The sequence below is a fragment of the Lonchura striata genome, chromosome 3 (genome assembly GCF_046129695.1).
Source record: "Lonchura striata isolate bLonStr1 chromosome 3, bLonStr1.mat, whole genome shotgun sequence".
In the NCBI taxonomy this organism is placed as follows: domain Eukaryota; kingdom Metazoa; phylum Chordata; class Aves; order Passeriformes; family Estrildidae; genus Lonchura; species Lonchura striata.
Genome location: NC_134605.1, coordinates 59,225,048 through 59,285,995, shown reverse-complemented (window position 1 = coordinate 59,285,995; position 60,948 = coordinate 59,225,048). Strand labels below are relative to the sequence as shown.

The 60,948-nt window shown below is 39.8% G+C and overlaps 2 protein-coding genes and 3 non-coding genes across 6 annotated transcripts; 4 read left to right on the top strand and 1 right to left on the bottom strand.

Annotated features, from left to right (window-relative positions):
- Positions 1 to 217: 217 nt before the first annotated feature.
- On the bottom strand, positions 218 to 15,265 carry SLC18B1 (solute carrier family 18 member B1). Its single transcript, XM_021540559.3, has 14 exons — positions 15,192 to 15,265; positions 14,727 to 14,866; positions 13,603 to 13,698; positions 11,779 to 11,852; positions 10,878 to 11,025; positions 7,995 to 8,151; positions 6,400 to 6,536; positions 6,066 to 6,167; positions 5,068 to 5,159; positions 3,822 to 3,917; positions 3,181 to 3,255; positions 1,664 to 1,757; positions 1,518 to 1,564; positions 218 to 726 (listed from the first exon to the last, which is right to left on the bottom strand). Exons 1-14 carry the CDS (start codon positions 15,226 to 15,228, stop codon positions 654 to 656), a joined length of 1,368 nt encoding a protein of 455 aa, XP_021396234.1. The 5' UTR covers positions 15,229 to 15,265; the 3' UTR covers positions 218 to 653.
- A 5,595-nt stretch (positions 15,266 to 20,860) lies between these two features.
- Positions 20,861 to 24,801, top strand: RPS12 (ribosomal protein S12). Of its 2 annotated transcripts, XM_021540682.2 has the most exons (6): positions 20,861 to 20,931; positions 21,070 to 21,121; positions 21,531 to 21,647; positions 23,303 to 23,405; positions 23,867 to 23,968; positions 24,712 to 24,801. In XM_021540682.2, exons 2-6 carry the CDS (start codon positions 21,108 to 21,110, stop codon positions 24,772 to 24,774), a joined length of 399 nt encoding a protein of 132 aa, XP_021396357.1. In that variant the 5' UTR covers positions 20,861 to 20,931; positions 21,070 to 21,107; the 3' UTR covers positions 24,775 to 24,801. The 2 variants fall into 2 exon arrangements, with proteins under 2 accessions (XP_021396357.1, XP_021396358.1); XM_021540683.3 differs by lacking the exon at positions 21,070 to 21,121 and having other exon boundaries at positions 20,893 to 20,931.
- LOC116183516 (small nucleolar RNA SNORD101) lies at positions 22,351 to 22,425 on the top strand. Its single transcript, XR_004148148.1, has one exon. It is a non-coding gene; the product is annotated as a small nucleolar RNA SNORD101 (small nucleolar RNA).
- On the top strand, positions 23,714 to 23,800 carry LOC116183525 (small nucleolar RNA SNORD100). The gene has a single exon (XR_004148157.1). It is a non-coding gene; the product is annotated as a small nucleolar RNA SNORD100 (small nucleolar RNA).
- LOC116183524 (small nucleolar RNA SNORA33) lies at positions 24,258 to 24,392 on the top strand. Its single transcript, XR_004148156.1, has one exon. It is a non-coding gene; the product is annotated as a small nucleolar RNA SNORA33 (small nucleolar RNA).
- Positions 24,802 to 60,948: the final 36,147 nt, after the last annotated feature.

The window sequence follows — 60,948 nt, the reverse complement described above, 5'->3', positions numbered from 1 at the left end:
AAGCTGATTCTTCACATATAATAAAAACATGCATTTATCTTTTGTGTATGTATATAAATGTATAGACCAGATGCTAAGTCTCCCCCAGGACTGAAGATCAGTTTTTATTGTGTAGACATGTCAAATTTTCATTATTTCAGGCACTCTCAAGATAACAAAAATGCTGGTATGACAAGAAGTGTTTTAGACTCTTGTTGTCTAAGAAAATGTACAAAACTTAGGGAAAAAGTTGCTTTATTGAAAACAATATTGTGCTCAATCCTTTATAATTCTCTTTTTACAAGATAATGAACTTCCTTTAAAAAAATACAGAAAATCATGGTAGCAAAATAGCTTTACCCAAGATTAATGCACAGCACACACAAGCACAGAAACCAGACATTTGAAAACACATCTTTTCACATACAGTGGTGCACTGTACATAAAACACAAACAGGCAGCTGAGGGTTACTCATCATTTAGGAGAACTTCCAAAACAAAGGCAGTCAGTGTTTAGTGTTTCAAAACAGTAATGCCTCTACAAATAAACCACAACTGGTTGTTCACTAAGGGATCATGCCCTAGCTCCAGAATAACGAAGCACAGTTAAGGCCATTCACCTCAATACTGGGTTAAAACCACAACAGCAAACAGAGAATTGAAAGTATGTCTGGCTATGTTTCATTGCCCATTAGATGAGTCCTTTCTTCATTATCACCAGGAGGATTTTGCAGGCTGGAACTGGAACTGTTTGCATAAGGAAAAAAACAGGAGAGATAACACAGATTTTATATCCTCTAGATACTTCTATGTGATACCAAAATAACAGGCAAAGAATCAAAGAGCTACATGGATCACTGGATTTGGTTCCCTCCTACTGCACAGAACCATGCACTGTTCATTCCCATGATCATACAATGGTTCAGATTGAAAGGGACTTTGAAAGATCAGCTAGGCCAGCTACCCTGCCATGGGTAGCAACATCTTAAACTACACCAGGTTGCTCAGAGCCATGTCCACCCTGGGCCTGAATGTTTCCAGGCATCTACTACCTCTCTGGACAACCTGGCCCAGTGTTTCACTACCCTCATCGTAAATTTTTTTCCTCATATCTAGTCTGAATCTACCTTCTTTTAGTTGTTGGTGAGGGTACTAAACAGTACTGGTCTCAAGTCAGACCTCTGTGGACACCATTCATCACTAGTCTGTTTCTGGACATTGAGCCATTGACCACGGCTCTCTGTGACCATCCAAACAATTCAGCTCACCGACACCCTCCTGGAGGAACCATCAGTAGGATTTGCTCATTAATGCCATGGTCCTGCTGCTTTTATAGAATAGACATTGCCTGGTTTAGCTGTCTGTTTAGATCAGTAGGGATTTAGGAAACCATACAGACGAATTGTTTAAGCAATGTTTTTATTGCTCATCTTATCATTCATTATTAGTCTGGTAATAAGGAAAAAATGCAAGTACATACTTCAAAGGTTTGCTTAACATGATTGCAAGAAAAATGAAGAATAAATATCTCAGCATACCTTTTCCTTGTTGTCTCAATGATATAAAATATTCCAGTTGCAAGACCCTTTGAAGAAACAGCCAGTTACAATTGTAGTAATTATAACAAACTTATGCAATAGCTCATAACTGCAACAGATATACAAAATTATGTATAATTACTTACACTTAACAGTGGCCAACCTCCTTGAATGGCTGCAGCCCATTCAAAACCCAGCTTTTCATTTAGAAATCCTCCCAGAATAGGACCTACAAATGCCCTGCATCAAATCAAAATGAGGTATTGGCATCCCAAACATAAAGGATAACACAGCATATTCTCAAAGAACTGTTTATTGGGTTTTGTGGACTTCCATCATAGATTCTCACCTTTGACAACAAAGAGATTTTCTTCCACAGACCTAACTTTCCAAAAATTCACAATAACTATGAATTTGTTGTTTACCAAGGTGTCAGTAATTACATCCTCATCTGGAAATAAGATCTACCTCAGAAAGCTGAATGCAGTCATTTTCAGTAGAGAGACCCCATTAAAGACCATGCTCTAAGAAAACATACACACTGATCAATTCTAAGAGAAATTCAAAGTCACATCCCTCAAAACAAAGTTTCTAAACTTCAAGACAAAGGTCTGATGAATATAAGCAGTTGGGGAGGCACAATGTGACAGACATGGTCACTGCAAGGTTGATCTGTGTGTAACTGCCCTGCACCTTTATGCTTGTCTAAAAATGCAGGTCATAAGGGTTATGGAGCTGTTGTGTCTTTATGAAAGGTCTTACATTATAAGTTTCTCACAACAGAAAGGGACAAAACTCTGTAAAACTAGAGAGACTTCCTGGAAGCAAGTTACATTATAAAACCAGGCTTGATAACAGCATAAACTTGGGGTTTGCTAACTTTCTACTACCTGTGTCTGTACTAAACCCCATACCAAATAAACAGGACTGCTAGACAGCTAAATCTTGGAAAAAAATGGTGCACATTTGTGCCACTGAAACATACCTGCAGCCACAGAGGACTACAAGGACGGATAAAAATATCCTGTAAGTGACTGCCAATAGGGGCACTCTGTCACTTCCCACTGAGTGACAGCTTTGAGGGGCCACTCAGCCAGTAGCATCTTTCAATTATTTCTGCGATGACCCTGAGTTATAAACACACTATACAGAGTTATAAACACACTCTGCTAAGCTACACAAACATAAACCTTAAAGAATTGCTGTGGCTTAAAAAGAAATCCCTACCTTAAGCTACCCAGACAAAAGGAGGAAATGTGGAAAATGGAAAAAGGAAAACAGAATTAGTCAAGAGCGGACATCTAGCTTACTCCATCTGGGTGAACTTAGCTTTGTAAAAAATTAAGGTCCACATTTCTCTGTATTGAGCATTAGATATTTTAGTGAAAGGAAAAAATGACCACACAGAAGTGCAAGCAAACATCCACTTTAATCACTGCAGCTTTTTGATATGCAGAGCAATATGTTTCAGAAAGACAAGTTCAGAGCATTGTCAAAACAAAAGTTTTACCTTTTGCTGGGTAAAAAGCTTTAACATGCCTACCAGGCACCTGTCAAGCAAGAAACTTTTGAATCAAGGTCAGCACAGTGACAGCGAAGTTTCCATGTGGTAGTGGTGTGGAACAGCTGAACTCTCATAGCTTACAAAAAGGGCTACACTTACCCAAGGGACCACATGGCATTGAAAAGCCCAGACACCAGTCCCAGAAGACTCAGGCCTTCTTCAAATCCATTCTCACTGCAGAAGGACAGACCAGTTAGGGTAGTACAATATATATTGTGTCTCAGTCCGTAGCCTCTACCTACAGACTTTTTCCCCTCTTTTTAATTTGCACACCACATAAATAGTTAACAAGCAAAAGTGTACAGTAGAATGTCTGTTTGCCCAGTACTTTCTTCTTTGCTGCCTCTCTGGAGGATTGCATCGCCATTCCTCATCTCTGGTTTCTCCCAAGTTAAGATCACACCATCACACCAACTCCCCATGCTTCATATGGTAAGTGTGAAACTGTGACAGGTGGTTTTTTAGAAGCAAACACTTTGTTCCAAAAGGAACATACTAATAAGAGTAAATCAAGACCCTTATAGGTCATTACTGAGGTACACATTTACAAAGTTATACTGGGAGGAGAATGACTGGGATGCTCAGTCAGAAGACAAGAGAGTAGTGGAAGCATTTAAGTGTTACTATCTACCTTTGTCTCAAAAAGGGGCAAAAAAGCCCTACTTCATATTCACCCCTGAAAAACAGTTGCAGATTCCTGTGTCAGTAACATGAAAGAAAGGTTGGACTGAGTTACTTACTGTGCACATTGCAGGATCTCTGGAAACACCGGGATAGCACTCATGCCAAGGGAAAAGCCAATCAAAACCAACACTAGCACAAATATCCACAGCTGACTGAAAGAGAGGCATTTACAAGAAGTTAGCTGCTGAAGACTCTTTTCAGTAAGGACTCCATTTGACTGAAGGCTGTTATATCAGCTCTCCCTGACTCATCAGCAAACTATGTATCTTGAAGCCAGTCCCAATACTTGAAAAATCCAGTTCTATGCTTTAGAAAAAATACTTTGTTAAAGAATATAAAAAAATCGTGCTCAAATTATATATTTTCTTATCAAATGCAGTTCATTTTATGACATGCATATAGGTAGAGTTAGACAGATGAGGTTAAATGAGCAGTGACTGTGTGCAAGCACCAGACTTGGTTTGTTGCAGAAGTAAAGGATTTTGAAGTTAAAATTCTGTAGCCTAATTATTACAACCAAGTAGACTTAGCTAAAGAATTTTGAAGACTTTACTAATTTATTTTTCTCCCTAGCTCAAATCTATGATCTAAATTTGAAAACGTACCAGTTACAAATCTATGATATTTTAAAATTAGCAACTGAGGAGGAGCTCTATGCATTAACAAGCCTATCACTTTAACACAGTATCTTGTTTAACACAGTATCTTCTATCATAGTAGTTGTTTTGTAAATGTAGCAGAATGTGTTGCTGTGAATTAACTTGAGAAATATGACATTACAGCATTCAGGTACAACAGACACTGTCTTTGCTAGTGAAAACAAAGCTATAATCTGTCACTTTTCTCAGTAGGCTAGATATAGAGAGAAGTAAAATCAGTACTGCTGCACAGCCATGCAAATAAACCCCATAGTTTAAAAACACTGATGAAACAGAAAAATTTGGAAAATAAGATGAGAACTTTGTTTTGCTTAACAGGAAATGCCACAAAATTGTGAGGGAAGGAAAATGAAAAGCAGTGTTCTTCCTACCATACATATTAACATGAACACAGTAACACTGAAAAGCAAAAGAAAATTATCTATTTTATGAAGCTATAAAACCTCCATTTTCAGATGCTTTCACAGCTTTACATTCACAGTCTCATGTTACACATCAAAAAACAACTATGTTTCATGGTCAAAAGTAGAAGCTAAAAACCAAAACTGTTTCATGGTCAGAGCTGATAATTACAGACTTACAGAGATACATGACTCTGGTTGAAAACATCATATAATGGGACAGACTCTGGTAGAGGCAGTACCTTTCAATGTGCAGTACAGGAGCGGGTCCTAGCATGAAAAGGCACACTGCTGTTATCAAGTCTCCAAATATCAGCAGCCACTTCCTGAGGTACTGTGAAAGAAAAGCTATGCAATTTAAAATTGGGAATTTGTCACATACATCAAAAACCAACAAATTCTTGTTTCCTCACCCCAGATGCAATCACTGTCAGCAGTGGCTTAGTACAGAGATTTCAGGATACTGAGCAGTGGTCCTTCTCGGTTAGCAAAGTATTTTAGGTCTTAGTCTTCTTTAGTATAAGAAATGATACCCTGTATCATTTTATGATGATCTTTAAGTTCCTTCCAACCCAGGCCATTCCACGATTCTATGCAATTCTCATGTACAAAGGGCATTACTAGTTTGTGTCAGTAAAAAAGTATCAGAAAATTGTCACTGTCCTTCAGGCATAGTATTCAAAGTGTAGGTTTCCTTGATCAATTAGTACTGGCTGTCAAACATGCAGTTTTCGGTGTACCACTGTCAAAGTCTCTTTTTATGGTGCTGTTAAAGAGCTAAAGGACGAGGCTAAAGGACAGGCAGCCCACTCTGCTGATCTAATTTGACTATTACACTTTTTAAGAAATAAAGTCAATACAGCTAACCAGTACATCTTTACTCCTCAAAAGATAATAAAATTAGATGTGGTTAAAAGCATGGATAACTGGGACATATTTTCCTACTCTCTTCCATATTGCTTTGAAAAAGATTTTGCTTAGTCCTCTAGAAAAGCTCAGCACACTTCAGCTGCTTGTCTGATTTTCTTTACTGACTTGGACATTCTTAAATTACCCTGAATCTTACAAAAGAGATTAGTGCCTCCCACGTGGCAGTAATGGGTGCACGTGCAAGGTCTCGAAAGGCAGATCCCTTTACAAGACCAGGCCTAGATCCTTTGTTTCATTCATTGTTCCCCACCTTTAAGCAAGTGCACAGAGTGCTTCAGTCACCCTGCACAAACAGCAGGGTAGAACTCACCGGCAGTTTGTCGCTTAAGAGTCCAAGGAGGGGAGAAGATAGGGAGTATGAGAGTGCCAAACCAAGGAACACCAAGCCCACATAACCAGCTGGGAGTTTGAACTATGGAGAGGAAGATAAATAAAACAAAAACCAAGACAAACCATATATGCTACATTCACTGAAGGACATATATTTATATATATCCTTCAATGAATTATTTATTAAGTCAAAATACTGAAATGTATTTTGCAATTTCAAGTATTTTACTGATACCCTGCAGAGGTTTTTCACATATTTGAAATCATCCACAGAGCTTCAGTTTCATTGGTTTTCATTGCTAAGCAGGGCTTACCTTCTTTAGGATAAATAGAGATATTGTGGGATCAAAAAAACCCAAGCATGCACTTAGAGAGAATATAGTGAAACAGAGTATTAGCACTTTTGGCAGAAGAATGAGCTTCCAAAAGGATTCCTTTGTAGGAGTCGAATCTGTTTCAACAGAAGAGAGGGGGGAACTGCATTATTTTCAGCAGCATAAGCTCATGATTCATCTTCCTGCTTTAGAAAAGAAATAGTATTTCTCTTTTTTTAGTCTTCTTACTCCTGTTGCACAACAGATGAAAGTCAACAGTTGATTATTATGTGCTATACTATTTTTATAGTAAAACTAAAATTCTGTAGGTGAAGAAGAAAAGCATACAATTTAGATTCCAACACTGCAAATCCCCAGCTTGAAAAGAACTAAAGCATATATTACTCCAATTGTGTAAAAAAAGTATTTGCTTCTCTGTTAGCAGTTATACAGTGAAATCCTCATGGATATGTCTCAGCTTGATACTTGAACACATATATGAACAATGCATATTCAATAAAATAAACATCCTTTGAGACTAAGATAGCTATTTATCAGTTGAGATCTATCCAAGTTTTTAAACAACTAATTGAACTCCAACATGTTCATTTGTACTCCAGAAAACTCAGATGTCATGGTTATGTGGGAATTTTAAGTCAGGCCCTCTTCCTGATGGTGTGTCTCCTATAATATCTGAATGTAGTCTCAAAGTATATAATGAAAAAAGCATTAGCATCCACCAGCTCAGAGCTAATAGTTATGTAACATACTTCCAAATTGGCAGCAATATCATGACAATTTCAGAGCTTGGGGAAGTCAGGGGGGAAAGCCAGCAGCAACAACACATGGTTAATCATTGTAAGTTTCTTCTAAAAGCCAATATACTTTAAGTTTTTCTCCATGGTTTTTGTATTAAAGGATAAAAAAAATTAAAGAATCATTTCAAAGGTACTAGCTTTTTTTTTTCTCTAGAAAAGAATAACAGAACTGTAACCTTACAGTCTTGCAAGAGGACTTATCTTTGAGCTAGTTTTCTGTCCAAACAGGATCATCTGAAATTTAGTAAATTTATATGACCTCCATCACTTCATTGAACCCCTCCTTTATTAACTTTTTAAAATTCTTTCCTGTTAATCAGATCAGATTGTTAGTACAAATAAACATCATTTTTCCTCCCTATAATAGTTTTCCCCTCCATTGTTCACTCCTCAAACATGTTGAGTTCTCCTGTTTTAGGCAAAATCTGTCTCCAGCTTTTCTTCAACTAGCTGCAATGACAAACCTATAGGAAGCAGACACAACTGGTCTTTTACAAGCCCTAAATCTAAGACAAATGAAAACAAAAATATGTCTCAGTTCACTTCCACACGAAGTTCCTACTGTTTGCAGAAGGGCATGAGGAGTTGTGTTAATTCCAGACCATCTCATAAATTTAGGTTAGCATTACACATGGGCCTGATCAACATGATAAGCTAATTCAACTGGGGTTTTGCCCTCTGACTTGGATCAGACTCTAGAAGCGGACACTCTTTTAAAGACACTATAGTACATGAGAAGTTAAGGTGAGTGAAGGAAGCAGGTAGAAGGATGCTTACCATATCTTGGCAATATGCACATATTCACAGGCACCAAAGCCAACACTATGCATCCCAGCGTGATGAAAGGGACCTCGTAACCAAATGATTGATACAAAAAGCCACCCAAAGGTGGGCCCAGCACCAGTCCGAGTCCTGAAAAAATTTCAAGGCTGCCCTAAAGGATGAAAAAAGAAAGCAGAAAGGAAGTCAGTGTGTTGAAAAAATACAATGCAACAATACAAAGCAAGCCATGGGTAGTGAAAAGCAAGACACTGCATTGCCAGGACAAGATCTAGTAGTGACCTTCACAGGGTGGGACAGCAAAAGGAATTCCACAGTTATGTGACAGCCATGACCTCTTTTGCTTCACTACACTCTTTACCTATACTGCAGCATTCACAACTCTGCTGTCACCTAACAGATCTCAATCCTGAGGCAAGGCAAATGCTCGACTAGCAGAAAGCATCCACAGGACACCTCAGGCTGAAGGGATCACCTCTCCCACCTGCCATTACACTCCAGCCTGAGGGAAAGGATTTAAACAAACCTACTCAGATGGGTCATCATCTCATGGGATGAAGTACATGTGCCAAGTTAAAGCTTTCTCTCCATAAACAACTGTTTGGACTCACTCCCTAAGCGTAGGAAAAAATAATGAAACTGCAATAGGGACAACTCAGATTGTTTAGGATATAATTTAATAATTTGGTATGGTTTGTAAGATACTAATTTGTAAAAGGACAGTAATACAGATACATCTGTACATTGATACAATGTCATAGTCACCACTGTCAACATCTGCCTCAACACTTGATTAATCAATTCTTAAAACACCAGCAAGAGCTAGTGGTAATAACTGCTTACGGATAAAAGTTTTGATAACTTCCAGAACCCAGAAAGATACTCCAGGGAATCATCCTCATCTTTAATTTTACTGATACAAGTCAAAGTAGTCAAATGTCCTGAAAACAGTCAGTCAGCAAAAGCCAAGTTCTTTACCCTAGGTCAGTCTAGGGTGCAACCTTTTCCTTTCCTAGCAAAGGAAATAACTAGGCATGGCCATTAACATCACTGCATCCAGATGATACTTTCAGTTTTGTTGCTCACCAGCCATACAAACATTTGATTTGTGAGGCTTTGGTTTAAACAATTTACATTATTTGGGTCTATACCTCATTTAGGCCTTCTAAGTTAATGAAGTGGGAAGGGCATAAGGGGGAAGCTGAGACATTGCGGTAGTACAGATCAGAGGATAAGATAAACATGATACTGTAAGAGAAGTGAGATTGCTTATGTTCTGAAGTCCACACCTCCTTACTCTACAGAGGGATCACATTGACAGATGCTCAATTTCCCACTCCAACAAGGCTAATGTGTCTATATTTAATAACTTCCCTATACAACCTCTAGGGTATCCAACAAGTAAAAGGAAGGCTGAAAACTTGTACAAAAATTGGAGAGGAAAGGTGCTTTTCACCATCTAGCACTATCAAGAAGGACAACAGAAAGCAAGGCTAAAAAAAAGCCTCATCACTCCTTCAGGCTTCACTTTTACCCAAGGATACGCCTTGCTCAAACAATCAGCTCTTTCTTCTGCCTCCTGCCTCAGAGCTCAGTCTCTCCATCATGTCTATTTAAGGACACTAAATCTACACAAATAATATGAAGAGGTTTTATTATCATGCAGAACAAGATACTAGAGACACAATATGGTAAAAAGACAAACATTTAGAAATTGTCTTTCTATAGCACCCTTTCTAGATTTTAAATAAAGGTAGGTACCAAGCAACAGCTGTGTAGCATTTCTGATTCTGGTCTTGAGATGACCATCACCACCAGATACCATTTTCAGCCATGCATTATGGTTACTGTGCTGCCATAACAGAATTTATTTTCTTTTTAATTCTGATTATAAAATGGGTAATCAAGTCCTTTATGTCAAAATTACTTTACTTACCTATTTAAATTATGTTTTAAAATTTACAAACAGGAAACCTAAACCTTATTGACTGAATAAATCCAAAACATGATTACAATATATAAATTGCTCTCCAATGAAAAGGTCAGCTAACCACTGCTGATACAACTTAGTGGGTTTTTTCTACTTAGAAAGACATATTCTATTCATAGAAGTAATTAAACAGTTTAACAACAATATTAATAAAAGCAGCAACTTTTCTAATTTTATTTCATGTTCTTAAATAAGTTCTCAACATTTGCTCACTCATTAAAATTTAATGCAGTTATTTCTGACAGAATAAATCTGAACTGAAAACCATGATGCATTGAAAAATAGACAGAGAAAACAGCATCTTATTAAACACAAAACTTTTCTTTAACACCTTAAAACCTCAACTGAAAAAGGGTAGTATCTCTAGTTAAAATGAATTATTGATGATCAGAAATGCTGCCCTTGAGATTTCAACAAATTCAAGCTCTCTTTCCATAAATAACTTTCATCAACAGATTAGAAAAATTAAGCCAAAATTGTTTCAGTTTTGCATCCTTCAGTCATTTAAATCAACACCATTTCAATTAATTTACCATTTTTAATCAATTCACATGGATCCTTACTATCCAGGTAGAAGTAGTCACTAAAAGTTGTAGTAGTATTGTATTAGTATTTTGTCTTGATTTTCACTGAAGAGATAACTACTGTCGCCAATAGTAACTGTCTTCAAAGCACAAGCAACTGATATATACAGCTTAATTTATATCTAACAAGAGTTATTCTAAGGTCTAAACTCATTCTATGACTGTGATTCTAGATTACAAACAAAACATTACATGATGATTTCAAATAAGCCCGCATATGAGATTTTCTCCTCCTGATTTTAGGCTGCCCACTGGCAATTTGCCATATTTCTGGAACTCAGCTGTAACACTGCTTTCTGAACTTACCAGGACAGTAGCTATATTAGTGGGAAATGCCTTTGCAAGGATTGAGAACGATGCTGTCATTGCTGCTGCAAAGCTTATTGCATCCATTGCTCTTACTAAAAAGCAGAAACTGATGAACATTGGTCCACTTGGCACCTTGTCAAGCATTCTGGAAAAGAAAAATCCCAACAGTATATTTGACTTCTCTCAGGATGGAAGAAGCCATCTACTAAAGGCCTAGAGCATAATTCCTTGTTCATTAAAAGACGCAGTTACAAGACACTCAATGCTTTCTATTACCACTTATCTTTGAACCACATCAGTGAAATCATTCAAACGCTACCAATTTCTGGCAGCTTTCTCCTTTTCCCCTTTACTTGGCAGTGAAAAGAGCATGAAAACCATAACCTGTGAAAAACTCCAATGCCACCTTTGCTGTATTTCATAGCTTTTCCAAGCACCTGTGCAAGAAGTCTGATGCAGTGTGTTAGAACTAACTAATAAGAGATTCCTTTATTACTAATAAAGCATTTATTTTGCTAAAATTAGTGACTTAGCCTCTCCACCTGCCAGGAAAAGCTTCCCATTTAAGCCCAATATTTTAGGGAAAGAATAATTAAAACATCATGCAGAAATAGTTTTCTTATTGCTGCACTTTGACAGGTTTCTCACCATCCATGAACTACTATTTAAATAGATAGAACCTAACTCCTCTGCTTTCATAGTAAACAGACTCTGAAACCTAGTGAAAGGGAGAGGTGCTTCTGCTTTACAAGAGGTAGATAAAAATTAAAGATGCAAAAAGTTAGATGACTTAACACAAAAGATGCCCAGGAGTTTCTAATTTTATGTCCATATTTTCATACGGATGAAAATTATCAGAAGACAAATGTAACAAAACCAAGCAATAGAAATTACTTACCCAAACAGAATGGTCACACATCCTGAAACAAACATCCCTGACACAAACATGAACTTTGCTCCAATTTGTGAAAGCTGTAAATTAAATACCATTTTTACATGTTAGTATTTCAAGGAAAGATCAAAAATTCTCAACGTAAGTTACTGTAAAGAAATCAAAAATTTATGGGAACTTTATAGCACCTGTAGCTAAAAGATTGGAACTGGTGTGCCTACATTCAATAATGAACCTAAAAATACTCTGAACAGTTAAGTGACTTAACCCAGTTTTAGAAAGGTAAGACAATGCTGCGGTTAACTATTTCACAGCAGCATACTGCAGCTTCTGCAGAGCAGCAGGTTACAGCAAGCATTCCTCATTATAAACAAGAAGAACATTTGTTTCCAAACCTCCCCTCCAGCACTACCACTGACTGAGGCAAGGCCAGCAATACCCACCACTAATCTGTTTAGTGAGCGTCAATGCAAGCTGATTTTTAAGCACATTTACGACAACCCTTAACATCACAAAGCTTTGGCATGGGAAGCATGGTACTTTCAGGCCTCTCCATTCAATACCAGGGAATGACCCCACCTTTCTTCATTTCAGACTCTCTCACCAGAGTGAAGGATGACAGAAGGCATGCCATAAAGAAAACTCATTTCAGACTCTCTCACCAGAGTGAAGGATGACAGGAGGCATGCCATAAAGGAAACTCAATCCCACAACAAAGTACAGCTGAGCTTCTAATTCCATGCTGCAACTTTCCCTAAGGACAGTAGGTATTTCAGGCTCCTTTTTTGTTCAGGCCTGAACAAAGTCCCTGCCTTTCAGCCATTATTACTAGAGCCCACATTTTGCTGAGTTTCACTGAAACCCTCAGCATCTCTGATTGTTGCACTGTCCAGGTCTATTGATAGTCACTTCAGCAGTCTGCAGTGAGGATGGCACACACTCTTTCCCCTGTAAAGTACTTGGTGAGGCTTGTGCCATAGCTGAATACCACTACAGGCACCAAGACTTGGACTTAGTAATGGCACTTATGTGACACTTTATGATCCACCTCAGCACCAGAGAATAAGCACTCACCACTCAATCCTCAGCAAAGAGGCTGCCCAGTCAAAGAGAGACAATTTTGAACTGCTGCTCTGCAGCAGCCCCAGCTTAGGGAATGATCCTGAGCAGCCCTAGCAAATACTGCATAGACAGCAGTGCTGCAGCACATAAACAAACATTTATATAATTTATTTGTGATTTCTTCAACATGAAAAGAATCCCGAACCTGTGGGAAAGCTCAAGTTACAAGAACTGGAGACATTTCTCTCAAATTACTACAGAATGAAGTTGAAGGGGAAACTGAGTTAAACAGCAGAAAGCATAACAGAAGCAAATATTTAAAAAAAAAAAAAAAAAAAAAGACAACATACCAGAAAAGAAGAAGAGGTGCAGCTAACTAAAGAAAAAAACAAATCAAAACCAAAACACCTTAATGTCATCAAAGGCAAGCAGAATATATAAGTGCCACAAATAAAATAGGGTGGGGAGGTTGGAGAAAGGAGGTCATAGAAAGCAGAATTGATCATCAGATTACTCCAAACCAAACAGAACAGTTAACCAGACAAAACAGTTACATGTCTGTTGCCCTATGCTACTCTCAGGAACAACAGAAGAGTACTGACAAGACTTAGATCACATTCAGACTGACTGGTCAGACTCCAGTTACTGCAGACAGAAAACTGCAGGAGCACTACTGAAGAGATGTCTCTTTTCTCAGGCTTGCAGAACTGCCTTCACCTACCACCCTGTGTCATCACAGAAAAAGGTCACAGCTTCAATTATACTTACATAATTTCCCAATATTAAAGAAGTCAAGAAATTGAACAAAGCAAAACATCCAAAAATCAGGCCAACAATTGTGTTACTGGCACCTTTTTTTTCTGCCTGCAAAAAAAATCACAACCATGTAGAGACTCAGTCAAATTCTTGCGGTGAACAACATTCATGCCTTGAGTATTTAAATATTTTTAATTGTCTATTAATGCAGTTAGAAAGCAATTTCTTTTCTCAAAGGCAGTAGGGGCTCATAAGGTAACAAAACAATTTAAAAACATGTTGCACTTCTAATATGTCATCAAGGGAAAAGCAGTGTTAATTTGTCAGTGAATGAAAGCGTGTTATTTGCTGAGCAGGCAGCCAGACTATATAAAGGCGGCTTCAATTCGTGTGCAAGGGCACTAGCTACAAAACTTTGATCCCTTGCACAGTGAAAGGGCAGTAAACGGAGATATCTGTTATCTTCACTGTGACACGCCACCCTATAACAAGCACCAGACAATTTTTTTACTTATTTAACTGGCTAAATACACTCATTTGGGCACAAGCACAAGAATATTTAGAGAAAAAGAATATTTATTTGGAAATACTTGGTAACAATTTGGTAATGAGAGAAATAGACTTCTGCTGCAAAGGCACCATGACCATCTTTTTCTTTGTTGTATTCATTCAACATAAGCAGAGATTTTATTTTTTCCCCCTTCCTAGGTGAGGAAGTCAGCACAGTTAATGATGGCCCAGAATGAGTTAACAGAGGCAGCTATAAATAAAAAGTCATTGAGTAGCTAGGGCACAGAAATGCAAGTCAGGACGTTGGCAGAGTTTAATCTCAGCTCTACAAAACTACTATGCAACACTAAGCAAAAATTTTTTTCACTTCTCCAAGAATTCATTTTGATTTCTATCTCATCTCATTGGTTTGCTGTCTCCTCTGCAGTCATAGGGAAGATTAATCCATTGACAAGATCCAGGTCACCGTTTTATGCAATGTAGCTACTGCAGCATCATGCTATCACTGAATTCCCACAACTGAAAAGTCTTAACTCAGAGTTTACAGCCAGCCATAAATGTCCCATGGAGCTCAAGTTTCAACATGCAAACAAGTAATGTAGAGAGTAGCTAAATTGTTTGTTTACCTCTGAAGGGAAAAAGGGTCCCAGGATTGAGTAGCACATCATTGAACTGAAATTTATAGAAGCTGCTGCAACTACCGTAAAAAGCTGTTCTCTGGTAAGCCGTCTTGATTCCTCACCAACTGCTTCTGACATGCCATCATCTAAAAGTACCAAATGAAAATTATAACAAAGTATTAGAAGCTAACAGAGGGGAAGAATTTACAAACCAGGCTGGAAAATTAAAATCCACACAAAACTTGTACCCTCCCGGCTCTGAGAACGGAGCGGAGCCGTGCTGCCTTTTGCCCCGTGCAGGAGCGCGGACCTGGCCGTGGTGCGGGCGCCGGCGGCCGCCCCTCAGCCCGCCCCGGAGGCGCTGGGCTGCGGCCGGAGCTCCCGGCCCGGCCCGGCCGCAGCCCGCGGGGAGCCGCTGTCCCCGGCCCGGGCCGTGCCGGCCGAGGAACGCGGGGCGCCCCCGCCTCGCACCTGGGGGCCGCTCGCCGCCCGCCGCCCGGCTGCCCATGGGGCCGCAGCCGCGCCTCCCGCCGCACGTGTGGCAGCGCCCGCGGCTCCGCGAGCACCGGGACCGGGGCCAGCGCCAGCCCGGCCGCCGGCACTGAGCATGCCCGGCTGCGGAGCGGCCGCCCCGCGCCCGGAGCCGCGCCGGCACCGCCCGCGCGGGCCGGCAGAGCGCCGGGCTGGCCGCCGTCCGATGGCAGCCCGCCGGCTGCCGGGGTACGCTGCACACCTGGCCCAGGGCGTGCACACCTGGCCCAGGGCGTGCACACCTGGCCCAGGGCGTGCACACCTGGCTCCGGGCATTCACGGCACATTGCTAAGATTGGTACACCGAGCAAGATAGCCGATTATTACACAGCCTCCGGCGAGAGGAGGAGCACTTGCAAGTCATCATGAGTTCACAAAAGGATAACAACAAAAGCATGATATATTCAAAGTATGGCGGGCAAGTAGAGTGAATAAGAGAAACTTATAGAGAAAGAATAAAATTGTGGCAAGAGAATGAAGCATTCCTTTTTTGTGGATGGAGATGCAGTAAATTATTTTCAGGAGATTAAACAATTCCTACTCCAAGTACTTGCTCTTTTGAGTCTAGACTCTTAACTCCACAGGTTCCAACTATTTTCAAACACCAATCGTCCTTTCATTACTAATTACATATGAGTAACCCAACAAAGCCTATAGTCAGATTTCCACAAAGTCAGTGTGCACAGAATGCTGAAGTGTGAGAAGTAGCAGTGATACATGACTCCAATAGTGAAGGAGTGTGAGAAGTAGCAGTGATACATTACTTCAATAGTGAAGGTCCTTGCTTATGCATTGCCAAAAGAAACTTGTTAATAGAACATGTTGGTTAATTTTTCATATATTCTTATTAAGCTATCATTGTGGTTTAACATCAGCCAGCAACTCAGCCCCACACATCCTCTCATTCAGTCCCTCCCAGTGGGATCGGGCCCTATGTGTTGAGATAAAGACAGTTTAACTGGTGAAGGAAAAGCCATGCTTGCAAGCAAAGCAAAACAAGGAATTTCTTCACCAATTCCCACAGGTAGGCAGGTATTCAGCAATCTTGAAGAAAGCAGGGCTCCATCATATGTAAGCATTACTTGGGAAGACAAATGCCATCATTCCAAATGTCCCCCACTTTCTTCTTCTTTCTCCAGCTCTGCATACGGTGAGCATGACATCATACAGTACGGGATATCCCTGTGGTCAGTAGGGGTTAGCTGCCCTGGCTGAATCTCCTCCCAGCTCCTTGTGCACCCCCAGCTTCTTCACTATTGCAGTGAGCTGAGAAGCAGAAAACGCCTTGGCTCTGTGCAAGCACTGCTCCACAGAAACTAAAACATCCCTGTGTTATCAACACTGTTTACAGCACAAACCCAAAACACAGCCCCATACTAGCTACTGTGAGGACAAATAACACTACCCCAGCCAAAACCAGTAGAGCTACAAATACTTGCTAACCTTAGAACCAGGACCTGTTACCAGCCTATTACAACAGTTTATCAAGTCTAATAAAAAAATATTTTTTTTTTCAAAGCATACAAGCCTTTCTTGCTTATGTCACATCTGCAACCACTTTAATAACATGTATTTTTTCTTTCAGATTCCAAATTGAATGTAGAATTCAAGGGTTAGAGCACTAGTTCTCTATAAATACTAGACATAGAGTCAAATTCATAGCTTATGTTCACAAGATAAAAACATGAATGACAATTGCATTAAGAATAGCTTCCTTCACAGACATCCAGAACATTATGAAATGCTCAGCACATGTGGGAATACATATTCCTTATTATTGCTCTGTGTAGTTGTGGAGATCTTAGAAAGACTTGCATTGCTATCAAGCAAATCCTTAGTGCATACTTACATCATATTAATATATTTTTGTCAGCAGCTGCACAATGCTATTGGGAAATAGTTTAAAATTACTCTAATGTGACCACATGATAACCACATCCTTTTAGCACCTCATGCAAAATCTGTAGAAGGCAACAGAAACCAGCAAACTGTTTTTTTTGGGTTTTTTTTGGTTATCATGAATGAAGGCCTTAGTTAATTTCGAATTGGTATTGAAATACCATAGCTTGTCCTCTCCCTGAAACTCCAGAATGATATCTCCTTAATTTCTGCAAGCACTTGAAACTTGACACAGACATCTCTTGCACATGGGTGGCTGTTCTTTTCCACATCTGGAGGCACTTGGAAGGACACATGTCTCCCTTGGGGCTGGTGAGCAGAACTTCTGTGGATATAGAACAAGAAGGCTTCCAGCTTGATTTTCCACAGGACTGAGAAATAATTTATGTTTTGCAAGGAAAATGAGACAATTCTATCCTATGACATTTATTTATTGTTCATGCCTGTGTTTTGTATTTCTAGAGACAGATGTGAGATGAAAGTAAGTTTTTGCAAGGATTGTTCAGAACTGAAATTCAGAACTTATTGTTCAGAGTTTAGCAGTGTCATGGACCTCTCTTGAGAGTTTGCAATACCTGATACTTTCATCTGCTTACGTGGCTGCCTCACCACACTGTGCCACTGTCTAAACTGTTCATTACTCAGTTCCTGAGTCTCCAGTTTACAATACGGCAGTTAAACTATCCCTGAAGTCTGACATTTTGAAGAAAACATGGTTTGTGGTTTCCAGGGTTAGTACAAGGGGAAGATATATGTTAGCAGACCAAGAGACAAGGAGACATAATGGGGCAAAGGAGAAGGATGGCTGAGACAAGAGTGAACCATTATAGTCTCGCTGCAGTACTGCTCTTCTGAAAGGTCCCCGAGTTCAGTTCCCATTTTGATCAGAGTGGAAAAAGAAAGGAAGGCTGCCAGCCTGGAAAGGGAGACAGTCAGGGAGAGTCAAGGAACTGAATGGCAAGCACAAAGGGTAACAGCTATAACCAAAAGGTTTTTAAATATATGCAGCAAGATGGTGAGTGCAAATGGATCACTCAGAACAGCAGGCTGGAGACAATCAAAATTCTTGAATGCTATGTGACAGCAGCTCATCTTCCTCTCCCCAAATCCAAGTTTATAGGTAGCATGTTATGCTGCTTGTAGTATAACCAAATTTTGAGAGGACCAAATTTCTCTGCTGGGGCTGGCTGCTCAGTGAAGCTGCAGGTCAGCATCTGCACTGACACCACCCCAGCCCTTTAGAACCCCACATGTGGCAGCTCCCCATTTTCTAGCACTCTCATTACACCACTCACCCAGCCTCAAGTGCACCGGAAGTACTTTTAGCACAGGACTGCAATCCTTGGTTTAAACATGTCATTCCCCATGGCTGTATGCCAGCATTTGAACTGCAGGGTCCTCAATGAACATAACTCCAAGGGAAAATGCAGAGCTTAAGAAGCTAGCTACTGCTTCTAGGAATATGGACAGAAAGGTGGAGCAGGTGGAGTAGTGCCAACAGCATGCAGAATGGCCACATGAACCGCTGAGCTCACACGGTGCAATGAAGCAGACCTTCCAACAGGATCACGCACTTTCATTAGCTATTAGACAAAAATAACAGACTCCTACTAGGCTATACCAACATTTCCACACAGAGTTCAGTGCCAATGAAAACCCTCTCTTTACAAATACATAACTTTTATCTCAGCACAGCTTTGCTTTCTTGCAACTGTTCTAGGAAAACTGCTTTTTAGTGTTCTACTGCTAGAATATTAGCTTATACTTTGACTTTTATTATCATTTTTGCTGTAATACAAAGCTTTCAGATGTGCATACTTCCATCTCCTGGGCTGAATGTATATAGCACTTCCTGGAGATACTGATGTGTTTTAGGCTGCATACAGACTTCTTATCCTTTAGGGGAGATAATGGTATATTGTTCCACTCAGTACAAAAACTACTCTATAGATTAGGTGCCTTTGAGTCCTTTCAAGGGCACAAGAAGATTAAGTGATGGGTGGATATAGGGAAAAACATTCTCCCCTGAAGAGATGGGAAAAAAGCAGGCAGTATTATTTGTGTCTGCTTGCATGCTTTCTGAGCAATACAAAGGAAATTACATGTTCCCACTTTTTGTGGAGGAAGGACGGAAGAAGTCAGGACCACATGTCTCATAGGAACTGCTAAATTAGAATATCTGTATTAGGACTGCAGTGGTTGCAACACACTGGGGTATTGCAACAGGAGTTGCAGTTCAGAGTTTCAAGCAATATATGGCAGCATTGGAGGTGCCAAATGCATCTCGGAGGCTGCCCGTGTTAGCAGGGGGCAGTGTACCTTTGTCCTTGCTAGCTCAGCTTGCAGGGAGAGGACAGCCCCCATACTGTGCTTCTCTCCATGACTTGCTCAGAGGTTGGCTTCTGCTCTTTCTAGATCTCTGTAGTGCAAATGTACCTGACTGCCTCAAGAGTTGACATGAGCTGTGTCTCACAGCTGGAGCCTGGAAGTGCTGCAGCCCCCAGCCAGGCCTTTCCCCCAGGCAGGCTCTAAAAGGCTGTGCAGCCTGAGCTGGGGGCATGTGGGGTGGCTCTGAGACAGCTGAGCAGGTTCCACTTTTCCTTTCTGTCCTCCCCTGCCCTGACCAGCTCCAGTGAGTTGCTTTGTGCACAGTGTCTCTTCCCTAGCTGTATTTAGCCTACATCTTGCTGCTTGGCAACACCAGGAAGACCAAGGAAGAACATACTGTGGAAAAGGTGGCTGACAACACTGGTGATAAATGTGTTTGATTGCACTAGCTACAAACCATGGCTATCAATATTTGTTACCTATTTCTCTTATATTTTATTCTATGTACTTTTTACAGAGATGTTGACATGTAGAGTACCCAACAGTCAAGCTGGCTGAAGCAGCTGGGATGTCCAAAGCCTGTGTCAGACTGTCAGCACCCGAGCAAGGAACACATTGCAGTGTGGTGGGTGGGCTGCACTTGCCATCAGCTGAATCACCTGTGCATGTGTGACAGGAACAGGGGCGAGCAGCCCCACTCACGAGGTCTCCAATCTACAGCTCAGTGTTGTGACCTGCTGGCAGAGAGAGGAATTAGGGTGTTTTCTCCATTTCTTGGCCACAGCGACACAGGGACGGTGCCAGTGAGCCCAGTGACCGCTTTGGCAGCACCAGGTGCACGTCCTGCCCTAGGGAAGCAGCCCAGGTGACCCCTGGCTGGTGATCCACCCCTACGTGACTCCTGCCCAGCTGTCACCAATGGTTTACCCCCAGAGGCTGCTCCCCCAAATCAAATGGAGACTTTAAGCACTTAAACGTGTTTTTTCCGGTAAAAGAACAATGTTCCTTTTTGTGGAACCTCTTGGGTGATAGCTTTCCTTTGGAGACTAAATCGTTCCCTGGAAAACAGCAAACCGAGTTTTTTGTGAGGCTTTTTTTAACCCTCACTGAGGAAGGGCCTCTGCTGGGGTCAGTCATTGGTAACAGCAGAGGTATCGCCCATAGAGCATTTGCAGTTATTGCTTACAGCAATAACAGCAATTGCCAATTTGCAGTTATTGCCTGCAGCTACTGCGTTTTATCCTTTCATTTCTGTTTCAAACCACTTCCCAGCTCTTGCTTTCAAACGCGCACAAATCTCCCTCTGCCGCGGACACGTGACGGGCAAGCCGGAGCTCAGGCACCGCGGCGGACAGCCCCAGCGCGCGCGCACAGGCCGGGGTCCTGCGGCGCTATAAGAGCGCGCGGCGGCGGCGGCGCCCCCTCTCTGTGCAGCGGCGCGCGGCGGGGCCGGGTGAGTGTCCGCGGCGGCGCCGGGCCCGGCCGGGCGGGATCCCCCCGGCCCGCGGGGCATCGCGGCGGGAGCGGGCCGGGCGGGGGCCCCGGGTCGGCCGGCGCCGCTCACCGGGGCGGCCTGTGTCTGTATTTGCAGTAGGAACCCAGGCGGGGACCGCACCCACCGAGAGCGCCATGGCCGAGGAAGGGTGAGCGGGGCCGGGGCCGTCGGGGGCGGCGGGCCGAGGGGCCGGGTCGCTCCGCTGCGCGGCAGGCTCGGGAGCTCTGGCCGTGCCGGGCGTGCGGGCCCCGGCGCGGCGCTGCTGCGGGCCGCAGGCCGGGAGATGGGCGCGGGGTCCGCCTGGCAGGGCCGCTGTGCGCATGGCGTCCTCCTCCCTACGGAGCGTGGAGGCAGCATGGCCCGGTGGCACGCCAGGAGGACTTAATGCCTTAGCTTCTTTCAAGTTCTTCCTTCGTCTGTTCTTTATTCGGTATGGTGCTTTAACTTGCTTTTTTTCTGTACTTTTTAACGGCCGGATGCTTGCAGGTGAACGGGAAGCTTTTGGTTTTAGTTGAAAGTTATTGCCACGATCAGAACATTTTATGTTTTCTCTTTAGCATTACTGCTGGAGGTGTAATGGATGTTAACACCGCTCTGCAAGAAGTGCTGAAGACCGCACTTATCCACGATGGCCTTGCTCGCGGTATCCGTGAAGCAGCCAAAGCCTTGGACAAGTAAGTGTGGCGTCACCAGTTTCTCTACTGTGATTAGTAAAACTGGGTGAGACCTTGTGATGAGGTGTGTTGAGCACCTGCAGTGGCCATTTTGTTCAGGTGTTCAGTTTAAAACTTACACAAGATAATATTTTTCTGCCAGTAATTTTTGTATTTTGTAACTTCTGGTTTGGGTTAAAGTGGAATCTTAGAATACAGAAGCCAAACTCGATGATTGAAGAACGGCAGCACCTGGTGTATTAGGTTCTGTCATTTTGTGGCCCCAGTGCCATCGAGTGTTTGTGTGGGTTTTGTGAAGTAAATTGAATGGAGCCTGCTGTATGTGGCTATAAAAATTTGGCTCTCAAGAACCTTATGCTTTTAGAAGAAAGTATTCTCAAAACTTTATAAGATTTTAATCCGGTCAATATGTATTTTGAACTTCTGGAAGAGTTAATTTCATTTTTATGAAAAAGCTTTAAATCATAGCTTTCTTATACTTCTTCTGATGTCTTTGTATATTGCAACAGTAAATAAATTGTCAAGGTGCAATGTCAAAACAGCATTGAACTTAAATGCTAGTCATTGGATGGATAGTCAGTTATGGCCTTTCTAGGGCAAAGTGTATATACAGGTATACCTGTACACATACTGTATGTGTGTGTTTATATGCAAATCCATACTTGCCTTGCAAGGAAAATCTGCTTAAATAGAAAGCTACAGTGTTTGGGTGATGACTTCTCAGTTAGTCGGATACCCCTTCACTCGTCCTGTGAGTGACAGCTGCTGTCTGACAAACCTGTACGCAGAAACCTCTGGGGCAAGGCACTAAACAAGGGCAGAGAAACACAACGTAGGTGAGTGACAGCCACTTTGTGTGGGTTCTTCTGAGTGCAGCTACTGCTTTGTAAGCTGTGTGTTCAGATGATGTGCGTGAGGTTGGTACTCACCTGTGTGCGATTATTCTTGCTTGGAAATGTTTCTGGCAGTCTGGCATTCTGATGGAGAAGGTCTTTTTAGGGAAAACTGACTTTGTTTGCAGAGGTCACAATTAATTAGGTTAAGTATAGAAGACCTACTCAGCTCTCTCTGTTGTCAGGTATCCCTTTGGTATCTTAACATTGTACCACAGTATACAAAGATCCTAATTAGAATTGAGGCCCTGTCATTACAGCTTCTCTGAACGTAAGTAGAAAAGATTGTTCTGAAGAACTTTAAACACCTTGATGTGGAAATTTAAGCTTTTAGTAATTAAAATTCTAATGTTAAAAAACTGTAATCTGGTAAATAAGAAAAGGTGACTTGTAACTTGGTCGCTTTGTAACAGTGACAGTTCTGTAGGAGACTTTGTGTTTATCCAGTCATCAGACCTTTTTCCAGTGGCTGAGAATTTATTTAGCGGGATTTTTAGAAGCTTTCAGAACAAGAATAGACTGAGGATAAAGCTAACAACATATAAGTAGCCTGTAATGTATATATGAAAAACATTAAAAATGACAAATCACATTAAAAGTATATTTAGTATTTCAAAAGCTTATGGTGTCTTGTAATCGAAAGTTGAAACTTAAAAAGTGGTTCTCTATAAATGCATGTGTTGAATGCAATTTTTTCTCTTTGATTATCAAGAAATTTTAATTAATGCCTCAAGTAACATCTTTAGTTATCTTTTTTTTTAGACGCCAAGCCCATCTCTGTGTTCTGGCTTCAAACTGTGATGAGCCCACATATGTAAAATTAGTTGAAGCACTCTGTGCAGAACATCAGATCAACTTAATAAAGGTGAGTGTCAACTTGAGACAAAAGTTTGGAGCAGTTATGCTCTTTGTTCCAGCATGTAGAGAGCTGAAGCTTTAGAACCCTACTGTAATTTTGTGTATGGCTTACTTAGGCAAAACTTCCCTTAGCAGCAGATTGTTCTGCATGATTGCTGTTTTTCCACAGAACAAGTGCTGTGGGTGTAAATGGCAAGGGATGTGGATTGGTTATTTTGCACAGTTAAAGTAAATTCTGGTGTCCTGTATAAGAACTAAAATATTGCTGGGAGTGGAAGGTGGGAGAAGCTTTGCTGTGACTTCAGGGAGGCTCAAGCTGTACGATGATGATACTTTGGCTCCCTCTGCTGATGCCTGTGAGGAAAGCAGCCATCCGTTACCCAATGCTTCTGACCGTACAGCAGCTTCTGGGCTGAGCCAGCTGTGCCAGAAGTGGCAAGCTCTAATGCCATGTGGTGCTCTGCACAGGTTGATGACAACAAGAAGCTGGGCGAATGGGTGGGTCTCTGCAAGATCGACAGAGAAGGAAAACCTCGCAAAGTGGTGGGCTGCAGTTGTGTGGTTGTCAAAGTAAGATTGCTGATTATGTCTTATTTTGTGACTTCTGAAAATAAGTAGTAAACTAAATGTTGCTTTAGATAAGGAACTGTTAAATACAGCTAATTTTTTTTTAGTAGTATTATATTGTTGATAGTGAATAGAAACTGCTTTCCTGTTTCATAGTTCCTGTCATGTTTTATTTACTCATGTACATTTTGTGAGTTAATGGCTGTGTCCTCAAAGTATCTATGCCTACCTGCCAGTAATCATTAAGAGGAAAGGCCTACCTAGAAGATAGGAAGCTTTGCTATAGACAGAAGAGCCAGTTCAGTATGTCTGCTCAACTTGAAAATGTTTTGCAGAGCTTATTTCACAATAACACTGGCAAAGTAAAGCCACAGTACGAGCCTTGAAGACTTTGTGGTCTCTGAGGTCCCAAGAGATGGCTACATCTTCATAATGAAGACTAGTGCCTTCTGCATGCGTTAGTTATGCTACTTTTTCACATGCTTTGAGTTTCTTTAAGCAGAAAAGATTTTGTTTGCATTCCTGTCAATGGGTGTTACATTTGAATGAAATAGAACAGTACTTTATTAGAATAACCTTATTAAAGAAGAGGGGGAAAACTGGCAAATTGTTTGAGCTTATTTGTGTGGAATTTGGGAATTTCTTGTGGAAAAAGTGTCAGAATCCATTTGTCCTTGTGAAAAACAGTTTGTAAAATTTAGGATGGGTCTGTCTTTATGTTAATAATGGGCTATTTTGTGTTACAGGACTATGGCAAGGAATCTCAGGCCAAAGATGTCATCGAAGAGTACTTCAAGTGCAAGAAATGAATGACAAATAAATTTTGAACCAGTCTAGTGTATGTGTGATTAATGATTTGCTGTCTGGAACAGTTCTTTTGAGTTGTAAAGGACAGCATCAGAAGATGCAAAAAAACTTTTCAAATGTTGGTGTAATTTATCAGTATTTTAACTGTCAGTTTGCTAAAAAGATCCCTGCCACCATTCCTGTTTTAGGCTAATTCTGTTTTTTGTTCCTACCCCAGAAGTTACCAGCTAGAACATGGCACAGATTCAAGTTGCAATAATGCAGACAGTTAAATACTATCCTTGCTTGGTAGTGCTTTGGTCTGTATTTCTAGGATTCTGAGTAACTTATCTAAAGCATTAGTGCCTCTGTGATAAAAGTTTGGGTCCTTTTGCTGAGTCAAATGAGAAGAACAGCCTTTACTGTTTCCCAGTTCTACTGAGATGTTGCAGGATTTCTATGAATGCTTTCCTGATTTATCCAGGGAAGTTAATGGACACAATATGTGTTTTATTTCTCTGCCTGAAATTGTGGGTGATAACATCTTCTAACTAGTATTTTCATGCGCCTCTAGATCTGATTCTGTAGTTCTCAGTAGGTAGGGTAGCCAAGTTAAATTCTCACTTGCTCAGATCAGGCAGTGTTAAACTCCTAACTTGCCAGTGTTTCGGTTTCTATAATAGTTAATTGATAGCTTGGTTCAGAACTTGTGTTATCATCTGTTTTTTGGAAGCAAGGGATTCAGACTGGTGTGAATGTGTAAGATATGAATGTGAATATGTGGGGATGAGCACCTGTGGCTGAGGTGGTGGGAATTCCTGATGAGAATGTTTATCTGTGTTCAGGTTCTTAAGTTTTCACTAGGGTTTGTAGGCTCTTCAAGGGTCTCCTACGTTTGGCCCTGTCTGCTACTTGTAGTAGCTAGAGCTGAGTGACTTGGGTTGTAGAAAAGGTTTCTATAGTAACATTCTCAGGTGTACTCAAAGTCACCTGCTTAAATCTGTGTGGTCTGTATCCTTTTGCTAAAGTAATGCATGTTCTCAGAAAACAGACCTTAGTTTGTCCAAAGGAGGATGGCAAATCTTGTGAAGAGTCTGGAGTCAGCTAGGAAGTGGTTTATTTAGCCTGGAGGAGGCTTGTGGGAGGCCATGCCTCTACATCCATCTGAGAGAAGGTTGTAATGGGGTGGAGGTCTCTTGTCTGAAGGAGCAAGTTACAGGTTAAGAGAAAATGGACTGATGAGTTTCAGACTGGGTATTAGGAAGTGCAGTCAGGCATTGGATCAAGCTGCCTAGGGAAATGGTGGCATCAGCAGTCCTGGAGGCAATTAAAAGACCTGTAGATGTGACACTAAAGAACATGGTTTAGTGGTGGGCTTGGCAGTGTTTGGTTTGTAGTTGGACTCCATGATCTTTTCCAACCTAATATATTCCATGGTTTAATTCACACGTGTTAAGCCTGCAACCAAGTTGAGAAGAGTCCAGCTCACACAAACTAGGTTTACAAAATACTCATTTAACAGTTTTAACTTGGTGTGAGAAAAATAACATCAAAATGTTTATGCTTGATTTATATCAGAATGGCAACTGAATTAGCAGTAGCTGATTTATTGCATTTCCTTTTAATGGCTGTGAATGGATTTAAGTAAGGGGAGCTGTTGTTTATAAGCGAGAAGCAAGTTTGTTAGGCAATGTTTATTTTGCTGCAGTGGAATGACACCTCAGTAAACGTTCAGAAACATTTCTTTTAGTGGCACCATAACATTTTGCATAGCAATGAGTATTAATACTAGGGAATGGCATCTTTCCATGCCATCTTTCCTTTTCATTCCCATTGGAATAGAATCAACACTAAATGTTTTTTGAAAGAAGGAATTAGGTTGGAATCTAAATTTTCTTATCAAAATGCTTAGGTGTGAAATTAGGGCTTTTCTAGGAAATTAAACAAGAAGTGACCTTCAAGTCTATGCATAGTAAATATTGGGAGAACTTAAGTTTGCTTTATGCTTTTTACTCTAAGGTTATCCCTAGGTTTTGGTTTATTTTCAAAAATTTCCTGAGATCCAAATTCCACCCAAGGCTTTTGATTCACCTTGATATTTAGTAAGAGTTTATTTTATTTTTTGAATTGACTGAGGCGAAGAAGGGACTTTTAGTCCTTCATACTGCAACACTTAGTAAGTGCTTCTCTAAGGCCTCTCTTTTGTAGACTAAGAGCCAATATATTCATGCTTAAAAAAGGATATTTTTTCTTAACTGTAGAAGATGGATTGAATTTGATACATCCTGCAGGATTTCAGATAAGGGGTAAGCTTTGGGATTCTACTTGAGGTTGCAGCCCTGCTACCCATGGGGTACATTACTGGCCTCCAGAATGCATATGGTTAGCACAAAAAATGGGAATGGAAATTAGACTTCAGAGTTAGGGTTCCAGGACTGACCCTGACTTTTCCTTTGTTCATTGTATTTAATGTCTTGCATGTTTTCCCTTTGAAACAGGGATAACACAGAATGGTTTATTCAGTGATGCATATTTTATGGCTTTTGATTTTTTTTTTTTTTCTGAACTGAAATAACAGGTTTGGGTGATTTTGTGTGGAAGGATAGGTGTTTACAGGCCTAAAATATGTTTCACCATGAAGTAGAAAGCTAATGAAGTGCTTTGAAGAAATTCTGGTAAGTTATTGTGAATGTGTCAAGAACAGATTTCCAGAGAGCATAGGATAACATCCTCTATGATAATTAAAAAAAAAAAGTCTTGAAACCAGTTAAGGTCATTTACTTTTAGAACCACTGGTGTGTCATCTGGACCACTACTCTTTTTCTGTCTGTGTTTTGCTGTAGGTCACAAAATCTCAAGTATCTGAAGAACAGCAGCACCACCACATTTACACAGTTCCTACTTCGATGGAGTCATGGGCCTGACTGCAGCTCCTGTAGGAGAATTGGTTAAACCTGACCTCTGTTTCCCATGACAGTGCATATTTGACTTTTTCAGGCCCTTGGAGTCTGGGCTAGTGGCACAGCTCCTCTGCTGCTTGTTAAAAGGGGGTGTGTGTGCTTCTGATGTGTGAGCCTAAGAGCTCACTTGAAGGTAATTCTGTTTTAGGACAGCTCACTCAGCAGGATCCCATTGTAGTGTACTGGTGTGCTTTGCAGTAGCATAAGTGTTGGGGCATCAGGGCTTGTCAGCAGCAAATCTGCACAAGCACTTTGGTGGGCTTCAGCCATTAATTCAGAGAGAATTGTTTGCCTGCTTTGCCAAGAGAAGAGATGTTCCTGTCTTATTTAAGGCAATAAGTACTTTATGAAGGGTGAGAACTAGTCTAAGCCACAAAATAACCTGTAAAAAATTAGGCATAGACCCCAATATTTTCTATTAAGATTTCTGGTTAAGAATTGCCTCTACTTGTCTGATTTTGTTCCTTATTTTTTTTCTTAAAACCTGGCTATGCCAGCTGCAAGCCAGTGTTCTCAGGTGTCTTTTCCTGGAGCTGGTACAGGCCTTGTCCCTGAAAGCTGCTCCCTTTCTGAAGACTTTGCAAAGGTCTCATCCAAGGATTTGAAAGAATTCTGAACATGTATCTTATTTGTCAGCCTTGAAGATCTTCTGGAGATTATATGTTTGGGATGTGAAACCTTAGTAAGATTTGTAATTTGTGTTAGACTTGCCCTAACAACATTAGAGTGATAACATAAAATCAAACCTTTACTTTAAAGTTCTCAGGTACACCATATGGCAAAAACTGAACATAGTACAGTAATTCTACAATTTTTCTAAGGTTAATTGATTAGTATACCTATCACATATTGTCCAGTTAAAAGGTTGGTTGGTTAGGTAATATTTCCCAGGGTACTGCCCCTCTGGAAGCAGCCCAGGGGCTTCTTTGCCCCAGTTCTCTTATCTCTAGTCCAGATTCTGGTTGTATAACAGAACATCCTTGTAGTTGGTTCTCTTCTTGGAATAAGACTAAACAATATTTTAGGAATGTGTTTAGGAGGTTAGCTTATTTTTCCTAATTGTAGGAAAAGAGGACAGAAATTAGTAGGAGCTACAGACATGCATTAGCAATCTGCAAAGCTACAAATATAATAAAAATAGAAAAAGCTAAAAATCTTGGGCATCAAGACCATTGAACCAGATAGCAGATGTTAGGTAAGCACAGATGTGGTTTTTATTTTTAAGCCTTAAGAAAAACAGAAATAATGACAAATTATGTTTTCAATAGTTTCAGACACTTAAATACACATTTTTTTTCAGGCATTGGTCAACAAACAAATGTTTGTTTTGAGATTCTGTTTAATAAATTGAGCAGATGGAGTGGTTAGTATGTGTTGTATATAATGATCCCACATGCATTCATAATTTCTTGGTGCACTGGCATTATTTTTGTATGGAAGTCCACCACAAAAACCCCTAAGTGCACATCAGCTGTTTCATGTACTTGATCTACACTAAATTATGATACAATCTTTTACAGAAGTAAATCACTATACAAATACTTGAACTTTCAGCCATTTGTTACCATGCTTCCTCCTTTTCATTCTGAAAGCATTCCAAGTCATATTGTTGGAACTACTGGGTATTAATCTGAAAATAACTTTGTCTTAAGGAACTTTTGCCCTCTTCTCCAATTCATAAATGCAGGGGAGGGGTTATAGTTTGTAAGTAAAAGTATTTAAAATATTTTCACTGAGTCCTCTGGGCAACATATTACATGAAGTCGGGATACTTCAAGTAACAAGTATGCTTTTAAAAAATTTTAATTAAAAAAAAAAATTACAATCCAAACACAATTTGTTTTGTTTTAAAAAATATTAATACATAATATTTCATAATGCTGAAAGATTAATAGGCACAAAACAGAGTTATATAAAATATATCTACAAGGGAGAGAATGTTCAGGTACAAATCAACCTAGCTTGTCCTATAGCTCAGTCACTGTCAGGAATCTGTTCATCTTTAGTCTGACTAAGGTCTGAGGTAAGGTAAGTTTTACACTTTGAAGCAGAACAGTAGTGTTAGTATGTTGATGTTCTAAAATATACTAATGTGTAAGCAGACATATTGTTTTCCAGAAGTGATGAAAAAGGCATTTATGTCAGTTCTTGGCATGCCAAGGTCCTGCCCTATAAAATTTACGATCAAGGTGTGAAACTTAAAAAATGTATTTTATGTGGATGTGCAGAGAATTGTTTATTAAATTACCTGTTTCCAAATTAAAAAAAAAAAAAAAGTTCTTCCAGTATGCTTTATTTTTCCTTCTCACCCGAATAATTCCAAAACATTTTCTACAGTGAAAGCGATCAGATCCCTGTTAAAATAAGCTTTGTATTTTGAAGACAGAAAAATCCATGACCCCTAAGTAACCTTTTCTATTGATTGTATTGTTAGCAGCCAGTGTGTTGGATAACATAATACAGATGCTTAGGACAGGTTTAGGAAGGCAAATGGGGGAAAAACCAAAAGGTTTCTATTTTAAGACTATGTGTTTAAGGGAATTGAGGTCATGTTTTGAAGAACCCCTCCACAAAAAAAAATGAAACACCCTTAGATATCCATATATATAAAAGTGTTCATATGTCAATAGAGCTATGGTATATATTCCTTTTCATCCATTTATTTGAATGGACAAAATTCAAGTATGACCCTTTAGCTTTGCTGTTTTCAGAGCAGCAAAATAGGATGTTTGTCAGCATGTGTATAAGAAGTACCTTTACAAGCACAGAATTTAGCAAGCTACTGTACTTGAAAAAAACATGTAAATTCATATCCTGTTTCTGCAGAGGCTGACTTCCATCCCTCCAAATAGAAATCTCAGCTTGTTCTGATTCTTCCCTTGTGGTTATCTACCATTTGTTTTTCAGCACGACAGCTTTTACACTTCCTTTTAATACTAGTATGTCTTGATCCTTTTTTGATCATTTGTGAACAGCATCATCATTCTAGTTGACCTTCAAGACCATATACATGTCCTTTTCAGATTAAAGTTATTGGAAATATATGTGCCTCTTTTACTCGTTATTGTGTGAAAATGCCCCTAAAGCTGCTGCTTGAACATGAATTTTGAGTGATTTTTCTTGTATTAAGAAGAGAAGCGGCAAACTGGTCAACATGGTTAGTGGCAGGTGGAGGCAGAGCAACAATTGCAAGAGGCTAAGTCAATGAGACAGAGACAATCTGGCCATGAGCCTTGAGGTGACCCTCTCTCACCCTTGATTTCCTGCCAAAAAAAATCTATAAAATGAGTGGCAAAGTATAGGGAGAACAACTGTCGAGGGACAGAAGAGTGGAAGAATGAAATTGCATCCATGCAAACACATGGGTGTGCCATTTTAAAGGTAAATTACAAAGCTCAAGATAGTATTAGGTGGGGAAAAAAGGCTGTGTGTGCCATCCTGTTCAAGTCTCTTGGCATGTATGATTCGGTTAAGCATTCAGTCATATGCTGTTTTTCTACAGTTGTCTCAGGAAATTTGAAGGCAAACCAGCAGAGCCTAAGAATGATCCAAGGTTCTGCTGGGGTGAAGTCTGCAGTTTATAAAATAAACCAAACAAGAAAACCAAATATACTATGAAACAACCAACCCCTGCTCAAAACCAGCCCCAGCAGACCTAAATGAAGACTATGGTTTTATGGTTAAAAATGGTGATGAATATTTGTGCCACCAAGCTCCTGTGTGGAGGTTGGTAAGTCACTTGGAAATGTTCATTGACTGTGTGTTTTCATTCCTTGGATGTGCCAGCTTGCTAGCGCTTTGCTCTTTAGGAATGAATAATGCTCACACATATGGGCATTTTCTAGTTTCAATTTATTTCTATGCATAGAAAGCTACCAAGTGTGCTTTATTCTTGAAAAATAGAGTTTAGAAGAGTCTCAGACTGGGAGGTCTGCGTGGATGGGTGCCTGTAGCTAATAAGTTCTAATTTCCCAAAGCGTAGCATGGGCAAGTAGACCCGTTTGGGAGGACGGGTAGCGCAAAGCCCGGTCTGCTTGTCCCGGTGCCGGGGCTGGCTGGCGAGGCACGCTCCCGGCTCCCGGCTCCCGGCTCCCGGCTCCCGGCGGCGCTTCCCGGCTCCCGGCTCCCGGCTCCCGGCTCCCGGCTCCCGGCTCCCGGCTCCCGGCTCCCGGCTCCCGGCTCCCGGCTCCCGGCGGCGCTTCCCGGCTCCAGGCGGCGCTTCCCGGCTCCAGGCGGGAGGTGGCAGCCGAGCCCGGCCGCGGGAGCAGGTGCCGGCCGCGGTGATCCCGGCGGGATGGCAGCGCAGGAAGCGAATGGGCAATGTGACTCTTTAATGCCTTTGAACGCTGTCGGCTTCTATGCCTACTTTCCAGCACTGCAGCCTTGTAAAACACCAGCACGTCAGGTGTTGGGGCTTTTACGGTGTGTAGAAATGTGTTTGCTAAAGCCAAGGACTTTGCTGTTCAGCCGTGACGCCTTTAATCCGTTTTTGTGGGAGCTGTACCACACAGGGCAAGCACTCTCGTCTGCTTTCCTTCACCGAGATACTTAACAAACAAGCTAGCAGGTCTGGGGGATGTGGTCAAGGGTCCGGTTGTTTGGAAGTTCACTTCATACTTTGTAAGTAGCGCCATCCATCAGACCAAAGAACACCACTGTCAAACACGTAAAGGAGCAGCATAGACTTGAGATAAGAGCCAAGATAGGTGAAGGCTTTTTTTTTTCCCCCTCCCTGTCTCAAGTGTCTGATGTATTACAGTGTTCAAAGCATTTCAGTATGCTTATATTGTATTCACACATATGCAATGTATTTGAAACATTCCTACCAAGGAGATTGTGGTAAAAACTGCAATGCGCAACTTGCTGGGTTTCATTGTAAGGTAATATAATATCCACATGTGTGAAGGCCAATGCAATATTTTATTTTTTGCCTACCCCAGGGAATATGATATTAAATTTATCAGCTGAAGTATTTGAATGAGAACTCATAAATATTTTCTGAGGTGCATCAGTGGCATACATAGGGAGGGAGAAGACATGCAGCACTGGATGAAGAGGAAGTTGTTCATGCTTTCCATCCTGCACTATTCCATAACAGCTATGCCTTGCCCTTCAGATGGGATACTGGGAAAGTTTCTTGGTGACTGAAAACAAGTCTCAAATTGTGGAGAATTTGCTCATTTGTGATTTTTTTTTCTTGTAATTATTTACTCTGTTGTACATAGACTGCAGATGTTCACATTAGATACAGAGCTTGGGGGGAGAGGAGAAGGCTCCCAAAAAGAGAGGTACTGTTCTGAAGACATTTCAAATGCACAGGAGGGCTGTTGGCCTGCCTGCTTTACCTGATGTGCTGTGATTTTAGGTGTCCTAGATGGATAAGCTGCTACCAAAACTAGGAGGAGTTTGCACACTGCCATTGTGTAGTTGTAAATCTTCCAGGGCTTAAGCAAGCATCTCTTCATGGCATTATCCTGTCTGGCTGTGTGATCTAGCCTCTTGTTTGAAGTTAATTTAAGCATCTCCAAAACAATTCTGTGGTGCTTTAGAACAGTCCAAGCCATGCTGAGTTAGCAGTTCTCTGTCAGCATTGGCTCAGTGTGTACCTGCAGCTAAAATTGCCCATATCAGGAACGGTATTGAGAACAAGACTAAAGAGTACATTTTGACAATGTAGAAAATCTTTGTGCCTCCACACCTTGAGTATCACCTACAATTGGTCTCTGCATCTCAAGAAGGGTATATTTCTTCTTAAAAAAAAATAAAAAATTAAAAGAAAGTCTAAATTTACTACAAAAAAAGTAACAGCAGGCTTATGGTTTCACTTTAGTTTGGTGAGAAAGCTGAAGAGGGGTGAAGCTGATTTATAGCATCAAGAAGGCAGCGCAGAGGATGAGTGCTAAACTTGTTTACCAAATTCTACAGTACTGGATCAGAGAACATGTATTGAAACTGATCAGATGTAATTTAAAACAGGTTTTTAAAAGTGCCTTTCTTCAAAGCCTGTAATAAACTTCTCAAACTTGCTGCTGCAAGAAAGTGTGAAGTCAGAACATATCAAGAGTTTCAAAATAGATTAGACAAATTAATGGATAAAAGGTGCAAACCAGATCCTATTGGGAAGGCAGTAATATTCCCGCTAACACCTGAAATCTAACAGCAGGATGCAGGAGCATGAAGATTAGATTTCAGATAGTGATTTTTTTCATGTGCTTGCCTTAAGCCACCTCTGCCACAGCCACTGTGGGATACAGAAGCCTGGGTGATGGACATTTGTCTCACCACCTGGGGCATTTCTGATAGAAAAAGATTAGATAGGCATGCCCTTGGAGTGCTAAAAGAGCTCGAATTGCTGTCTAAAATCTCTTGTTTCAAGGTCGCAGGCTTAAAAAGGTACAAAAGGAGTCAGTACTTGCAGAGAAAGCAAGTCAAGAAGAGGTAGCTGCTACAATCCTTTGGTAGTCAAGAAGCAAGACTTTTTAGGAGCCTGGCTGATTAGCAGCCAGCTCAAAGGTGAAGACTAGCAGACTGAGGGTGGCTTAGAAGTGAAAGAAGTAAAAATCTTTTTTTGTTAACGTTTGAGTTGGGAATATGAGAACTATGAATATACCTATCCAGTTAGCTTTCTATCTTTACTTGTGGGAAATTGTATTAAAATGTCCTTGAGCTTCTTTCTTTCTGAGCATGCTCTGGTTTTGCAGTGGATGCACCTTCTGTGACAATGTCATCCTGGGAATTACATCGCTCTTGGATCTACTTGTCTTCTGTCTGAAATTGGTCCAGGGCTGAAGCTGGCATGTGCTCTCTATGTATGTCACCTCCAAGCATGTTGCCTGATGCCTGTGCATCAGGATGGGCTATTTCCAAAAGGAGTTGCAAGTTGTATTTGTCCAGCCCATAATGTCTTTAGTCACCCAGGTCTGCCCTTATTAGATAATATTCATAATATTTAATCCATCAGAAAATATGAACTGGCACATTTTTTTGGGCCTAATAGCAAGGAAGTTCTTGGCACTTCAGAAGGCATTTCTCCCTTTGATCTAAAATAGCCTGTGTGCACTGACTTCTCTGGCACACTGCAATGTTCACCAGTTCTCTTAAGTTTTCCTGAGAGGAACAGAATTATGAAGGTGGTGAAAGGGTGAACAGGGCAAGAATTTATTTGTTTTTTTTCTTTTAGCTGTTGTTGGCCTGACATCTGAGGAATGAAGCTAAATTTGTAAGGACCATATTTTAAAATATTTGCCAGTTGTTCCAGATAATAAAATAGGGATTTTTGTCCAGAGGAGAAGAAATGAAAATAAATAAACATAGATCTTTTTCACCTAATTTATGACCTGCAAATAGGCTCCTCCTCAACCTGCATGATTAAATCTCTCCAGTCAAAAAGGTCCATTTTGATTACATCTTCTATCAATAAAAAGTCATGATTTTTTTTAATAAGAGAAAAGAAATCCAACAATATTAGGCAGCTGTGGTTTAGATTGTTTTGCCATTTCTAGCAGGAATTTGACTGTGTTACAGGCAATATATAAATTATAGTTCCTCACCTTTAACATCACTGTCAAATTTAGTTTAATGGACATTGCCTTTACTCATACCAATTTTATACATGGTAGAGATGTAAAGTTTTTTTGTCTAGGCATCATATTACTTATTCTTATGGATGCTGGTTATGGCAGAGCTTTGGTTGTTTTGACCTTGTAGATGTATTAAGAGGGACTAGAAAGATTTGTTTAAAATCTTGCATTTGAATAACATTTTTGAAGCTCAGTGTTCTTTTAGAAATACTTTGTGGCATAAGTACTTTTGGAGAACAGTTGATTCCCAAAGGAAAAGGTGCAGCAGTTCTGTGTTAAGATCACTGTTCAAACAGGGATCCTAACACAGAACAAATCCCAGCCTCAGAAATGTGTTTTCACTAACCTAAGAGTGTGATAAGCTGAAGAAGAAGGTGCACAGCTTAGGCATCTGGCAGTGCTTCCACTGGAGCTGCTGTGCAGGGGTAGTGATGGAGGATCATGAAGTGAGGTGTTCTTTCAAGTCTTATCATGTCTCAGCTACTTTACAATCTCTGGAGGGTCCCAGGCAGAGTTTCTACAAGCTGCGCCTTAGTGTTCACCAAATTGTACATGTGCTGCAGATGTTTCGGGCTACCACCTGAAGTTTGTGATAACTACAACACATGCTGTTTTGGATGATCTCAATGGGGCATCTAGTATCTTATTTCTGAGGCATTTTTGCTGCAAGAAGCAATAAATTCAATTCTGTCATCATTAGGCAGGTGTTTATAAGTACTGCAAGGCTTTAATCTCTCTCCAGGGAGAAAAATACTTCAGGGGCCCATTCTACAACTTGGCATTTGCTTTGCATCTCTGGCATGTTCCCGTTTCTTTCTATGTCAGGAGAGCAAGCATGGTTTTATGGCTAGGACACCGGTCTTGAATTGTTTCCCAGCTTTGCCAGTGACTGCTATGAAGTGTAGAGCAAATCTGTCCCTCAGATTGCCAGCTACAAAGAGTGAGGGTAGTGTGGCTTTTTATTTCTGTGTTGTGTTTCTTCGACATAGCTTTAGGACACAGACCACGTTGTATTAGATCTATGTATCATGGATCCAAGAATTGGTACACAAAATCATCATCTACTGCTAATAATAGAGCAGAAGTTTAATTTAATCAGTATATTTGATAAATTGACCTCCAAATTACTTTGCCTTTGATAGTCATATGATGTTCCAACAGGAGATTCATGGCTGTGGTATGACTACTGCAGTGTTTGGGTTTGGGAGAGTGTCAGCATGTAGCAACTCTGGTTTCCTGAAACAGGTTTATGTAGATGGTGATCTAATTTATAACTGGATCATGAATTAATTTTTTTCAGACCTACAAAAGTTTATCCATACAATGTTTCCCTGGTGCCTGTAGGAAGCCCTGTGGTCTCTCACATCCTCCATTTCCAAGGAGACTTTTTTTCTGACTGCAATAATTCCTGGATCGGAAGGCAGTTTGCACCATCTGAAAGGCTTGGAAAACTTAAAGTCCACTCACTGATAGTTGTTGAGCAGTCACTAGTGAAACTGTGCTGAGACTTTTTGAAAATTATTTGGGTAGCTATGAGAAAACTCATAAAAGACCATAGGGGAAAAAATGCCTTGAAGAAGCTTTGACTAAAATGCATAGAAGCCCAGTAGATCTCATTGCTGGAAAATTACCTCAGGAAAGAAAAGAACATGATTTTTAAAGTTTTGGGCCCTGGGAGAAAAGTCACATAGAAATTCAACAGGTTCTCTCAAGAAAACTTTGATGTGCCACATTGACCTTGGAACCCATAAAGGCGATATTAAAACAATTCTCTCAAGAAAATATGGTGAACTTAAAAAAATAAATAAACATTTCCTAGTAAACTTCCCATATTTAGAAGAATATGGTAGAATAGTCTTAGTGTTTTAAGGCAATCAGGAAGACTATAAGGAACACAAGCAAATCCTTAAATCTTTAAATATGAGCTAATTTGATGTATATGCATAAAGTCATTACAACTGCTGCCATTTGCATCAAGCAGTGAATATTTTCTTTTAGCTGTAGTTTAATTTTTTCAATTAAATTAAGATAATATTCTTTGTTTTACTCATTAGAACATTTACAAATTCATCATATTATAAAATATAGCCTATAGTTAGCCTTCAGAAATCTGTGTTGATGCAAAGAAGAAATTTCTCCATTGTTATTTTACAGCTTTTAGTTTGTTTGGTTTTTTTCTTTGAAAAATATGCCATAATCTATTTTTCTTTTTTCCTGGTGAGTCTAGAAAAATTGAATTACTTTCTTTCCTAACTTCCCCACTGCATGTTTTTGCACACATATAAGTGCAGGTGTGTATACTCGTGTTTTGCTCTCACAAGAAGGAAATGTACTTGCAAACATTCATGGTATCTCTACTCACTTCTTTGTTGACTATAATGATAATGATGTCAGAGTTTCACGCTCCCTTGTGCTTAAAAATCTGAAGTACTTAAGTACTTTAATATGTGCAGTACAGTACCTTAATTTGGTATATTTTTATTCCAGCAAATAGATACCCATTCTATATTTTTTCCTGTGTTAGAAAGTTTCTGTAATAGTGATTTTAACTGGTTTATCTTCTGAACTAATCCAGCCTTTTCTGTCCATCTGTGTAGATTGTGTCTCCCCAGTCCTGCTGAAGCTAGACCTGTGCAGTGTAGAAGTTGAAATCTTGAAGCAAGAAGAAGGGGTGGCACAGAGATTTGTAGTTTAGTGTGTACAATCCTGGACTAAGAATGGGGAGAAAGAAGTTTGGTCCTTTATGTCCAAGTAATTTCTTGAGTCTTTGCATTTGTTTTTCAATAACTCTCTGAAGTAAATTGTAGAAGCAGTTCATGGGACAAAATACCAGGAAGGCTATTGAGTGTCTTCTGGTAAGGTCCTTCATCTCTCCCTTGGTGTCTCTGTTTATGACTTCAAGGCTGGTTTACCAAACCTATGTATCTACAAGGTACAGTGAGCACCCCCTGACTCTCTTTATGGCCAGTGGAAAACACAAATGGGGTCACTTAATCTCATCTTAAAGCAGATGTTTAAATGATGAGTGAAATGAAGCATCTACTCCTCCAGAACTGCAAGGGGAGCTTTTGAAGACTGGTCCAGGTGCCTGCATACCTCTGGTGCATGGACCCCCATGGTGCTGTGAACAAAGACACCTCAGGCCAGTGCTAAGTCAGAGAACTCCAGATAAGTAGGCCTGACTTAAGATTTTACAGGAAAAGCCTGAGTTGTTTCCTTGCTCCATGGTTTTGGCTGCTGGAATCTGACTAGCAGCCACTAGGATTTGTCTGTTCTCCAAATTTGGTAACAATAGGGAGAATCTCCCTTCCAAAAAACAAAAACTCCAAAAGACCCAACAAACCAAGAACAAAACCTCAGGAATTGCCACATAGAAAGAAGTGGATTGTGCTTGGTTAGTGAGCTGTATGTGGGGGAAGGCATTGGAAGGAAATCAAAGGCAAGATCAGTGCTTAAAAATAATGTGTACACAGTACCAAATGGCTGCTTTACCCTTAGCACAGCCACCTAAAAACTGTCCAAAGCTGCAGTTCTGCTCTCAGTGTGCAAGCTGAATATATCCCAAACTCAAATTGCAGTCCATGAGACTGCAAATCCACGTGGCCAGTTGGCAATGCTAAAAGTCAGCTTAATAAATGTCAGTAAATGTGAATACACTGCAGCTGCCCCTACTTTTAAAGGAAGAACTAGCAAGTGCACACTTTGGCCCTTTGTTCTTATTGGCTTCAGTGGAAGTTGATGTGGAAACTGTTAAATCAGGTCTGGAGATTATGAAGTCCTAGAAATAAAATTATTTGTAAAAGAAACATCTAACACAAGAGAAGATCCTTGTCATCTTCTTCATAGCATGTTTATTCAGAATAGCATATTTTTAAAAGTTATAGGTAAGGTGTTTCCTTTATTCTAAATGACTTGGAAAGACATAGAGACACATATTTCTTCCCTCCTTCAAAATAAGGAATCAGAATCACATACCCATCCTTTGTACAAACCAGATGCTGGAACTTGGCATTGTATCTAGCCATAGCAATATATAATATGGACAAAACCACAAATGTGTCTAACCTAAGAAAGACACAAAATTTTGCTTTCACAAAATGTTGGAAACAAAGCGACTCTACAAAAAATAAAACAGATAAGCTTTAAACTCTTTTCCCTCTAGGTCAGTGCCAAGATGAGCACAGTATGGGGAAGCTGCAGCTCTGATCATGAAGGACAGAGGGAAGAAGGAGCTAAAGGGGGTTTGCTGAATGTCTGGACTCCTTTCACAGAACACCACCTTCTAATTGTTCTTGGAAGATCTATTGCCTAAAAATTCTGATAGATGTACTATGCCTGCCCTAGAATCTGAGTTACTTAGTCTTGGCTTTCTGCTTCCTGATTAATTTTTTCTGTCTTATTTAATTTGTGACTCCTGAAGTAAAGAAATTATTAGTTTAGTTTATTTAGTTATTATTATTTAGTATGTTTTGTTATTATTAGCATTACCCATAGTGTTGTGACTAATAATGTCTGCCACATTCCTGGTTCAGCTATTGTAAAAATGATGAGGGTTCCTCATTCTAGGATAAAACTAAGCTTCATAAACAAATACCAAAAATCTTCTCTATAGTCTTTCCTCCAAACCCAGTGAAATTAACTGCAGGGCCATTAGAGCAGGAAATCACTCAGCTGAAAGTATTACAAAACATTAAGTAGTTATCAAATGTTTTTCCAGGAATTTTTCAGTACTCATCAGAAAACAGTATCATAACTTACATGCACTAATGTTCACTCTTTACATGTGTATATAGTGTAACTTTCATTAATGTGTGTTATGGGTTAACTCCAGCTGCCCCACAGCTGCTCCCTGACTTGAAATGAGCACTGCACAGCAACAACTCGAACTTCAGTATATTACCAACATTGTTCCCATCCTGAATCCAAGACACAGCACCCTACCAGCTACTGAGAAGAAAATTAACTCTATCCTATCCTAACCTAGGGCAAAGTACCTTTACGTTTACAAAAGAGATACTGTAAAATGACCCCATATTATGGTCTCCCATATTTTTCTTTCAATGGTTTCAGATCAAATTTGCCTACTTTAAATATTATTTTTAAAAACTGATGGCGTCATTCACTGATCCCACCTTGAATCACATTTTGTTTTTTCTCTGTTGCATTTATAATGAAGATTACTTCATTATTGCACTAACAGTGTTATTAATGATGTGCAAAAGGGGATAGAGACTGGCCCTTCAAGCCTTCCTCCCTTTCTATCTTGCCCTCACAGGAATTGTTGTAATTGTAGACTGTTAACAGGGGAAAAATCTGTATTGTTTGGACAAATGTGGAGATATATCTGGACGAGAATGACAGAGCCTAGTGGGAAGGAATCATATATTAAGGTTTTCTGATAATGGTTTAAGACTAATGAGAATTTAGTCCAGATGTTGAGTGAAAGGATTTAGGCATCTTAAATCACTGCAAAACTAGATTCATTGGTGGTTGCCTTCTGTTTACTTCTATTTCCTTCCACCTTATCTCCAGAGAACTTCTGTGGGAGCAACCTGCAACCCTAAATTCCACCCCACAGATTTTTGTGTTGCTGTTGGGTGTTGCCCAGGATGCAGGAGAAGGCTGCTTCACCACATGTCACAGCTGTATTGCTTCAGCCCCCTCCATTTCCCCATCAATGCTGGAACTGTTTGCTGGCCATTGTGTGGCTTCCCCAGAAGAAGCAGGTTTGTCTGCATTCAAACATTTTGCATATACAGCCTTGTCAGCTAAGGGTATCAGAAGAGAAGAAAGGAAACATGCCTTAATTAAACCATCAGTTCTGGTCTATGTTCTTATAGAAGCTAAAAGCTCTGTTGAGAGGTTTAACTTCTGTCATGTTTAGCTGGTTTAGACATTCCTAGCAAACTTCTCTTGCCAGTATGCATCACATCTCCACAGAATTTGCTGTGAAAGCTATGTCTGCAAAGATTTTGTACTATGGAGAAGGTTCTAGCCACAAGGTGGAAGTGCCATTATTTTGAAAGTGAAACTTCAGTTTTTCCAGTCTCTGTAATGTGTCGCTGTTGAGTAAGAAACAGCAGTAGTGGAGTCTGAAACTGCATGAAATGGGGATAAACAGGCAAATGGACCTCTGGATGTCCTAACACTTTAAACGGTAGTTTGGCTTTTAAAGCAAATGCTTTTTAAATACTTCCTCTGCCTGGAAGCTTCTCATCACCTGCAAAGCCTCTAGACAATGATCCGGTTTGCAGGTTTCAGGAGAATAATTTCCATTGACTCTCTGGGCAGTTTTGTCACCTAGTTTCTTTCCCTATTTTTTCTTACTGGAGATGGGGTGAGTGCATCTACTCTCTTGCAGTGTTCAAGAATGTGTGAACAGGATGCTAGCAGGATGCTCCTGTGTGGATGTCTGGAAGCAGCAGCAAGGCACCTGAGGCTGATGTGTGGGTGCTGAGTGAGCAGCAGCTAATGGTAAAGCCAGCAATAGGAAGGGGAAGAATTACAGAGTAGTTTGTGTTGGGATTTTTGAAGTTCACCTAGTCCAATAAATGCAGCTGCTTTCTGTCCTGTTTGCCCTGGACCTATGGGCTACTGTGACCCATCCCTGAGATTTTCCTGCTGGTGGTGCTTGGTGCAAAAAGTGAAATCTGAGAATCTAGTGCAGGGGGTATTACAGATAATAGCCTTTCCACAGAGAACAATGGACAGAAGCAGCAGGATATCAGACGTGACAGTGCCTCCAGTAATCTATCAGGCTATGTTGGCCATTCCAGTGGTTTGTATAAGTGGAAGAGTTCATATCAGAAATATTTCCCTTCCATCCAGCCTAGAACATCTGGGCTTTGCTGAAGGAAGTCATTAAGTGCAGTTAATTAATTGTGAACTAAATGCCAATAAGCAGAGTGAAGCCATGCTAGAAACAGGCTGCATGATTGAAATGTTTAAAACCCATGGTGATCCAGACAAACTTGGAGTAAAGTGTAGAAGAATTAAAGTTCCTTTTCACATAGGTTTAATGCATTTACTTGCGGACAAGCGGGAAATGTGTTTTAACATAAGCTTCATTTTCAGGGAAATGCATGCATGGATTGGCTGATCTATTAATTACAATAGAATTGAAGGAAAATATTCATAAATAAGGGTTTTTAAACCACCCTTAGCACTGCCACTGCTATCACTGCTAGTGACTGGGAATTATAGAAAAAGAATGTAAACCTGCAGTTTTCCCTATTTGTATCTGTTTGACTCAGTTTAGACTATGAAATTACTAGACTTGTCTGGTTCACTTTTCTTCATGGGCAATGCAATGTTCTGGCTTTCATATCCTATAAAAGTAGTGATGCCACAAAATTGCAAGGGAAATGCTTTGGTCCCGCAGCATAGATATAATTAAATCCAACTAAAGCATTTTCATTGCCTGAGATGCGGAATCTTAAACTAGACTGGCAACTCAGGTAATAACATAAACATAATTTTTAATGCCATATTATCAGAATGTTGATGAGAATTTTCAACTGAATTTTTAAGTACTTTCTTTAATGAAACAATCATTATCATATGGTATAATGCCTATAACCAGCTATACCTAACAGGATTGTAATCCTGTTGAGTTGCTGTAATGGCATGAACCACAAAAGCAAAACCCAAGCGGTTTATCAATGTCAACAAACTCCCAGATGGAATTGCAGTCTTACACGCACCATTTAGCTGTATGCTATTCATTACAACATATGACAAAAATTATGCTTCTATTAAAAATGCACAGATGAGAATATGTGTTGTTGAAGAGGGATTGTTTAAAGAGCAGAAGGCATCTTTTGCTGCAATGCAGTCTCATTTTTTGTGCAATGCCTTTTCAGGCGTATTTGCAGAATGATGGGGAATTAGGTTTAAGTCCTGAAAGAAATGCTGTGCCTTAGGCTCAGTAGAATATTTCTGGCCTTGTCTTTTCATATGAACTTTCCTTGTGCTGTCCATGAGTGGTGAAATCTGGCCACCCTCAGAGAAAGCATGAGCTGGAGCATGGCAATGAGAATCTTTGAGAAAGAAACCACAAGGTGCTGGCCTTGGAAGTCCTCTGGAACCCACTGGGACTTTGTAACAGAGTGGAGGCAGCCCTTGGATGTTGTAAGGATCATTATTTTGTAAAATTTCAAAACTAGTCAAACAGTATGGATTCCAAAGTTCAATGTGTGGTTTGTGCAGTCATGTTTGTTGTTTTTGTAGAAAAGTCCCAGTGTAAAAAAAATTCCCAGCTTAAAATGAAATTGCAGTGCCATGAGACCAACATGAAGCTAAATTGTACCAAGTGAAAGTGGCTTGGAACCATCTTGCGAACCCCAAAAGTGTTTGCAGAGATCCTCAGTGCCTCAAGCAGCACTAATCTATTATTGAAGTAGATGAGCTCTCCAGTATTTACCACTATAATGGCTGCATGGGCAAAGAGGAGAGGTGAAAGCAGAAAAGGTTGAGTGGGAGAAGTGGTTTGCTATGCCTTAGGACCCTCCAGATGACCAATGTGGATGACCAATCCACCCAGAAGGACGGCAGCTCTAGGGCTGACCGGGAGACTTCAGCAGGTCAGGGAAGCAGTAAGGCAGGCTCTGTGAGAACAGTGTACTCCTGTAGGTTTAATTCTCTGCTGCAATATCAGAAATAGGGTGATAGCATTGTAGGATAGTGCTTTCAATAGCTTTGAGTTATTTAATTCCTCCATCCTAGGGAACTGAGACATGCCTGCCTGGAGCTGGCTTCTCCAGGCATGCTTTACGCAGGAAAAACAATGGTGGGAACAGGAACAAACAGGATACATGTGCAGGATGAAGAAGGAAAACACTCCTTTAAATTCTGTGCCTCAGCTAGCAGATGCTTGGTGCAGATATCTGCAGCATGCTCAGTGTGGAAGATGTGTCTGAGGACATAAATCCTGTTCCTATAGCCCATGTGACACATTCATGTTGTGGTTTAAACTCAGATGATGACTAGACATCACTCAGCTGCTCACTCAGTCCCCGGCCAGCAGAATGGGGGAGAGTAAAAGTGAGAAAACTTGTGGGTTGAGATAAAGACAGTTTAATAAGAGTAAAAAGGAAGAAAAATAATAACAATAATTAAAAAAAAATACTAAACAAGTGATGCACGGTGCAATTGCTTACCACTCACCAACCAATAGATGCCCAGCCAGTCCCTGAGCAGCAGACCCTGCCAATCTTTCCCCCCAGTTTATGTACCAAGCATGATGCCATATGGTACAGGATACCCCTTTGGTCAGCTGGGGTCAGCTGTCCTGTCTGTGTCCCTTCACACCTTCTTGTGCCCCTCCAGCATTCTTGCTGGCAGAGCATAGGAAGCTGGAAAGTCCTTGACTTAGTATAAGCAGTACTTAGAAACAACTAAAAAATATGAATGTATTATCAACATTATTCTCATGCTAAATCCATAACACATCACTGTACTAGCTACAAAAAAAATAAATCTAAAAAAAATATTAATTTTTAATTTTAAAAGTTAACTCTATCCCAGCCAAAACCAGGATAATGCACATCCCTGACTGGCCACAAATGTATGTCCACAAATGCAAGGAGCTGCCAGGGCAGGTTGTCTGAATTGTTGACAGTCTCATAATTTACTTTCCTTCTGAGCTGGGCATGCATGGAGATTTCTTTCAAACATATTGAACCTAGCTTAGCAGAGAGAAAGCAGGGAATGCCTTGGGTTGTCACTGATGGGTGACAGTAGCTGGGCAGCATCAACTGCATGAAGGACAAGCTCCAGTTGCCTATAAATAGACAGGGTGGAAATTAAGTTAATTTGCAAGAGATTTTCAGGGCAAAGTCTAGGAAATTAGATTGAGCTGGGCAGACATATTTCCTCTAAGTTAATCTTGGATTTTCTTTGTTTTAGTGAAGCAGATTTCATCCCAGTGTCTTCTCAGGCCTAGACCCCTGTATCTTTCATGCTTTCCTCATGTACAAATACAAATTCAAAGCTTTGTTTTCATAAAAGAAAAAAAATAGGAATGAGAAAGTTTTCCTGTAAGGTTTAGGTTTTGTATTTTTCACTGTTGTTTATATTCTGTAACTCCATGAGATGTCAGTAGTAACATGTTTCAAGATAGTAGAAATACCATCATAACTTGCTGGAATATTTCACACTCTGTTTTTATGATAGAAAGACCCTGCTTTTTACAGGGACAGGCCTGAAAGCATAAAACCACAAATGAAATTTAAAATGAAATCTCAATTTTCTGAACAACATTACCCATTTTTCAAGACAAATGCCAGAAAAGCAGAGCATTTTTACAAAATTGTTGTTATTAAATTCAGAAACAAATTGGTTGAAAAAAGAGAACTTTAAAATATTTGTGCAAACTTCATTTTGCTGTCCTCAACAACTTTCACAAGGAGACTAAAAGCAAGAACAACCAGGCATGACATTACCCCTTGACCCCTTCCCCTATCTCTTGGTGCTGTTCCTCTCTGGCTGAAATTGGGTGGTGGAGATTCCTGAGTGAGCTAGAAGTAGCAGGTGAGAGGGTTAAATAAGCTCCTTAAACTATTTCCATCCTGCCAATGCTCTGTCTTAAAATCCCTGAATTACTCACCAGCACAACTGTTTATTTCATTATTAAAATTAGGCTACAGGGCTCTCCCTTCTCCCACCCATGCATGATGTTCACAGGAGAACTACTCCCACATGATTACAAGGTCTACTATTAAGTGTGAACTTCATATTTAATTGTAATTGCTAGAAAAATATAATTTAACAGTGAAGTATGCTGAATTTGTAACAAAGTACCCCTTTTATTTGAGCGGGAATATGGATGCTGCCCAAATGTGTCCGCATGGTTCCAATTAAGTTGAGGAATGTTTAATGTAAAACTCAACTTGATGAAAATAACTAAAGTTTCTGACAAACCAATAAATTTGAGTCTAGAAAGCTCTGCATATACAGTACAGTCAGGGAGGTGCAACACCCACTGGGTCATCAATTTTGGTGCAGTCTTCCTGTTCATTTATGCTAAAATAATACTATGTAGTTAATTCAATTTCTTCCCAACTGTAAACATAGAGAGGAATACTAGATGCAGATCTAGCTGAGGATGGAGGGGGGCCTGGGCCGATTCATTAGCCTCTGTGCAATTTACAGGCTAAAATGCTAAGAAATTTAAACCCAACATGCTTTCCTTCTTTCCCTTCTTTCCCTTCTTTCCCTTCTTTTCCTTCTTTTCCTTTTTCCCTTCTTCCTCTTCCTCTTCCTCTTCCTCTTCCTCTTCCTCTTCCTTCTTCTCCTCCTCCTTGTTCCTCTTTCTTTTTCTCTTCTTCCTCTTCTTTTTTTTGGTGGCTAGCACAGCAAGAGTTCAGAAAATCAAAGTATTTGTTAATGGAGACCTGGACACATGGTTACCTGTAGGAGATACCAAGGATGCTGAGTATGCTGCAGGGACATTTTCAGCAGATCTCTCAGTGAGTTCTGTTCTTCTCAGCCCTCTACTGGCAGGTCCCACCTCAAGGTTTTGTTGAAGCTCGTGGTAATGTTGGGATCACAGTTTCATCTTGGACACACCTACATAAAACCAGCTGATCTCAAAGTGTGACCTTCTACTTAATATAGGTTTAGGGTTGGGTTGGTGTTTTGGATTTTTTTCAGTAGAATTTCTGAATTATACAAAATAAAGCTGTTGTGGTTAATGAGCTTGCATACATATGGGAGGAAATTGATGGTGGACTGTGTTATCAATGTTGATGTTGTGAATAAAACATGCAGTTCTTGGGAGTCCTGCCTTCTAAAAGGGGAGAGCTTTAGGGCTATAAAAACATCCAAAAAAGAACTTGAGAGAGATGACCCCAGAGAACTGGAGTCAAGAGATGCTGTTTATATCTCTGCAATGAAAGCTGCTGTGTGTGATAAACAAAATAATCATCAGTTTTTTAGCTGTCACATATAAATCTTCCTTAAGAACCAGGGAAGATCATTTAGCTGGGATGAGTTCAAAAAGAAGGGAATAGATAAGAAAAGTTTAGCTTTTCTCTGCTGCTGTTACCAGGCTGTACCTCACTTTTCTCCACAGGTGCATCTGCAGACAGCCCAGGCACAGGTTTTCAGAGGTGGCTGCATTGCCAAGGGGTTTCACCAGTGACTAGAACAGGGTCTGTAGAAGGGATCAACTCTGGACTACCCTGGGTGACCCCATTGTGCCCAAACAGTGCAAGAGGAGAACATGCTGGGAAACCACCTGTGTTGGTGGGGGTTTCCTCATCATCCTCTGAACCACCAGTCTCTGTTCTGCCTAATACTTGATTTCTCATTGTAAAATTCATCTTACATACTCATTTCCCTCCTCACATTCTTTCTACTGAAACTCTGACCTCCTCAGCAGAGTTTTCCATGCCTACCAGGATAATGCCTATTCCATGTTTTAAGACAGACCGTGGCATGTTCCTCTGAAATGCATTAAAAATTATCTCAGTTAACATTAATTGCTCTCTTATCCTGCTCAGTGTTTGTGTGCAGACTACCTCTCTGAATTCATCTGGCATATTTTCTTATTCAGGTGTATTCCTGAAGGGTCTTATGCAAGGGGAGTTCTGTTTCTGCAGCCCTTTCCTCCTCCCCACCAACTTTGTAAGACAAAAGAAAAGCTGGCTAATTAATTTTCACTTTTCTCTCTACCTACTAAGAGATCTGTTTACATTTTAAATGGGGTGGGCCAAGTTGCTCTTGCCCTCCCAAGGCCAAAATAAGAACAGACTTTAAAAGAAGACTTTGTAAGTACCTGTGTTTGCTAGAAATATTTAGCTTCTGACTCTTGTGACCAAAGCAAATTGTTCATTTGAGCAGAATACAATGGACTTTTATTTCCCATTATGGGAAATACAATCTCTGAGATCCTGAGAGCATCATTTAGTAGCTGAGGCTTGAGGGTCAGATCAAAGTTATTGCTAGCTGTCTCCTGCTCCTGCTTTCCATTTTCTGCCTGGTCTTCTGATGAGAGACTGCTTCATTCAGCATTTAAGTAACCTTTTAAAGACTAAGAAAGTTATTTTTGCCAATTTTTCTCCTAACTTCACAAAGTCAGAATGCTCCCTCTAAGGTAATTTTGAAATACAGTGACAGAAATATGGGCTAAATAATCAGAAGAGACTCAGAGGATATAATATGTATTTTAAACTATCAAGATATATTGTTCTATTTTCCCAGAAGTGTAATAATGAATAACCATAAACCTGGCATGCTTATATTAATCTCTATAGGATATTACAGTTTGCACTCAAGACCTGAAGTATTTTTTCTGTGACAGCATTAGTTGGTTTGCATCTTTTCCAATTTTTCTATGCTAGACAGGTCTATGCATAAGCCATGTGCTATTTTCTTATTTTAAAAAGACAATAACTAGATGATAATGCAAAGGGAGAAAAAGCCACATTTTTATTTTCTACTGTTCCAATACTATCAACAAATGTGATTGGCATAAGATATTTCTACGCTTTGGAAGATACTTTTTGTTGATATGGCAGAACTTTAAATTGGTACTCAAGGAATACATTGATATTTTTGTCAGCCTTTATCTCAGAATATAAATTTCCTCATGACACTGGGCAACGAGGAGTTTGATAACAAGGAGCAACACTTCAACATCTATGCTTAGACACACCTATAAAGATATGGAAGGGGAATGGGCATGTTTGGGACTTGTGGGTCTTTAGTTTGTGGGACAGGGACATTAACTCCCTGTGGGTGTCCTTCATTGTGGGTACTTGATCTAGGTTTTGACATTATCATTTATGTGTCTGTGACAAGCAGGCAGTGTTTTGTTCTCTTCAGCGTTTCCAAATGTCTGGAATATTAGAGCAGGAGAAACCATATCTTCCTAGAGCTTATTTTTATGGAATGTATTATGAAAAGGGATACTTAGGAAATGACAAGTCGCCTGTATGCTTATTAAAATGACCTTAAGGTCAAATTCTGCCACTGTTAATCAGAAGAGTTGTACCTTACTCCTTGAGGTTTCCTATTAGATTCTGTGGGATTACTTGAGGAATTCAGGTACTACCTGAGGGGACCAAAGTGGCAGGGAGGCTGGCTCCTAATAAGTTAGCAGCTGTAATGCAGCATGTCTTCATTTTTACCTTCTATTTTACCTAGCTAAAAAATATTTCATATGCAAGTTATTTCCTTTTGAAAATTCCTACTTCACAGAGATGAAATTTTATGCAGCAATTATTTATATATTTTAATAAATATTTTAATAGATTTAATTTTAATGTGAAGTCATCTTTGTTGAAAATGTACTTTTAGATTAGAAGCTCTCCAGTTTTTTATTTTCAAAAAATCTTATATAGAAAGAATATAATTTTGTCGTGATGTCTTCTTGAAATCCTGCAAGTTTCACAAAGATGTTTTCCAGGGTCTATTTGTGTTTCTTTTTAATTTTAATTTTATCAGGCCAAATAACTTGATTTTAGAAGAACTGAGCAGTAATTCATGGTCTCTCTGAACTGGCAATTAGTGAACAGTGACCTGATTCAATATTGTAATAGCTGCATGAAACAGAATGGAGAGAAGTATTGGAGGTACAAAACCTGAAGATCACTGGCTGAAATAAGAACAATTTAGTGGAAACAGCAATGAGATAAACAAACCTGTACAGGTTTCTATAAATTTCTGAACATAAATGGGAAACTCATCTATGAGGAATTATTTGTACTTCTGCAAAATAAAGTGATGAGAATTTATTTACACACTTTTATACACTGGGAAAAAGGAATTCCAGAATTAATTTTTTTCTTGTCCTTGCTGGATAAGAAAACAAATCTGGCTAAGGTTTCACTCTAATAAATAGGTTCTTTTCAGCCAGACACAAACGTCTTCTTTGGGCATTTGCAAGAACATTCTTAGCTTTGAGTGTTAGTTCAGGTTGTTGGACTTGAACTCAAGGACTTGAGCACTGCAAGAAGGTATTTTACTAGTAAAAGCTTTCATTTTTCAAAGTAATAAAGGGTTGTTGTTTGTGGGGCTTTGCGGGGGGGGGGGGGGTGGTTTGTAGGTTTTTTTTTCTTGTTTTCTTTTTAATAAGCCAGCAAATTTAAAAATGCTCAGATACAAGGAAAATCTGTGATATGCAGCTTGCAATGCAGATGTGTAGCCCTTTCAGAGTATTTTAAAGCCTGGAAAGGATTTATGCCCTGTGCTAGTCCTGTGCTCACAGGCAAACTTAATGCTATCTAGTCTAATGGTGGAATTGTTCACACAAAACACCAAAACGAGATTTTAAAAAGAGTTTAATAATGACTTAACTGCATTGCAGTGTGTACTATGTAAATGTAATTCAGAGGAATCAAATGTCAGTATTCAAGTCAGAAAATACATGATTTGATGTATTTTCCTGTGTCCTGTTTTCTGTGATCTGTTGTGACAGTAGTTATTAAGATGTTTCTTTTTAACTTCTCTCTGATGAAAGCAGTCATGATTATAGAAAATAAAACTTAGAACTTAAAATAATGTAGGTCTGAATGATGTCATAAGAAAAGACAGGTCTTTTGCTCCTTTCCTTGGACCAAACTGTGCCTTAAGAGTATGAATGTAAATGTCAGTGATTTTTGTAAGTAAAAAATTATTTGTTATTGTGTATGTAGAAAGTTTTTTCCAATGAAAGTTGAACATAGTACTGAAAACAATATTATTTCCCTAGAAAATAATTTTTTACAGTAATATCTCAGCCTCTTGAGATCAACTTTTTCTCCAGTTTTAACTCTTAGTGTTTCCCGTTCTAATCCACTGGTCTAATGTTGTGTATGTTTTATGTAATTTCGTTCTACTGCACTCATGGCAGATCTTTCAAATGCTTATAATTTATGTTTTCCTCTGAAATATCCAATATTTGAGTTATACAGATTTTGTTTTTTATGTTCCTTGGCTAAACAATACTACACCTGCAGACTTGACTTTCCAATTTTAAGAGAGCACCTGGAGGCCATGCTCACAGGTTGTGGTCCTGAAGCACTGGTGAGATGCCAGCATAAACCAGGGTCTGTGGAGACTTTGCAGTCAGAGCACAAAATGGTGAGACAGGCATTAATGGAGGGAATATCAGAAGAGCAGGACAAATACTGATCATCTCTCAGGGCTTAAAAACTGAGGGCTTAGGAAAGGCACCTCCTTCATCAAGTGTTGATCAGCAGTTTTCTGGGTTGTTTGGGGTGTGCTTTCCTTCACTTGGTCTTCTGTGATGGGCTTCTGAACAAGGGTCCAAAGAATGATTGCTTTGAACCAATAGCAAAACGTTTTTCCTGGTGTAAGGGGTTAAGTCTCAAGATACTCCCCAGAATGGAGATATCCCTTACATTCCATTTTGTCTAAGTGTTTATAATATCTTTTTCCTCAGGCAGACTGTCCCTGAATTTCTTTTTTCATAATTTGTGTTGCCTGGAAGCAAGAGGAGTCTGTTATATTTAAATTTATTTACATTATTTACATTATACTTGTGAATATTATACTTCTTAATTTTTAAAATGTTATAAACATTTCCAGTGCTGAGGGCACATTAGCACATAAGCCTACACTAGCCTATGTCACAGTCATAGTTTGGGACAGCCTTCTGCTCCCTATTCCCTTGTACCTCTTGCCTTGGTGGCTCACTAACACTCTCATTTGATTTTTCAATTACCACCATAATGCTTCACCCCTTTTGCTATAAAATCAGCCTGAGTGCTTGTGCTGTGTCTCCAAGGGCCCCTCAGAATTGTGTTCAGAGTTACAATTGCATTGGAAAAAATAACCTATTTTTAAAATACAGGAGAAAATTATTTATTTTGATTTTTCAGCACTTTTTTTTTTGCATATTTTAAGCTCCACCATCTCAATCTACATTATGTTTATTTTTATGCTTATTATGATTTTTTTTTTTTTTTTACTGCTAGCCAAATTAGGTGAACATCTTTTGATTTATCACTTTTCTGCACTTCATAGTGTGTATTGCTTCTTGTATCTCTGTCTTGGACTTTTTACTTGTGATTCTATTTCAGTGTTTTTCCTCTTCTCTTCACTATGGAGTCAAAAATGCATTTGCAGCCTTGTTGTTGTCATCCTTGGTTGTACAATAGTGTCTTGAGCCTTTTTCTTATAATATGATAAATTATTAATAAGAAGCACTTCCAGGTTTTATGGTCTAATCTTTTCCTCACAATTTTTCTTATAGTGTTCCTTACTTGTGAAAACTATTTTTTTCTGATTTATAAACCCTATTTGTGAAATGTAAACTAATGTTGAAACAACTTCTTGTTTTTTTTTAGTTCAGTAACGAATTTATTCACCAGAACAGAACTTAAAATCGAGGTTTACACTATTGCTGAACTTTATGGCTGTAGAAAAACTTCAAAATAACCCTACTGCTCTACAGAAAAATTCTCTTACATGAGAAAGAAAGAAAAACTTTTCACTTTGGGATTCCAGAACAATTTAGGTAGATACTGATTTTCCTTTTAAGGTCTGTTAGCAGGTGCAATGGTTCCTTCTCCTCACCAACCAAGAAAGTGATGCTTCTGGAGAGGAATTCAAACCCTTTATTCATTGACATTTAACAGGCTTGGTGTGGGTTTGGGTAAGTCCATATTTCAAAGAATGTGTCTGTCACTGAAATCCATTGTTTTGCTCACATTTCTTCTACCCCTTGCTGAAAGAATGAAGACGAGGGTGATTTTATGCTCATGTCAAATCCCAACTGCAGATATTGTGCCCTTGGCTTTTACTCTTCTAACATTTGATACCAATTAAATAGGGTTTTTTTTTTTAGGATATGATTAGCTGTACAGTATTAAACAATATGGCACTATGATGATTATAAATTTAATAAACTAGGAACAGAAGAGGCTATATATTTGTTTTTCTGTCTGGTAACTGGGTGCTTAAGCTCAAATTCAGGAAAGAATTTCTATGGAAAAGCAAACTTACAGCATGCTTAATGTCAGTCACAGGTCTGCACCACATTAAGGCACATTTCAAAGAAAAAAATTACACATGGCCATAGGTGTTTTTAAAAATGGGGACTTCAACCATAAATATGAGAGGGGGATTTTGTAAAAAATTGGGAAAAGATCTGTGTGCTGGTGTAGAAGTGTACCCAGGATATGTCTTTGGTGAAGGGCAATTCCCTTGTTTTCCTAGGATTTTCGCTATGCAGTCCCATAGATACCACTCAGGCAGCACCATCATGAGAAAGTCAAGTAGGAATGTGGCAAGCAAAAGAGAAGAAACAGAAACCAAAAATTTTTCTTACCACTCAGTTTTTCAAGGGGTACACTTGACAGAAAGGAACAGAGTTGTTCTGCTAACTGAGCAGTCAAGTTAGAGATGCAGTCTGTGATACCTACCTTGTTTTCTAACAAGTGTATTCACTTTTTTTAATTTGAGTTGCCATTGAGAACATTTTGATTAGTTTGTCATCAAACTTATTTACAGTATTCTATGTCTGTAGTTAATTTATGAGTAGTTCTTGGCACATTTCAAACAGATGTAATGGCTGTGCAATGCATATAGTGTATTTCTGTTTCCTGACTGAATGAGAGAAATGAGATTTCCACTGCAAATATTTTTTGTAGGGCTTCAAAATTTGCTTTTCCTGAGTATCTAAAAATATTTTTAATACTGTTTCCATGAGCATTCCTGTTTCTGTGAACACAAAGTCAACATGGTTGAAATGAAGAGTTTAAAATTTTAAAGGAAAAATAAAGCACTTCTTTTTTAGTGCAATCATCCAGCTTGACCTGAAAGTCACTTTAATCCTAGTTCTAAGGTTTCATAGGGAAGTACACAGCCACAGGCACGTTCACACATTACTTGTGTTCATGGAAGCATTAAGTGAATTTCCAAAGTCCTGTCTCAGCACATGCTACATGCAGTGGGAAAAATTCTTTAAAAGTCTCTCTCACTGTTGGATTACTGGTCCTTGTGGCTTCATATCAAAACTCATGCAGGAAAAGGGAGTATCTAAATTTCAGGTGGATAAGCAGCAGCACTAGTGCTGTGGTGCAAGAATAATTTCATCAGACTAGAGGAAACAAAGCAGTGTTGCAGCTGACTACAAAATTGCAGTTTTTCAAGTTGTGGGAAGAAGAACTATGTAGCAGTTGTCAAATTTCTGAAAGCAGAAACACCTTTTCTATACCACAAATAACACTACCAGCAAGAGATAGCCCTTAAACATTTCTGAATGACATAAAAACAGGACAAACAATTTCACCTTTGGCCTCAGGAATCTCTTAAAAATATGTAGGAAAACACCATCTTACAGCCCTTTCATGAAAGATAGTTTTTCTAAAATGCCTCTGACACAGATACCCCCCACCCCAGCTAAACCCAAACTGCCCCTGCAGCAGAACGGGGGGATTATGCTGGATGGAGAGCAGATTGGATCAACACTCTGTCATGCTCCTGTCAGTCACTGTGCATCCTGAAACCGAAGGAACATGCAGCAGGCGAGTCCAGCATTTCAGTGAACCAAACCAGCATCTCCCCTGCCTGCTTGCTAGCAGTGGTCAAGACTGCCTTTCTCTTGGGCCAGTTTATTTGGATCTTGGCATCCGTGTGGCTCTGTAAGTGATGAACTAGACTAAAAGAATCTAAAGTGCAGGCTCAGCTTGGCTAGGTTTCTAGGGATTTTACAACTGAATTTTTTGTTTTACTTGTGCAACCTTTCCAAGAAATATTTTACTATGTATATATATATATATATATATATATATATATATATAGCATAGCTGTCTGTCAATTTTCATGGCAAAAATGTATTTGGAAACTGGAGAATAATAATAGTAGAACTGTTTTTAAAGGAATCACCCTACACCATTCTAGGCCAAACTCTTTTATTAAAGTTTTATGTAAATCCTCCCTGTTTTTTACATTCCAGTTGAGTCTATTAGCTTTTCAGGTTTTGATGATCTAGCAGGTATAAGCACTTCTCACATTAAATGCAGTGTTGACAAAGGATATTCACTAGCAAAGGTTTCATTAACTGGGGATTATACTGAAACCTTTTCCCAGAATTGCCAATAAATGGAGCCCTAATCAAAAAATTTGGCTTTGAATTCAAGTGCAACTAATATAATTTTGTGTTTCATTTAAAACTACCTGTGGTTATTTTCTCATTTTTTGTAATATTCAGCATTATGCCTTCTGAACTCTCAAATAGCATTGTTCCTATGGGGAAAAAGCAAACTTAAATCTCATGTATGAATGAAGCTTGAGTTTAACTTCTGCTTCCAATGAGTACTGTGGAAAAAGAGCCCATTCCTGCAAAGATGGAGAATTAACAAGTTCCCTTAAATGATGGTGTAGATATTGGATACACTTCTCAGCCAGGGTTTGTTCCTGGAGTGAAGGTCCTGAGTTGGCACATCCAGAGTGTGTCAGCACAGCTCAGGGGTGAGGAGGTGCCTTCTTTGTGCTCGTCAGAGCCCCAAGGGTGCCTTTGGTGCCTGGAGGTTTGCAGTTCCCCACAGCACTCAGATATAATGGCCCAGGACAATCCAGCACCATGGCAGGCAATAGGAGTTTTGCCATTGATGTAAGCAGTTTGGCAGTCTTGTTGACCTCAGTATAAAATAATGTAATTCCCTCTCCTGGATTTGTCTTCCAGAACTGAAGATATCTGGCAAAATCTCCTGTTTCACACTCTTCAGGTATGTAAAGAGACTACAGCATCTGCTGGTTTCATCAATCAAGAAAATCTGCAAATTTACAGACCCTTTAGGTGGGTGCTGGAGTATTTTTGAGTTTGCTCATGCACTACAGTGACTTGTTTCACTCTATTTCTAGGAAGAAAATGTTCTAGTGACTGATTAGGGGATTGAAGGGAGGCATTTGAGGCCCTGTCACAGTGCTGCAGACCCTGGTGCCTGCCCAAGGAGGAGAACCATGTTCTGGAAAGGCAATAAGGGCATGATCTAACTCTCCTAAACTCAGTGGGAATCTCTCCAAGTCTCTAAAAGGTTTAGAGTTTACAACATAGTCTTTTAAGATGAAGTTTTTGAAAATACCTGAGGGAGCTGAGTATAGTTTTCTACTCAAATTAATAGAAACTGGATATTTAAATTCTTTTAGATGTCTTTGAAAGCCTTACCTCTAAGTAGCATATAAAGATCTACTGTAACTTCCATTGCACCTAATTTATAATTTACAGTTAAGATGATGTAAACTCTAGAGTTTGTTTCAAAATGCAGTTAATTTATTTACAGCTCCCTAAGGTAAGCCACTGTTTAGTGTTCTATGAGAAGAAACCAAATATTTTGTAGTAGTCACAATTGGTGTTTAATCCAAGTTAAGAAGAATATCATATCTCATGAGGAGAGCTGAGACAGAATCATAAATCTGAAGTTGTTTTGGTTCTGTTTTTGAAAGAGTTTGAACTCATATCACCCCAACCTCCTTAATGGTTTTACATAAACAATGAAGTGCCTCAAGAAAATCACCAGTGGCTCTTCTGTCAACAGAGAGCTTCATTTTCTCTCCCAGATTAGAGTGGCCTGAAGCTATCAGCAACTGATCTGGCAGAGTAAATCTGAAACAAATTGCTGCTGCTATAATCTTTCCTTAACATGAGGTGCTGCAGAGGAGAGAAACCAAGTATTGTTGCATGACTAAACTGGCTTGGCTGGTGATTCATTATAGTGTATTGAAAAGTGTTAGGATCTCTGCAATTTCTATCTTATCAATCTACGTATTTATCTAAAAATTTAGTTGGGGTACATTTCTTCACCCCCAGAGTAATGTAAGAGAAACCATCTCTCAGTGCCTTCCAATTTTAAGGTTGATCCACGGGTGTAAAATGAAATAATCTGAAGAATATGTTTCTGTTTAGGTTTGAGAAATGTGATGAACTTTGTGGGGTTTGCTGGTTGGTTGGGTTTTATTCCTAGGGCTACTATTTTGATAGAGCTTAAAATACTCTTGGAAAATGTTGTTAGTCATATTGCAGCTTAGTAGCACGGTAAAGGTGATACTCAGATGCTTGAAGTCCTGTAGCAGAGGTGACTGGCAGAGAATTACTCATTTCCTTGGTACTGGTTTCAGATTCTCAGTTTGGTAAGCAGGCAGCAGCTCTACTTTACTCCTAGTCTTCACTGGAGAGTTGTGGTTCAGATGCCGTGGCTGTTTATTGCCATATCTGGGACTGGATGCTGAAGATTGATTTGTTCCAGCTCAGGAAACCCACAAACACTGCTGGGCTTCATTTTTCTTTTCTTAAGGAAAGAGCATTATTTCTCTCAGTTTGAAGAAAACATCACTTTATTCTAAATTTAAGCTGCTGAGGGAAGTGCCACCAAGAAAGATCCCAGCACCCCAAGGCAGCACCATGCCCTGGTTGGAGGCAGAAGGAGTGGTGGATTTCTGCTATTATCCTTGAGGGTGCTTTTCTCCTCATCTTAGTACCTGTCCTCTTTGTTTGCACACTTACCTCTGTGCCTGACAAGCTAGTTGAATTGGTTTGGATTTTTTCATTCTGTTGGAGGAAATGCCACCAGTGGGAGAGAGGGTTACCCTCTTACATCTTGTGTAATATCAAAAGAAGCTGTGTGAATTTGATTGATGTTTTTCTACTAGCAAAACAAAAGAGCTGAAATATATTAAAGCCTCATTGCATCAAAGGATAAAAATTAAAATATTCTTACAGGAATTCAGGTTGCTGAAAAAGTCAGGTCCAGTTCAGATGCAAGTAAGTTTTATAATAAAACTTGAGCAGCCAGCTAGTATAATATTTCCTGAAGTTTCACCCATCATGCTACTTGTTTCTGCAGGGAGAGAAACATAACCTTCCCTTGCTGTCTCAGGAAAAGTAAATAGTATTGTTAAGAAGCTTGTCATATCACAAGTTCCTAATTAGAGAGGCTTGGGAAGCTGGCAAGTTTGCAGACTTCATTAAACATGTTGCAATGTCCCAAGGAAGAAAAATGTTGAGGGAAATCTGAAAATTACATAGATGCACACTGTCCTGCATCCTTGGACCACTGGAATATTGTAGAATGGGATCTCAAGGTGGGCAGAGAAGGTAGCACACAGCTGCATGGACCGAGACCCAGAGCTGCCAGGAGTGTGGTTGAAGGACCTGTAGCATGGTGCTCTTGGATTTCTCTCCTGCTTGCAGAAGGTCGTGAAAAGCAGGAGAATTGTTTCCCAGTAGATAAACCTGGTAGATCTGGCAAAATGAAGTGGTGGTGTGTGGTGAGAGCAGCCTCACTGCACAGTGTGTGGGGCTGGGGCTCCACCAGGAGAGAATGAGTGAAATGTGGTCTTTCTGAAGAGACTTCACCACTCAAAGGCTTTTGTCCCCTCTGCTGTGTGTGGATCATACATCTGCCTCTGCTCCTGGCTTGAGGGTATCAGCTGGTCACTGGGATGTAATGACAGCAATGACAAGGAGAATGCCCTCCATCCTAGCCCTCAGTTGGCAGAGGAGTAAGTGTAAACATGAATTTCCATTCACCTTGACAAATTCTCCAAATTCTAAACCCCAATGGCATTTTGATTGGGATTTCTTTTAATTGCTCCCATTGAAGCTGTTGTGTTTGTAATGCAATAATTACACCACTAATGATGGTGATCATCAGTCAGATCAAGTCACTAGAGGTCTCCCCATTCCTAACTGTTTGTCCCAACATCTGACCTTGAAGCTAGGGCTCTGATGGTCTCTTTTTATAATGGCCAAATTAATTACTTATGCAGTGAAAATTTCAACTGCAGCTTGAGGAAAGCAGATAGGAAGGACCATAACCCTGGATAATGTAGAGCCTGGTAAAAACAGAGCTAGAACAATTTTCTCATATCACATACTTTTTAACCAGAAGTGATGAGAGGGGAGGCAGCAGCTGCACCAGGTTATCTGTGCTGTGCAGTGACTAACTTGAAGTGTACTCTGAGACCTTCTAGTTGGTCAGATCCTGCAGAGTGGTCCAGCCAGGGATTAGTCACATTCAGGAGTGAAACTACCCAGATTTAGATTAGGGGCTGAATGTAATTTTGACTATAACAAGAGAATACAGAAGTCTGGCTATTAGTTAGACAAACTATTGCTTTATATTAATTTTATTTTTTAAAGTACTAGAAAGAACTACATTTTGTGTTGAAAAACATGACCTGAAACTGAGCTAATCCAGTTAACACCTATTTCACAGAAATGCCACCCACCAAGAGTTTTACTGAACAAGATCAAGAATCAATTTTTCAGTGCACACATTAACTATAATGGCAGGTTCTTAGCAATTTTATTCTCTTTCAGTGATTGCTTAACTTTGATCGCATACTGAATGCCCTGAAAATCTCAGATGTGGCTCAACCATCTGGCATTATATTATACATTTTAAAAGGTGTATTTAAGACCTTCTGTGGCTGGAATAACACTTCTGTGGAGCTATTGCTCTCATCTGTGTTCCAAATACATCACATTATTTTCTTATGAGGCTAGAACTACCATCACTAATTAGGCCTTTTATTTTGTTTTACTAGATTATCTGGTTTTTAACTTTAAGATCTCCTTGGCCAAAAAACAACTTGGATGAAGTTATCTGAGTAAATCCATGCCAGCTCTTACACAAAACTAGCAGAGTTGATTTAAAATTACCACCTTTCCAAAATGTCACAAGCAAAGTTTTTCTTCTTTCCCAAGAGCCATGAACACCGGTTTAAATGCTGAAAACCAGACCTCATCATGGCTGTGTTTTGCTCTTTCACCAGTTTTTTTGTGTTACTGTAAAAGGAAACTGATATATTATGAATGTTTAATTACATGAAATTTCCAGACTTTGACATTTTGTTAGGATGATGTGATCTTGCAGGAAGCACAAGAAGAGCATGATGTTCAGTTTCCTCCTTTTGTATATGTATAGAAGTGGAAAAGTAGATATTAGTCTGAGTCAATGCTTTTACAGTTTCATATCCTTACATTTTAGAGAAAAATATCCGTTTCTGGGTGTACTCTGTGAAGGACACAAATGAAAATACAAATGTAAATATGAAAATAATGAATTATAATAACACGTATACTGGAGGAAGATAATAGGGTGAAAACAAGTACATAATGTGTTACAAGACTTCTTTATTTTTCTATCCTGGATGTTATTAACAGCAGCAGGTGAAATTCAACAGGTTTGGGAATTGCATTTGGCTCAGCTGGTTCTGACTTCCCTGCAATCACCTTAAAACAACGAAGAGAATCTTTATATTGGGTTGCATGTAAAATATCTTCATCACTATGTCCTTAGGTTTGAATTGACAGTCACACCATGCTTCTTCCTGGGTTTAGAGTCTCTCTACCAGAATGTCATTTCATACTTTTACACCAGAGGGTATGAAAGTTTCTTTGAAGAGATAGCTCAAATACTAGAATATAAACATTAGAAATTTTGTGTCACAGCTACACATTTGCTGGTATTCTCAGCACTGGCACTGCCTGCTGGAGGTTGCTTCCACCCTTCTGGTGGAATATCCTCTGTACCTGTGGTGGGGAAGATGGGCACCCATTGAGCTTACCTGTTGCTCTCTCTTGGATCCTTTTTGCTTTGAAACTCTTCTGAAGGCAACAGAAGGTACAGATCTAATTCTTCTATCTGAGTGTCCTGGTTTTGAGAACGCTTTTTTTCTGCCAGTGGTTATCTTGGACTGATAC

Coding starts and splice junctions, on each gene's coding strand:
- RPS12 (XM_021540682.2), top strand. Junction 21,648..23,302: donor GCAGCCAAAGCCTTGGACAA/GTAAGTGTGGCG, acceptor CTTTTTTTTTAG/ACGCCAAGCCCATCTCTGTG. Junction 23,969..24,711: donor GCAGTTGTGTGGTTGTCAAA/GTAAGATTGCTG, acceptor TTTGTGTTACAG/GACTATGGCAAGGAATCTCA.
- SLC18B1 (XM_021540559.3), bottom strand. CDS start 15,228: ATGGGCAGCCGGGCGGCGGGCGGCGAGCGGCCCCCAG. Junction 13,699..14,726: donor GACCCTTTTTCCCTTCAGAG/GTAAACAAACAA, acceptor TTTTTTTTGCAG/GCAGAAAAAAAAGGTGCCAG. Junction 11,026..11,778: donor TGTGTGACCATTCTGTTTGG/GTAAGTAATTTC, acceptor TTTCTTTTCCAG/AATGCTTGACAAGGTGCCAA.